The 72089-nt window shown below is 39.9% G+C and overlaps 3 protein-coding genes across 3 annotated transcripts; 1 reads left to right on the forward strand and 2 right to left on the reverse strand.

Annotated features, from left to right (window-relative positions):
• Positions 1–1166: 1166 nt before the first annotated feature.
• Positions 1167–27948, forward strand: NLRP7 (NLR family pyrin domain containing 7). The gene is made up of 8 exons (XM_088800722.1): positions 1167–1219; positions 2635–4233; positions 6055–6168; positions 10285–10452; positions 20053–20223; positions 20580–20750; positions 22756–22923; positions 27493–27948. The coding sequence occupies exons 1-8, from the start codon at positions 1167–1169 to the stop codon at positions 27794–27796; spliced, it is 2748 nt and encodes a 915-aa protein (XP_088656848.1). The 3' UTR covers positions 27797–27948.
• Positions 27949–47110: 19162 nt separating this feature from the next.
• Positions 47111–53251, reverse strand: LOC109439672 (natural cytotoxicity triggering receptor 1). Its single transcript, XM_074315860.2, has 7 exons — positions 52830–53251; positions 52711–52746; positions 52255–52539; positions 50359–50637; positions 50068–50118; positions 49138–49185; positions 47111–49010 (listed from the first exon to the last, which is right to left on the reverse strand). Exons 1-7 carry the CDS (start codon positions 52861–52863, stop codon positions 48823–48825), a joined length of 921 nt encoding a protein of 306 aa, XP_074171961.2. The 5' UTR covers positions 52864–53251; the 3' UTR covers positions 47111–48822.
• A 6837-nt stretch (positions 53252–60088) lies between these two features.
• On the reverse strand, positions 60089–70389 carry FCAR (Fc alpha receptor). The gene is made up of 5 exons (XM_088800015.1): positions 70295–70389; positions 69832–69867; positions 65502–65786; positions 63208–63495; positions 60089–60908 (listed from the first exon to the last, which is right to left on the reverse strand). Exons 1-5 carry the CDS (start codon positions 70326–70328, stop codon positions 60727–60729), a joined length of 825 nt encoding a protein of 274 aa, XP_088656141.1. The 5' UTR covers positions 70329–70389; the 3' UTR covers positions 60089–60726.
• Positions 70390–72089: the final 1700 nt, after the last annotated feature.

Raw genomic sequence — 72089 nt, forward strand, 5'->3', positions numbered from 1 at the left:
CCTATGTTTTCTTCTATGCAGTTTATTGTGTCAGGTCTTATGCTTAAGTCTTTGATCCATTTTGAATTAACTTTGGTACATGGTGACAAATAGCAGTCCAGTTTCATTCTTTTGCACGTGGCTATCCAATTCTCCCAGCACCATTTATTGAAGAGGCTGTCTTTGCTCCATTGTATGTTTTTAGCTTCTTTGTCAAAAATTATCTGTCCATATTTATGTGGTTTTATTTCTGGGTTCTCAATTCTATTCCATTGGTCTATGTGTCTGTTTTTCTGCCAATACCATGCTGTTTTCATTATTGTGGCCCTGTAGTACAAGCCAAAGTCAGGAAGTGTGATACCTCCATTATAGTTCTTTGCAGCTTTGTTTACGGTGGCCAAGACATGGAAACAACCAAAATGTCCTTCGATAGATGAATGGATAAAGAAGTTGTGGTATATATACACAATGGAATACTATTCGGCGGTAAGAAAAGATGATATAGGAACATTTGTGACAACATGGATGGATCTTGAGAGTGTAATGTTGAGCGAAATGTTACAGAAAAAGCAGAGTGATTTCACTGATATGTGGTTTATAAACCAAAAGCAACAAAAGAACAAGACAAACAAATGAGAAACAGAAACTTATAGACACAGACAATGTTTTGGTGGTTGCCAGAGGGTAAGGGGGGTGGGGGGTGGGAGATGAGGGTAAGGGGGATCGAATATATGGTGATGGAAAGAGAACTGACTCTGGGTGATGAACACACAATGGGATTTATAGATGATGTAATACAGAATTGTACTCCTGAAATCTATGTAATTTTACTAACAATTGTCACCCCAATAAATTTAATAAAAAAAAAATTAAAAAAAAAGAATGTATTTTTTTAAAATTAAAGTTTATTGGGGTGGCAATTGTTAGTAAAGTTACATAGATTTCAGGTGTACAATTCTGTATTACATCATCTATATATCACATTGTGTGTTCACCATCCAGAGTCAGTTCTTTCCATCACCATATATTTGATTCCCTTTACCCTCATCTACCACCCCTCTCCCACTTACCCTCTGAAAACAACAAAAGAACAAGACAAACAATTGAAGAAACAAAAACTCATAGACACAGACAATAGTTTAGTGGTTACCAGACTCAAGAATATTCAGTTTTCTTTATCTACAATAATGTCTGACCTACGAAGTACAAATAACCCTGTGAATCAAGCTCACATCCATGGGTATTTTACAAAGTGCACACAAGTGCGAAGAATAGATAACCCAAAGCTGGGAAAGGCAGAAGGGGTCTGTAGGGAGCTGGAGCATTAAGGGTTAAGAAAATGTAACTTCAAGCAGAGTTTGGGAGGATGGCTGAGGGAGACTCCGATAAGCATAAAAAACAAACAGACACCTGCTGTTCTGGGGATGAGAAATTACCAAAGAGATAAAGACAGTCAGGGCCAAACTTTGAGAAAACATAACTAATCTGTACTTGCTGCCTCAGCTGCTCTATGTAATCTTGTTTCTGTGTGTATAAAAGAAAGCTGGCTTCATGATAAAATTCAAAGTATGAGAGAAGCTGAACCTTTAAAATTTGATGCAGCTCAGGCTGCCTCTGAGTTTGTTGATGTTCTTAGGAGTGTTTTGCCCTCTATGCCTTATATTACCCATTCTGTTATAATATTTCTTACATTGAGCATCTGTGTCTGCTTGGTTCTGTGCCTACTCCCCATCCTCATCAGATGTTTCATCAACAAAATGTTAGACTTACGAGCTGACATCCATCAGCTTGAGCTTAAGGCAAGCAATACGCTTCTCTCTCCTGTGCATTTATGAGGGACGGGTTAGTCAACGACGGGTAAATATTTGGGAGCCACTTCAACACCTAAGACAGGGCTTGTATGATAAAATATGAGTACCAATGACGGGTAAGTTGAGGCAGGCGTCCTAAAACACCTAAGACAGGCACCGTCACCTCGCCATCCTGGCTGGATGGATTTTGTTCCTATAAAATAAAAAAGGGGGAGATGTGGGGAGCCATGGTTGCAGTTAACTTTAAAGCCTTAACAGGATGGTTCGGTTTATACTTAACCTATTTCCTCCCCCTGAAGCAATTGTCTCTGCCTGCATCTGGAGAGTGCTTGCATGCTGCTCAGGAATGTGGTGGGAGTGGCCAGTTCCCAGAACAGAAGGCTGATGCCTATCAGGGCAATTGATGAGATAATTACTTTTGGGAGTTTCAGTAAATTTTGTGTCTCCTGTGTTAAAGTTAAAGATTTACTGTTAACTAGGTAATGCATTTTTGTGCTTGTTAAACTGCACGTCCACAGAAGGTATAAATTCTGGGGACAGAATAAACTCAGCGTCTTCAGGATCACTGAAGTCCGCGATCGCCATCATCATATGTGTGAGTATCTTTTTTTTCATTCCCACTCCCCTTGTCAGGAACCGTTCGACTCGTGGCGGCTGGCCCGCCACAGGGTCTTGGATGTTAGAAACGCCGTTGGGTAAAAGCTGTATTATAGTCAGATGTTTGATATTTGGTAGAGTGCAACATAATTTGCTTCTTCTTGGTATTCTCATTTCTGGTGCTTTACAAAGTATAATTTCCAGTTGAGTATAATCACTGGCACAACTTTCTCCCATTGTGTATCAGTACAGGTGAAGAGGAGAGAGACAGAAACACAATGGAGAAATTTTATTCTATCTGGAAGAACACATTTTGTTATGGAGATGGTGACGATTTCCACTACAAAATCACCCAGGGAAGTCAAAAGTTCACATCATTCTTGAATCCCCAAACACCCGCACAGCTAAGGCCACTTACGGTGGTGCTATACGGTCCTGCGGGTGTTGGGAAAACCACACTGGCAAAGAAGGTGATGCTGGACTGGACCCAGGACAACCTCCCAGAGACACTCAGTGCGGCCTTCTATCTCAGCTGCAAGGAGCTCAACCACAAGGGGGCGTGCACTTTTGCAGAGCTGATGTCTAAGAACTGGCCAGATTTGCAGGAAGCTGGTCCAGAGAGCCTCACCCAGGCACACAAAGTCCTGATTGTCATCGATGGTTTCGATGAGCTGAGAGTCCCCTCGGGGTCACTCATCCATGACATTTGTGGTGACTGGAAGAAGCGCAAGCCGGTGCCCGTCCTCCTGGGGAGTTTGCTGAAGAGAAAAATGTTACCCAAGGCCACTTTGCTGATCACCACTAGGCCGGGGGCCCTGAGAGAGCTCCGGCTCCTGCTGGAACAGCCGCTCCTCATGGAAATCGAGGGGCTCTTAGAGCTGGACAGGAGGGAGTATTTCTTGAAACAGTTTCAAGACGAGGATCAGGCACTGCGAGCTTTCGACTTGATGAAGAGCAATCCAGCTTTGTTCCACATGGGCTCGGCTCCTGCCGTGTGCTGGGTTGTGTGCACTTGTCTGAAACTGCAGATGGAGAAGGGGGAAGACCCGGGCCCCACGTGCCAAACCACCACCTCGCTGTTCCTGCGTTTCCTGTGCAGCCAGTTCACAGCGGGCCCTGGCAGCTGCCCCAGCCAGCACCTCGTGGCGCCAGTGAAGGCTCTGTGTGTCCTGGCTGCTGAGGGCGTGTGGACGCAGACATCTGTGTTCGATGGAGAAGACCTGGGGAGACTCGGGGTAGAGGAGTGTGACCTCCGTCCTTTCCTGGACAAGAACGTCCTCCAGAAGGACGGAGACTGTGGGGGCTGCTACTCCTTCATCCACCTCAGTGTCCAGCAGCTGTTAGCGGCCATGTTCTACCTTCTGGAGAGCGAGGAGGAGGAAGACGGAGAGAGCCCCAGAGGGGGTATTGGGGACGTGCAGAAGCTGCTCTCCAGGGAAGAAAGGCTGAAGAACCCCAGCCTGACCCACGTCGTGTACTTCTTATTCGGCCTCTCGAACAAGGAGCGGGCCAGGGAGCTGGAGACCACTTTTGGCTGCCGAGTGTCGATGGGCATCAAGCAGGAACTACTGAAATCCAAGTCCAGTGGGAATAAACCCTTCTCCTCAGTGATGGCCATGAAGGAGGTGCTGTACTGTCTTTACGAGTCTCAGGACGAGCAGCTCATAGAGGAAGCGATGGTCCACGTGAAGGACATGTCTCTGCATTTGAAAAACAAAATGGACATCATGTACTCATCCTTCTGCCTCAAGCACTGTCAAAACTTGCAGAAAATCTCACTGCAGGTAGAAAAGGGGCTATTCCTGGAGAATGACACTGCATCAGAATCTGACACATGGGTCCAGAGGTAAGAACAGTCACTTCTTACTCTACTGGTTCTCCCACCTTTGGCTTCATTTCGTACATTGGGAAGAGGACAGGCTCCTGCTCCCTGTGGCTTAAGGTCGGTGTTTTCTTCTGGCTGGAATTGCCTCCTGCCGGCTCACCATTCAAGATAGGTTCCATGATGTTCAGACTAGGAATGGGGTCTTTGGAACCTTTAAAAAAACTTTAAATTAAATTTATTGGGGTAACATCAGTTAGTAACATTACATAAATTTCAGGCGTACAACTTTATAGTACAACATCTGTGTACTCCATTGTATGCTCATCATCCGAAGTGTAGTATGCTTCTGTTTTAGTGTTATAGTTTTCATGTGGGGAATGGGTTAGGATGTGCCTGGACACTCCCAACATTAATACATTTTCTCCCTACCAATTCCTTTTTAAAAAACTATAGTCACCAAAACAACAACAACAACAACAACAAATACCCAAACAACAACAACCAAAACGAAAACAAAAACCCAACAAAAAGACACAACTATAGTCACCATTTTGTATGTTATATCTCTGTGTCATATTTATTTTACGACTGGAATATGTATGTTTTGACTCCCTTCATCCATTTCACTCAAACTTTGCCTGGGCCAATGACCAGTCTGTTCTCTGTATCTATGAGTTTAGTGTGTTCTTTTCCTTCCTTCCTTCCTTCCTTCCTTCCTTCCTTCCTTCCTTCCTTCCTTCCTTCCTCCCTCCCTCCCTCCCTCCCTCCCTCCCTCCCTCCCTCCCTCCCTCTCTCTCTCTCTCTCTCTCTTTCAGATTCCGCATGTAGGTGAGATCATACAATATTTGTCTTTTTCTGTCTGACTTATTTCATGCAGCATATCCTCAAGGTGCAGCCATGTTGCGGTAAATGGCAAAATTTTCTGTTTTATGGCTGAATAACATTCCATTGCATATAAGTACCACGTTTTCTTTATCCACTCATCCATTAATGAAAACTTAGGTTGTCTCCATTTCTTGGCTATTGTGAATAGTGCTGCTACATGTGGGGTGTTGATATCTTTTTGAGATGGTAATTTTGTTTTCTTCAGATAAATACACAGGAGTGGAATTTCTGGGTCATACAGTAGTTCTATTTTTAATTTTTTTGAGGAACCTTCACACTGTTTCCAATTCACATCCGCATCAGCAGTGCACAGAAGTTCCCTTTTTTCCACATCCTCACCAATACTTGTTATCTCTTGTCTTTTTGATGACAGCAATTCTAATAATTGAGAGATGATATCTTATTGTGGTTTTGCTTTGTATTTCTCTAAGGATTAGAGGTGTTGAGCACCTTTACATGTAGCTGTTGGCCATCTGTATGTCTTCTTTGGGAAAATGTCAATTCAGGTCCTCTGCCCATTTTATGGGTCTATATCAAACTAAAAACTTCTGCACAGTAAAGAAACCATCAATAAAAGAAAGAGGCAACCAATGGAATGAGAGAAGATATTTGTAAACAACACCTCCAATAAGGGGCTAATATCCAAAATATGTAAAGAACTCATACAATTCAACAACAACAAAAGATCCAATTAAAAATGGATTTTTTCCATTGAGTTGTGCGAGTTCTTTTTATATTTTGGATATCAACCCCTTATTAGAGCTATGATTTATAAATATTTCCTCCCATTCTGCAGGTTACTTTTCATTTATTGATGGTTTTTCAGAACAACCTAATGCTTTTCATGACTTTTCCCAGATGTACTGTTAATAGATGCTCCTGTCCATCACTTCCTCCTAGGTCACAGAGCGACTATCACACTCTTTGTCTCTGGACGGATCTTTGCTCTGTGTTCAGTTCAAACAAGAACCTGAAATTTCTGGATGTGGGTCAAAGCTTCCTGAGTCACTCCTCCATGAGGATTCTTTGTGAGCAGATTACCCGTGTTACCTGTCATCTCCAGAAGGTGGTGTAAGTAGATGCTAATTTTGCGATGGCTGTCCTCAGGCATTTTTAATGTGAGACCCATATTTGAATGTTAGACCTGGTTTCAAACAGCCAGGTGCTCAGAACACAAAGAAATGAAATGGTTCCCATCCTTAAATGTGTCTAGTGGGAGAATTATATGTCATATTGTCATTTTCATGAAATCTGGCCAAGAGTTTGGATCCTTCCATACATACGCTGTGAGGCGTGTTTGAAACTTGACCCGTAGGAAAAATAGGCATGTGCATGTCAGAAAGAGACCTGCGGTGGGAACTGGGGAAATATTTCAGAGAGATAAGTTCAAATATGTGCATAAGAACATGTTGGAGAGACAATGATGAGCTTATAATTAGTGTGTAGAGTGGGATTGAGAAATGAGTGTGAGTAAGGTAGGTTGTGGCAGATGTGAGTCATGATGTGGGCCACTTGGACAGATGACTATGAGGACATCCTTTTCTTTTTATTTATTATTTTCTTTATTAGTTTCAGGTGTACAAAACAATGTAATAGACATTTACACCCCTCACAAAGTGATAAACCCCCCAATCTACTACCCTCTGACATTGTATATAGCTGTTAACAATACCATTGACTATATTCCCTATGCTGTACTTTACATCCTGTAAATATATGTGTATATAGATATTCAGTTTCAGGTGTATAGCACATTGGGCAGGCATCTACACAATCTATGATGTGATCCCCCTGATAAGTCCAGTGCCCATCTGGCACCCTACATAATCTTTGCAACATTATTGATTATATTCCCCGTACTGTATTTCATATCCCTGTGACTATACTGTGATTACTAACTGGCACTTTCTAATCCCTTCACCTGCTTCCCCATTCCCAACCCCTCCCATCTAGCAACCATCAGTTTTTCCCTCTATACCTCTGAGTCTATTTCTGAGTTTAGTTTGCTCATTTATTCTGTTTTTCAGATTCCACATATAAGTGAGATTATATGGTATTTGTCTTTCTCAATCTGACTTATTTCACTTAGCATAATATTCTCTAGGTCTATCCAGGTTGTTGCAAATGGTAAGATTTCATTCTTTTTTATGGCCAAGTAATAATCCCTTGCGTAAATGTACCACAGTTTCTCTATCCAATCATCTATTGACGGGCATTTCAGTTGTTTCCATATCTTGGCTATTGTGAATAGCACTGCAATAAACATAGGGGTTCATATATTTTTCTGAATTAGTGTTTTGAATTTATTTGGATAGGTACCCAGGAGTCATAAGGTAGTTCCATTTTCAATTTTTTGAGATACTTCCATACTGTTTTCCATAGTGGCTCCACCAATCTGCAACTCTACCAACAGTGCACGAGGGTTCCCTTTTCTCCACATCCTCACCAACACTTGTTGTTCATTGATTTATTGATGATAGGCCATTCTGACCGGAGTGAGGTGGTATCTCATTGAGGTTTTTATTTACATTTCTCTTATGATTAGTGATGTTGAGCATTTTTTCCATATGTCTGTTGGCCTGTATGTCCTCTTTAGAGAAATGTCTCTTCATGTCCTCTGTCCATTTTTTAAATTGGGTTGTTTGTTTTTTCGGCGTTGAGTTTTATAAATTTTGGATATTAACCCCTTATTAGATGTATCATTGGTAAATATCTTCCTCCCATTCAGTAGAATGTCTTTTTGTTTTATCGATGATTTCCTTTGCCATAAAAATACCTTTTAGTTTGATGTAGTCCCACATGTTTATTTTTTCTTTTGCTTCCCTTGCCCAAGGGGATAGATCAGTAAAAGTATTTCTAAGGGTTATGTCTGCAAATTTACTCCCTATATTTTCTTCTAGGAGTTTTATGTTTCGAGTGTTACATTTAGGTTTTTAATTCATTTTGAATTTATTCTTGTTTATGTGGTAGAAGGTGGTCCATTTTCATTTTTTTTGCATGTATCTGTCCAGTTTTCCCATCACCATTTATTAAATAGACTGTATTTACCCCAATGTAAATTCTTGCTTCCATTGTCATTTATTGACTGACCATATAGGCATAGATTTATTTATGGGCTCTCTATTTTGTTCCATTGATCTGTGTGTCTCTTTTTATGCCAATACCATGATGTTTTGATTACTATAGCTTTGTAGAATGATTTGATGCCAGGTAGTGTGATACCTCCCACTTTGTTCTTATTTCTCAAGATTGTTGTGGCTATTTCGGGTGTTTTATGGTTCCATTTAAACTTTAGCATTATTTGTTCTAGTTCTGTGAAAAATATCATTGGTAATTTGATAGGGATTGCATTGAGTCTGTATATTGCCTTTGGTAGTATGGAAATTTTAACTATATTAATTCTTCCTATCCATGAGCATGGTATATGTTTTAATTTATTTGTATCTTCTTTAATTTATCTCTTTGATGTCTTCTAATTTTCTGAGTACAGGTCTTTTACTTCCCTGGCTAAATTTATTTCTAAGTATTTTATTGTTTTTGAAGGAATTGTGAATGGGATTGTTTTCTTAATTTCTCTTTAAGATAGTTTGTTATTGGTGTATACAAATGGTATAGACTTTTCAACTAACACATGTTCAGGGGATAAACTTCGTAAGTTCTGTTCAAAACTCCATACAGATACATTGCTGAAACTTTCCCCTAAATCAACATTCTGTAGAAGCCTTAATTAATCCATTGAAAATGTAGTCCTATTTACTTACAACAAATAGCTATGCCACACATCAGTTGACTGTACCTGCTGATGTCAGGTGACAGATAGCTTATCTAGGAATGTCATGGAGTGTGTGTGTACACAGCAACAAAATCTAACATGGGCCAATGCCAGTAAAGATGTCGATTTCTTCTGTATGGCCTTGAAAAGCTTACACTGCTCTTTTTTTTCTTTAAATTAAAGTTTATTGGGGTGACGATTGCTAGTAAAGTTACATTACTCTGCTGTTTTTGTAAGGCATTACATGAGAACAAGAATTAAAAGACACTTGTAATTTGCATCACTAAGAGTTTAGGACAGTTTAAGCAGGGGCTCTGAATGTCTTATTCTGACTCTGTGCTGAAAATTTGATTTTGGAGCTTCTTTTAGATAAGACACAGGGAATGTTCACTATCTTAAAATGAAGGGTCAAGACTAATTGCATGTTTAGAGAGAAGAGCATTTCACAACAGGAGGATAGATCGCCTGGTTTGGAGGCACTGGGTGAAAGCAGGCTAAGATGCTCTAACAGTACACGTGGAAATAAATATCTGAATAAGAGTGTAGTTAAAGAGACAGTCACGTGGGTGTTGATTGTATCTCAAATTAGGGTGCATTAAGCATGCTTTAAAAAGAGACCCTGAAAAAGTCCTTTCTTTTGTTATTTCCTACTATGTATACAGGATAATTTATGAGCTAGCTTCATTATTGTATAACATGAAGTTGATTGACTGTTAATGTTTAAGAAGGTGGCATAGTTTACGTGCTAGGAAAACCTTCTTATTTTTTTATGCTGAGTTGTTTCTTGAAGCTTAGCATTTGATTACAGAAAATCCATGTTATAACCCACTTACGGTTTATTTTAATCCAATTTAATATTCCACAATCATGCTAGCTGACAGGGAAATTAAAAAAACACACAAAAAACTCTTAACGGTCCATACCTTCAAGGAGTCTGTAACTTATTTATTATCTTAGAAACCATAGCTTGCTGTAGCCTAAATCAGAACTGCTTTGTAGAAATGTAGATGACCACATGGGGGTATGGGGGTAAGTGATTTATTCTTACTAGACAAAGCCAGTAAGTGTTGAGGGGGAGGGGAAGACGTTTGTGAGCTGCAGGTTGAAAGGAATGATATGACACAGAAAACAAGGTTAGGGATGTTTCATCTGGAGAACAGCATGGGCAAAGATGAGAGTGAGCCAGCCCTTCACTGCCTCTTTCCATCTTCCCTTCCATCACTATGTACCACTTGAATTCACAGTCCCTCGTGTTGCTCTTCCCAGCTGTCATTCCACTGACTTGTTCTTCAAGTGAGCATATCAGACTGTCTTCCCCCTTTCCATCTTGACTTGTGACATCTCGTCTTACAGTTTTCACAGCACCAACTATCTATTGCTTCCAAAATGGAATCCCTCCTTTTTATTTTTCCTAGGATTAAAAATGTCTCCCCTGCCGAAGCATATCAGGACTTCTGTCTGGCTTTCACTGGTAAGAAGACTTTGACTCACCTGACCCTGGAAGGCAGTGTCCACAGTGAGAAGATGCTGCTGCTGTTGTGTGAGACCCTGAAACACTTGAGATGTAATCTGCATTATTTGAGGTAGATCTCATGCCATTGCTGTTCTCAGCATTGAAAGCATGCTGTGAGCTCTGCTGTGCTGCTGGGTGAACTAGACAGAAGAGGGTACCACGCTGAGTGCATGTCATGCTACACAGGAGAACATATCCTCAACTAGAACCTGGATGGGGTTTCAGCCTCTGCTCTTTCCGGAGATAGCTTGTCCTCTGCATTGACTACCAAGCCCAGAATGCAAAGAAACACCCAGAATTTTGTGTCATCCTCTAGCTTAGGGACATGGTATTACAGGCTGCATTTTGCCTTCCTGCTGTGATTCAAAATGGCCATCGACCTTAACTGGCCACTGAGTAATGCTATAGAAGCATCAAGTATCCTGTTCCTGGTAGCTCACTGGTTGGGGAGATTCCTCTTTCCTCAGTGAACTCCCATAATGAGTGCTCTGACTATCATCACACATCTTTAGGGTACCAGTTTTCCCTCCAGACTCAGATGCATAGCAACCTGAGGTACCAGCTAGTGGCACAGGTTTTTGGATTTGGAAATGACCTCAAGTCCTGCTCTGACATTTATGAGGTATACACACAAATGGGAATGTTTACCACTTTTGATGGTACTCTTTTTCATATAATTAAAAAAACATCTGTTATTCTAAAATTTTTAAAACTTAATTTATTTTTAATTAGTTTCAGGTGTACAGAACAATGTAATAGTTAGACATTTATCATTTATACTCCTCACAAAGTGATAAACTCCCTCCCCCAATCTACTACCCCTCTGATATCGCATATAGCCATTGCATTTCCACTGTCTCTATTCCTAATGCTGTACTCCACTTCTTGTGAATATATGTGTGTGTGTGTGTGTGTGTGTGTATATATATATATATATATATATATATATATATATTTATAGTTGACATTCATTATTATTCAGCTTCAGGTGTACAGCAGTTATCAGGCATCTACATTATCCCTGAAGTGGTCTCCCTAATAAGACAAGTGTCCATCGGATACCCTACAAAATATTTACAACATTATTAATTATATTCCCCAAACAGACTTTTGTATCCCCGTGGCAATCTTGTGGTTACCGATTGTGCTTTCTAATCCCCTCACCTTCTCCTTTATCCCCACCCTCCCATCTAGCAACCCTCAGTTTTTCTTCTATATCTGAGACTGTTTCTGACTAGTTCATTTGTTGATTCTTTTCTTTAGAGTCTACATATAAGTGAGATAATAAGGTATTAGTCTTTCTCTGTCTGACTTATTTCACTTAACATAATGTTTTTTAGGTCCATCCATGTTGTTGCAAATGGTAAGATTTCATTCTTCTTTATGGCTGCGTAATACTCCATTGTATAAATGTACCACAGTTTCTTTCCCCCCCCCCCTTATTTCCACGACTCCCCACTCCAGTTCAAGCCATTGTGTCTCAGTCTAGTTGTGTAGGACAAAGCTCCCTGGCCCATGCTGGTATTATGAGCCTTACGCCTCCCCTGGCTGAAGCTGTCAGTCTCCGATTGTAGGTTGGCCGTTCACAGCAGCTCTCGCTGGCTGCTGGCCACTCACTCACACTGGCCACCGGATGCTCATGGCAGCACACGGCAGCCCTTGGCATCCCACAGCAGCTAATGCTGACCTCTAGCTGCTCGCTGGCAGCCCAGCTCCAGGGAGACCCATTGTTCACAATCTTAGCTGTAGAGGGTACAGTTCACTGGCCTATGTGGGAATCAAACCGGTGACCTCAGTGTTAGGAGCACGGCGCTCCAACCACCTGAGCAACTGGGACGGCTCATACCATACATAGTTTATTAATCCAGTTGTCTACCGATAGGCATTTCGGTTGTTTCCATGTCTTGGCTATTGTGAATAGTGCTGCAATAAACATGGGAGTGCATAGATTTTTTCGAATTAGCATTTTGGAATTCTCTGGATAGATACCCAAGAGTGGAATTGCTGGGTCATAAGGTAGTTCCATTTCCAGTTTTTTGAGATACCTCCATACTGTTTTCCATAGTGACTGCACCAATCTGCAATCCCATCAACAGTGCATGAGGGTTCCCTTTTCTCCACATCCTCACCAGTACTTGTTCTTTGTTGATTTATTGATGACAGCCATTTTGACTGGGGTGAGGTGGTATCTCATTGTGGTTTTTATTTGCACTTCTCTAATGATTAGGAAGGTTGAGCATTTTTTCATATGTCTGTTTGCCATCTGTATGTCCTCTTTAGAAAAATGTCTCTTCATGTCCTCTGCCCATTTTTAAAATTGGGTTGTTTGTGTTTTTGGAGTTGAGGCGAAAGAGTGTTTTTTTTAATTATAAATTTTGGATGTTAACCCTTTATCGGATATATCATTGATAAATACCTTTTCCCATTCAGTAGGATCCCTTTTTGTTTTATTTATTTTTATTTTTATCTTTTTCTTCTTTTTTTTTTAAATTAAAGTTTATTGGGGTGACAATTGTTAGTAAAATTACATAGATTTCAGGTGTACAATTCTGTATTACATCATCTATAAATCTCATTGTGTGTTCACCACCCAGAGTCAGTTCTCCTTCCATCATCATATATTTGATCCCCTTTACCTTCATCTCCCACCCCCCACCCCCCTTACCCTCTGGTAACCACTAAACTATTGTCTGTATCTATGAGTTTTTGTTTCTCATTTGTTTGTCTTGGTCTTTTGTTGTTTTTGGTTTATATACCACATATCTGTGAAATCATATGGTTCTCTGCTTTTTCTGTCTGACTTATTTCGCTTAGACTTTTTGTTTTATTGATGGTTTCCTTTGCTGTGAAAAAGATTTTTTAGTTTGACGTAATCCCATATGTTTATTTTTCCTCTTACTTCCCTTGCCTGAGGGTATATATCAGTAAAAATATTACTCCAGGTAATGTCTGTAAACTTTCTTCCTGTATTTTCTTCTAGGAGTTTTATGGTTTCAGATCTTACATTTAAGTCTTTAATGAATTTTGAATTTTTTCTTGTATATGTGTAAGAAGGTGGTCCAGCTTCGTTTTTTTGCATGTGTCTGTCCAGGTTTCCCAGCACCATTTATTGAATAGACTGTCTTTACACCACCGTAAATTCTTATTTCCATTGTCGTAGATTAAATGACCATATAGGCATGGATTTATTTCTGGGCTCTCTATTCTGTTCCATTGATCTGTGTGTCTGTTTTTATGCCAGTTCCGTGCTGTTGTGATTTTGTAGCCTTGTAGTATAATATGATGTCAGGTATTGTGATACCGCCCACTTTGTTCTTATTTCTCAAGAACACAGAGGCTATCCGGGGTCTTTTATGGTTCCATTTAATTTTAGGATTATATGTTCTATTTCTGTGAAAAATATCCTTTGTAGTTTGATAGGCATTACATTGAATCTGTATATTGCCTTAGGCAGTATGGACATTTAAACAATACTAATTCTTCCTATCCATGATCATGGTATGTGTTTCCATCTATTTGTATCTTCTTTAATTTCTCTCTGCAGTGTCTTATAATTTTCTAAGAACAGGTCTTTTACTTCTTTGGTTAAATTTATTCCTAGGTATTTTATAGTCTTTGAATGGGATTGTTTTCTTAATTTTTCCTTCTGATGTTTTATTATTAGTATATACAAATGCAACTGATTTCTGAATATTAATTTTGTATCCTGCTACTTTACTAAATTCATTTATCAGTTCTAATAGTTTTTGGGTGGAGTCCGTGGGGTTCTCGATATATGGTATCATGTCATTTGCATATAACGACAATTTCACTTCCTCCTTACCAATTTGGATGCCTTTTATTTCTTTTTCTTGTCTGATTGCTGTGACTAGAACTTCCAGAACTGTGTTGAATAGAAGTGGACAAAATGGGCAACCTTACCTTGTTTCTGATCTTAAGGGGAATGGTTTTAGCTGTTTCCCATTGAGTATGATGTTACTTGTGGGTTTATCATATATGGCCTTTATTTTGTTGTGATACGGTTCCTCTATTCCCACTTTCTTGAGTTCTTATCATAAATGGCTGCTGGATTTTGTCAAATGCTGTTTCTGCATCTACTGATATGATCATATGATTTTTATTTTTCATTTTGTTAATGGAGTGTATCACATTAATTGATTTGTGGATGTTGAACCAAATTTGCATACCAGGAATGAACCCACTTGATCATGGTGTACGGTCTTTTTAATATATTGCTGAATACTGTTCGCTAACATTTTGTTGAGAATTTTTGCATCTATGTTCATTAGGGATATCAGCCTGTAGTTTTCTTTTCTTTGTAATGTCTTTGTCTGATTTTGGGATCAGGGCGATAATGGCCTTGTAAAAATTGTTTGGGAGTCTTCCCTCCTTTTGGATTTTTTTGGATACTTTGAGGAGAATAGGTGATAATTCTTTTTTAAATGTTTTGTAAAATTCCCCTGTAAAGCCATCTGTTCCAGGGCTTTTGTTTGTTGGGAGCTTGTTGATTACTGATTCAATATCCCTGGTAGTAATCAGGCTATTCAGGTTTTCCGTTTCTTCTTGAGTTAGCCTGGGAAAGTTGTATGCTTCTAGAAAATTGTCCATTTCTTCCAGATTGTCTAATTTGTTGGCATATAGTTGTTCATAGTAATTTCTTAATTTTTTTTTGTATTTCTGTGATGTCTGTTGTCACTTTTCCTGTTTCATTTCTGAGATTATCAATTTGGGTCCTCTCTTTTTTTTCAATGAGTCTGGCTAAAGGTTTGTCAATTTTATCTTCTTGAAAAACCACCTCTTGGATTCATTGATCATTTGCATTTTTTTCTTTTTTTCTTTTTTTTTGGTCTCTATTTCATTTATTTCCACTCTGATCTTTATTATCTCTTTACTTGTACTCATTTTGGGCTTATCTTGCTGTCCTTTTTCCAGATCCCTTAAGTGTAAGGATAAACTGTTGATTTGTGATTTTTCTTGTTTCTTTAAGTAGGCTATGAATTTCCTTCTTAGGACTGCTTTCACTGCATCTCATAGATTATGGGTCGTTGAGTTTTCATTTTTGTATGTCTCAAGATATCTTTTGATTTCTTCCTTGATCTCATTGCTGACGCATTAATTTTTTAGTAACATATTACTCAGCCTCCATGTATTTGTGTGTCTTCCAGTTTTTTTCCTGTAGTTGATTTCTTTTCTTTATTTTTCCCCCCATCAGAACTGTAGTTGATTTCGAATTTCATAGCACTGTGGTCAGAGAAAGCAACTGGTATGATTTCAATTTTCTTAAAAATCAAGACTTGTTTTGTGGCCTAACATGTGGTCTATCTTGGAAAATGTCCATGTGCGCTTGAGAAGAACGTATATTCTGCAGCTTTGGGATGAAATGCTCTGAAAATGTTGATTAAATCCAAGTGGTCCAATGTATCATTTAAGGCCACTGTTTCCATATTTATTTTCTGTCTGGAAGGCCTGTCCCTTGTTGTCAGAGGTGTGTTGAGGTCCCCTACTATGATAGTGTTACTGTTGATCTCTGTCTTAGTGTCAGTCAATATCTGCTTTATGTATTTAGGTGCTCCTATGTTGGGTGCATAGATGTTTACTAGGGTTATGTCCTCTTGTTGGATCGATCCCTTTATTATTATGTAGTGCCCATCTTTGTCTTTTAATGTATTCTTCATTTTAAAGTCTTTTTGTCAGATGTAAGTATTGCTACAGGAGCTTTTTTCTCATTTCCATTTGCATGAAATATATTACTCCAACCCTTCACTTTCAGCCTGTGTGTCTTTTGATCTGAGGTGAGTCTCTTGTATACAAAATATGCAAAGGTCTTATTTTCTTATCCACACAGCCACCCTATGTCTTTTGATTGGAGCCTTTAATCCATTTACATTTAAAATGATTATTGATAGGTACATAGTTATTGCCATTTTTAAAATTTGTAGTTAGATTGTTTTCATCTTTCTTCTGCTTACAGAAGCTCTTTTAATATTTCCTGAAATTCTGGGTTGGTGGTAATAAATTCCTTTAGCTTTTTCTTTTCTGGTAAGCTCTTTATCTCTCCTTCAATTTTAAATGATAGCCTTGCTGTGTAAAGCAATCTAGGTTGTAGGCCTTTGTTTTTCATCACTTTGAGTATCTCCTGCCACTCCTTTCTGGCTTGCAAAGTTTCTGTAGAAAAGTCATTTGATAGTCTTATGGGAGTTCCCTTGTATATAACCTGACGTCTTTCTCTTACTGCTGTTAGGATTCTCTCTTTGTCTTTAACCTTTGCCATTTTAACTATAATGTGTCTTGGTGTGGACCTGTTTGGGTTTATCTTGGTTGGAACTCTCTGCACTTCCCGGGCTTGTATGTCAGTTTCCTTCACCAGGTTAGGGAAGTTTTCGGTCATTATTACTTCAAATATGTTCTCAATCCCTTGCTTCCTCTCTTCACCTTCTGGTTTTTCTATGATGTGCATGATGTTACACTTGATGTTATCCCAGAGGTCTCTTAAATGATTTTCATTGTTTTTAATTCTTTTTTCTTTTTGTTGTTCTGTTTGGGTGATCTCTGCTAACTTGTCTTCTAAGTCGCTGATTCGATCCTCTGCCTCATTTAACCTACCGGTAATTCCTTCAGGTGTGTTCTTTATTTCAATTATTGTATTCTTGCGTTCTAACTGGTTTTTCTTTATGATTTCTCTATCCTTCTTTATGTTGTCACTAAGCTCCTTAAACATTCTTATCATCAGTGTTCTGAACTATGTCTCTGATAGGTTCGTTACCCCTATTTCATTTGGTTCCAATTCTGGAGGTTTCTTCTGTTCTTTTATTTGGGACATGTTTCTTTCTTTCCCCATTCTAGCCAACACTCTGTGTTTTCTTCGATGTATTGAGTAGAATCCCTAGGGTTCTTGGTCTTTGCTGGGTGATCTTATGTAGTATGTGACTTTTATATTTGACTTGCACCACTTCCCTATTCTCCTGTGTGTGTGCTCCAAAGGTTACCCTTGTGTTGTATGTATTGCCCTGTTAAAGTTGATCTTTAATTGCCTTTGGCTTGTCAGTAGGTGGGATTGACTCCTAGGCTGACTAGTTGTGAGACTTGGCTCTGCCCACAGTGGATGTTCTGCTGCGTGAGGGTTGACCGCTCAAATGAGGCTTGGCCCCTATGGGCTCTTGTGCCTGTAGAGAATTCCCTCTGCGTGTGTCACCTGTAGGTCAAACCCGGTAGTATTCTGGTTTGGTCTGGAGTTGGCCTCTGGCTGTGTTGAATCTTGTGCCTCTTGTGCTGGGCCCTGGTGTAGGGCGATTTCAGAACAAAGCAAATCACCAAGCACAACAACAGCAACAACAACAACAATGAAGAAAAAAACCAAATACACTAACGTGAAAACAACCGATAACCCACACTCAACACAGGCAGAATATGAAAGATACGAAAAGAAAAAAAAGCAGCTCCAGTTTTGGCTTAAGCCCACCAAGCAATCTCCAGGTTGTTCTCTGCTGTACAAAGAGTCCTTGAGTCTTGTAGAGGCAGAGCCGGTTGGCTGGCGCCCAGAGTGACACTGGGACTGCACTTCTAGATGAGTGGGGCTGTGGGGTGTGGATGGTAGTTTTTACAAAGTCAGTGCAGTTTCTGCTCTCACCTGCACATTTGCGTGCTGAGTGTACCACAGCCAACCCCGTGCCCAGATCTTCTGAGTCTAAGGGCACTTCTTTTGACAGGGCATGTGGAGGGCATGAGATTTCTGAGCTGTTGAAAGCCCAGAGGTGCCTCTGCCACCTGCTGCTGACCACTGAGTGTGTCTCCGCAGTTGTAATTGCCCTGCCCTAGGCAGGCCAGAAAAGGTGGGTGCTGGGGATGGAGGAGTCTTCCAGTGATGTCACACTCTTCCCAACCTCTTCACTAGGTCACAGCGGCAAACAGGGTCTTCCCAGATCTTGAGCTCTATGGCTCCTCTGTAATCCGACACTACTCCTCAAGCTGGGCCCTCCAGCTTGAGACTCTGGAAGGGTAGAGGTAGGATTGCTGTGGGAGAGTGTGGGGAGGGGCCCAGGTACGGCATTTACTTCTTTGTCTGACCTAGGGCCCAGCTGGAGGTCTCAGCTGAGGTTACTGCCTCAAACACTGGATATGCTAGGAAGGAGAGATCTCTATGGGATGCAGGGAAAGAGCCCACCTCCTGGCTCTTGTGATCTCTGTTCTGTCCTGGGTCGTCCTGCGTCTACGTAACCGCGGATGCGGGCCACGTCTCCACATCGCTCCCTTCCCTCTTCCCCTGCTCGTACGGTTTGCCCACCTTCAAGTAATCCTCATAGGAGTCTCTTGCTGTTCCGTGTGATGAACAGAGTCCTTTGATGGGTTGTAGACGTTGAATTTGTGGTAAGTTCTGGAGGAGAACTCAGGAAGACCACCTCACTATGGCTATTCCTATGACATCTCTCCAACATTAATCTGTTATTCTAAAGTTTTGATAAGTGATATTTCTAAGTGGATAATTTAAGTCTCCAAAATGACAAATAGCTGATGTGGAATCTTCAGTTTGTGTTTATGTGATTTGAGACAGTTTAAAATTCACCTTGTATTCCATTATTTAAGTAAACTTGTAATGTCCTTGTTATAGGTTAAGCTCTGAGGGAGGAAAAGTACTAATTTAAGCACTCCAATTTTTCCTATGACATACATCCTAACAATCACAGGATGTGGATGGATTACTTTCTTTATTTGCTTGACATAAAGGTGTTGTCTCTCCTCAAAGTACAGGGAAAAAAGAATATTACAAAGGTTAAGTAACTTGCAAAGATTTTGAATATGGTAAGAGGCAGAACCATGATTCAAACAATAAGATTGTCCCAGAGTTCCATACTCTGTTCTGTGTCTGTAAGAGTAGCTGGATTTCAGAGCCTAATATAAGGGATTAATGGATTGCCTCTATGTTCTCCCAAACAATGGCATTCATATTCCCATCAACAGAAAGAGTTCCTAATTCTCCATATCCTTGCAACACTTAAACTCAACAAATTTTGGACCTAGTTGCCTAAGGGTCAAATTGTATCTCCTTGTTTTAATTTGCCTCTTCCTTAATAGTTTATGAAATTGACCTTTTTTTAGTAGAAATCTACACTTTATTTATTTATTTTTCATTAAATTTATTGGGGTGACATTGGTTCATAAAATTATATAAGTTTCAAGTGTACATTTCTATAATACATCATCTGTGTATTGCATTGTGTGTTCACCACCAAGAGTCAGTTCTCCTTCCATCACCATGTATTTGAGGGGGTCAGATATATGAAATTGAACTTTTTGAGTATCAGGCATCAATATTTTTCCGCTATAGAATCCAATATCTAGATCTCAGCAAGATTAGTACAGACTCAGTCATGGAACATGATCGTATTAAAAAATGACATGTGAAAAATAGGTCATGTTGGTGAAATTTCACACAGAATAGTATATAGATTTTTTTTTCTCTTAGAAATGAGGCTGGATGTTGACCAAATGACCAGGAGGATATTTGAAGAAACAAAGGAAATCAACTCTCTCCAACAATTCAGACCAGGGTTGGACACATATTGGAGTAGAATGAGATAAAAACCAAGGATATAATCTTTGGGGAAACATAATAAGATGATAGGGCCTCTCTCTGTCCTCCCAGAAGAATGACTTGCCCCCATGTATCCCACAGGTTGGGGTCTTGTTCTGACATCACTCAGCAGTGGGATAATTTCTCCTTGGCCCTTGAAACCAACCAGTCCCTGAAATGCCTGGATCTCATGGCCAGTGAGCTCCTGGATGAAGGCGTTAAGTTGCTGTGCACTACTCTGAGACACCCAAAGTGCTTCCTGCAGAGATTGTCGTAAGTCTTTGCTCTTCCATGGAGAGAGTTTATTGTCTCGGCCACATAGAGAAGAGCAATGGTAGTATCAGACTTTCAGGGTAACCCATATGTGACCTACTGATGTAGACATCTGGTTCTCAGTTTTTGGTCCCAGGCAGATGATTCATGCATTTTGCTTGCACTTCTCTCATTTCTGATCCTTCATGGCTGTGATCACCAGAACAAGATAGAGAGGGTGTGTTCAGTAAGGAGGGTTGTCGGTTGAGAAGGTTGGACTTTGGAAATATTTTCACCATCTTGCCATGTGTGTGGTCAAGAAGGTTGGATTTTGGAAACATTTTCGCCATCTTACCATGTGTGTGGTGCTTCTGTAGGATGGAAAACTGTCACCTTACGGAAGCCTGTTGCAAGGAGCTTTCTTCTGCTTTGATTGTTACCCAGAGACTGACACACCTGTGCTTGGCCAAGAACAACCTTGGAGATGGTGGGGTGAAACTTCTGTGTGAAGGCTTGAGTTACCCCGAATGTCAATTACAGACCCTGGTGTAAGTCCCTGCTGTGTGTGTGTGTGTGTGTGTGTGTGTGTGTGTGTGTGTGTATTTGTGTATGTGTTGTATGTAAGATTGGTAGGACAGATGAAACTATTTAATAATTCTGCCTGAATGAAATTGGCAAGACCCTGGTACAAATTAGGGAAAGAACAGGTAGAATCACAGACATTAGTATTTGCCTACTTTTCAGAGCAGAATTTCCTTTCTGGCCTTTTCCTATTCTAGGAAGCTGGCATAGATGATTGGTTCTGAGATCTGATGTTTTTTGTATGTTTTTTGAGTTCTTAAGACATACTTCCCCTTGCGTTTGGGGATGGATTGAGGTATATGGTATGGGTTGAAAAGTTTTTGTTTTTTGTAAAGAGCCAGATGGTGAGCACTTTAGACTTTGTAGGCCATATGGTCTCTATTATAGTTGTTTGACTTTGCTGTTGTCATGAGAACATATAAAGGAACAGGTGTGGCTGTGTTCCAATAAAACATTGTTTACAAAAAACAGGTGGTGGGCTGGATTTGACCCATGGGCTGTAGTTTGCTCACCTTGTTACACAGGAACAAGCCCAACATGAAGTACCTGTACCCATTAGAATCACAGGTAGGGCAACATTCAAGAGACTGTGTAGAGGTAGAGACCTATTTCTGTTCAGAAATTCTATCTGGTTTTTATTTCTCTGGGGCTTTTGCTGTCCTAGAAAACCACTGTCTGACAGTTATCTCTAGGCTTCTAGCTGGTCCTAGAAACTCCCAATGTCTCAATCTAGGGTATACCTTAAGCACATACGCCCCAATCATTTAAAACTAAATAGGAAAAATGAGTATTTGGCTTCTAGTAGCAGATAGAGAAAATTTAAAAAAGCCTATAAAATTTTACATATGATATTGCTCTGTAAATGGCCCTGTTTTAAAGTTAGAGTTGATTTAGGCATCTAAACAACAACAAAAAATGCCTGAAGCTTATTAAGCACTTAGTGTGTGTCAAGGACTCTACTACATTTTACAAGAATTATCATTTTAATCCTTACAACCACATGCAATGGTTACTTTTATTTCAATTTTACTAATTAGAAAATTGAAGCTTCACCACTTAGCTTGCCTGTGGGCATATCTGGGTAGTAGGTACGAAGCCTCCTCTATTAACAGAGTTGTGAACAATTATTACTTTAAATACATAAAGCCAGTGTTTGACCAAGCCTTCATTTTGTAGGCTGTCTAAACTTAATTTTAGACTTTGTTTTAGTCTCCCTCCCTAAACTCCCCAGTTCACATATGATTTTAGGATTTTACGTACTACAAAGCATGACATCTTTTGGTCCAGTTGCCATCCATCTCCTCTTTGTCATGTCCCTTCAGGTTCCATAGCGTCAGTTGCTATGATGCCATGCTTGGGACACAGGGCTGTCAGGGTCGATTGTAGACCCACCTGCCTGAATGGGCCACATGACCATCCTTCTCTGTGGTCTGGTCTCCTCACCAGGAGGGTTTGTAGAAGTCTAAGCTTGCAGGGGAGTCTACAGCATTTAAACTAGAAACACAGCCACTAAGATATCAGGGATGCCAAGCTTCTGTGTGCATTACAATTCTGTTGTGGCAATTAAGTACAAGACTTGAAGTAAAATAGAAAAGACAGGGAGAGTGGAATCCTAATGACCTAACCATGCAGAAAATAAATGAGGACTCAGATTCAGTCTTGAGTCTGTCTGAACCCAGAGCCTAAGCTCTTGACCTATATGATATGCTGCTGTTCTAGGAGATGTATCTTAGGAGATGTGTGTGTTCCTCCATAACAAAAGGTGGCAGTCAAAGGCCACTTTCACCCTCTACCACCTTGGCAGGGTGGAGGTGATGTAATCACCACTCCATTTGCATGTTTTTATGTACAAGCCTCCCTGAAACTATATGGCTCGAGTAGAAGATATGTAATGTTGTAAGTGACAACTACCTCATAGGGCATGTGTCACAGAGGGATAACAGACTTCTGTTCTTATGACTGTCCTTGTAGGTTGTGTCATTGCAACATAACCAGACATGGATGCAAATATATCTCAAAGCTTCTCCAAAGAGACTCCAGCCTAACACACTTGGACTTGGGTTTCAATCTCATAGCTACCGGATTGTGGTTTCTCTGTGAGGCTTTGAAGAAGCCAAACTGTAACCTAATATATCTGGGGTAGGTACTCTTGCTCATTTTTAAGGTGTTTTGGAAATATTGAACCTCTCTGAGATATTTTATCATGTAAACTGTAATAGTATCGCTCTTGGTCCAATTTTAGGAGCAAACCCTACAGAAATTGAATACAGGTAACTGGGTGCTTACAAAGTCAGTCAGAGGGCCTGGAAGAGTGGCATGTAAATGGGGCTCCAGTGAAGTGGATTTCCGGAGTGCAGTGCTTCTCCTGGGCTCAGTGATTAGAACACTGTGGGCCTGCCACAGCGCAGTACCCAGAGAACTATAGATGGGTACTACCCCCCAGGAAATGCAATGGTACCCTCAACAAGATGTCAATCTTAGCCTCATTTCTCTCTTCCAAGTCAGTGAAATGCATATTATTGATGCAATGTACTTTTCAACAAGATCCCTGATGGAGAGGCGAGGTCATGGAAATACTTTTTCCACCTTGCAGAGACCAGAAAAACACTAGAACATATAAGGTGCTTTTGTTTTCTATCATGGGTATACTTGGGAACTCTTAAAAGCCTTGGTGGTCAGTTATTCTATTCTTTAGGTTCCACATATAAGTGAGATCATATGGTATTTGTCTTTCTCTGTCTTACTTATATTTCACTTAGCATAATGTTCTCTAGGTCCATCCATGTTGTTGCAAATGGTAAGATTTCATTCTTCTTTATGGCTGAGTAATACTCCATTGTATAAATGTACCAGTTTCTTTTTTTCTTTAAATTTTAAACATTTTTTATTAGTTTCAGGTGTACAAAACAATGTAATAGTTAGACATTTATCATTTATATCCCTCACACAGTGATAACCCCTCTCGCCCCATCCACTATGTCTCTGACATCGTACACAGCCATTACATTTCCACTGTCTCTACTCCTAATGCTGTACTCCACTTCTTGTGGAGTTTATATATATATATAAACTTGTAGTTGACATTCATTATTGTTCAGCTTCAGCTTCATGTGTACCGTGTAGTGATCAGGCATCTACATCATCCCTGAGGTGGTCTCCCTAATGAGACAAGTGTCCATCGGATACCCTACAAAATCTTTACAACATTATTGATTACATTCCCCAAATTGACTTTCATATCCCCGTGGCAACCTTGTAGTTACTGATTGTGCTTTCTAATCCCCTCACCTTCCCCCTTATCCCCACCCCTCCTCCCATCTAGCAACCCTCAGTTTTTCCTCTATGTCTCTGAGACTGTTTCTGATTAATCATTCATTTATTCTTTTCTTTAAATTCCACATATAAGTGAGATCATATGGTATTTGTCTTTCTCTGTCTGATTTATTTCACTTAACATAATGTTCTCTAGGTCCATCCATGTTGTTGCAAATGGTAAGATTTCTTTCTTCTTTATGGCTGCGTAATACTCCATTGTATAAATGTACCACAGTTTCTTAATCCAGTCATCTACTGACGGGCATTTTGGTTGTTTTCATGTCTTGGCTATTGTATATAGTGCTGCAATAAACATAGGGGTGGATACATTTTTTTGAATTAGAGTTTTGGATTTCTTCAGATAGATACCTAGGAGTGGAATTGCTGGGTCATAAGGTAGTTCCATTTTCAGACTTTTGAGATACCTCCAAACTGTTTTCCATAGTGGCTGCACCAATCTGCAATCCCACCAACAGTGCATGAGGGATCACTTTTCTCCACATCTGTGCCAGCACTTGTTGGTTTATTGATGATAGCCATTCTCACAGGAGCGAGGTGGTATTTCATTGTGGTTTTTATTTGCATTTCTCTAATGATTAGTGAGGTTGAGCATTTTTTCATATGTCTGTTTGCCATCCACAGACTAACCAGACACAGCCTCAGAGATATAGAGAAAAAACTGGGGAGTGCTAGATGAGAGGACGTGTGGGGATGAGGGAGAGCGTGAGGGGATTAGACAGCACAATCGGTAACCACAAAATTGCCACGGGGATACGAAAGACAGTTTGGGGAATATAATCAATAATGTTGTAAAGATTTTGTAGGGTATCGAATGGACACTTGTCTTATTAGGGAGACCACTTCAGGGATGGTGTAGATGCCTGATCACTGTGCTGTACACCTGAAGCTGAATAATAATGAATGTAAACTATAACAGCATAAGGAATAGAGACAGTGGAAATGTAATGGCTGTATACAATGTCAGAGGGATAGTAGATTGGGGGAGGGGTTTATCACTTTATGAGGGGTATAAATGTCTAACGATTGCATTGTTTTGTACATCTGAAACTAATAATAAAAATTAAAAAAAGTCTTGGTGGTCAGAATTCCCTCAGACAATTCCAATGTTCAGTTAAGTTTGAGCTCCCCTGAATTAGAAGTTGGAGAACATGCTGAGCAAACACTTCCACAGCATCTAAAGATGGGGGTTCATCCAGATGACTGGATAAGGACCCAGCACCATAGCAAAGCCATGGACTAGGGACTCTGACATCACACTATGGTTCAGATCCCATCATATATTTATTTGCTGTGACTTCAGACATTCAATTTTCCCCTTATGAAATGAATGATTCTTCTATGTGACTCATTCTCATAACAGCACAGTTAGTGCATTTATTGAGTTACTTTGTGCACTTGTCAACCTCCTTGTACACACTTTTATATAACAAGCATGTGAATCTGTGTTACCAAGCGTGTTCTCTGTGGCTGAGCCACTTCCTATCTCTCTAACTTTATCTCATGCTTTGTCTCCTCATTCTTGTGTATATCACTTAAGTCTTCCCTCTCCCACTCCCTGTTCTTTCCCACTGCAAGGTCTTTTTTCTTACTGTTTTTTTTTTCTGATTAGAGCACTGAGACTGCAATTTTCAGGGTTGTCTGCTAATATTTCACTTTTCACCTTGGTTACTGTGGGGAAGAACTAGTTTGAATAGTTCAGGGATCTCCTGACTATCCTCTTACAGCATGCTCTGTTTCCTATAACAAGTAATAAACTGATTGCAGTAGGATTATTCCACCCAATCACTGGAACTGTAAATTTTTTAAAACTTAATTTTGTTGAGGTGAAATTCACACACTATAAAAGGAACCATTTGAAAGTGTACAATGCAGTAGTATTTAGTATACTTACAATGTTGTATAACCCTGCCACTATCTAGTTCTAGAACTTTTTTACCACCCCAAATGGAAACTTAAAACCTGTAAACAGTCAGCTCCCCTCCCACAGCCCCTGGCACCACAAATCTGCTTTCTGTCTCTATGGATTGATCTATTTTATATATTTCATATAAACGGACTCATTTTTGTGGTGTGTGTGTGTGTGTGTGTGTCTTCTTCCAGTTAGTGTAACATTTTCAATGTTTAGCCACATTGTAGCATGTGTACATACTTCATTCCTTATACGGCTAAAGCACATCCTATTGTATGGATATAACACAATTAGTCAATTCATTTACTCATTCATGGTAGATTTTATTTCAGAGAGGAATTGAATTTATTTTCTGTATCTGCAGCGCCTGTCATAGTGCCTGGGGCAACAGAGGGATGGCTGGAGACACCACATGTAGGTGTGCACTGTGGTGCAGTGCTCAAGGGCACATGGCTCAGGGGTCCCTGTGGCTTGAGCCAGCTGGCTAGGCTCTGTATTAGCTGGCCTGAGCTGTAGCCCCTGCAAGTGGTGCCCCCTATGTCCTCCACAGGCAATGGCATCTTTGAGTCTAGAAAGAGCTCTAGGGAAAGCTGGTAAGGAGTGGGAGTCTTGATAACATATCATGTATTGGCGAGTAGAGTTAACGCAACTTGCTGTAAGGGCTGAAAGAAAACAGTCCAATCCTTCTATTCACTGACTGTAAGGCTTCTGATCTTTTCACTCCTTCCTTCATTTCACACGTCATATTCAAACCATTTGGAGGTACCCCTTTCCAGATGCTGAGAAGATGACAACCTTTCCCCCCACTCCTGACACTCTCGTCTGAGCTACCACCTCTCACATGGACTGTTGCATGATCTCCGAGCTGGTCTGCAGGTGTTGGTCCTTGATTTCCTGAAGTTTGTTCTCAACTCATCACCCTGATGTACCTCTCAAGTTGCAAGCCATACCACAGCACCTGTGCTTCAAAAGACTCAGAAGCTCCCCGTATCACTCCCCATATCACCTGAAGGTTTTTTGCATAGCCTACAAGACCCTACGGTGTCCTCTTATCAGTTAGGAGCCACTCTTTCTACTTTCCCCAGCTTGGTATTTTGGCTACACTGACTTACTTCCTCCAGTGACCATAATGTTTCACTCTCTACCTTTAGGGTTTTTCTTTTTCTTTCTTTTTTTTTTTGGTATCATCTTCCCAGTAAGGAATTCATGGACCACCACACACCTACCTAATCATTTTCTGGCTGACTTACCCTAATAATTTGTCCATTATCCACTATCTTCAATACATTATCCACTGTCTTATGTCCAATGTCACTAAAATAAGCTCCATAAAGAAAATAATTTCTTTCCCCATTTCTTCACTGCTAGGTCCTCAACAAGTCAGAGTATGCCTGGCAACAAGGTAGGTTCTGAAATAGAACTTGTTCAGTGAATGATTTGGTGTCTGTCCTCTTTCTCAACAGACTATGTGGCTGTTCCATCACGTCTTTCTGTTGCCAGGATCTTGCATCTGCTCTCACTAGCAATTGGAGGCTGGAGACTCTGGACCTCGGTGAGAATATCTTGGGGAAGAGTGGAATAGCAGTGCTCTTTGAGGCTTTGAAACAAAATAATGGCCCCTTAAAGACACTCAGGCTGAAGATGGATGAATCTAGTGTGGAAATCCAGAAGCTGTTGAAAGAAATGAAAGACAACAACCCCAAACTGACAATAGATTGTAAGGATTCCAGAACAAGCAGATCCTCGTATTGCGACTTCCTTTCCTGAATGCCCTGAGATAATTCTTCAGTAATTACACATCTCTCTCATGACATCCCATTAATGAAGACCAGAGGGTCAAATGTTAATGACTGGGTCAAAATGTAGAATTGAGCACTGACTTTCACTCTCTGGTTTACAGCAAATTCTGCACAAGTCACTTACCCACTTTATGTCAAAATTCTGTTATCTTTCACAAGGGTATAAGGATAAAAAAAGGCAAAGCACTATGTTTGAAGCTGCTTTTATTAACATACCCCAAAGCTAACTTAGCATAAACTTTATACTTGGTATACTTAGTCTAGGAAAAAATATTACAAAGTTCATAGATGATTGATTTTTTGGTCTATTTTCTGCCCTAGTTCAGGATTTCTTGGTCTCATTTAATATTAGCCCGATGAGTCTACATGATCAGTGTGGTTTATGGTTTTCTTAATCAGTTCTATGGTATTCTAACTTAGGAGTTGCTTAGCTTCTTCTGCAAAGGGCCAGGTGGCTAATATTTTAGGTTTTGTAGTCTATATGGTCACTGTCACAACTACTCAACTTTGCTGTTGTAGTGTACAAACAGCCATAGATAATCCATAAATGAGTGGGCATGGCTGTGTTCCAATAAAACTTTATTTACAAAAACAGGTAATGGGCCAGATTTGGCCAGTGGGCCATAATTTGCCAACCCCTGTCTAATCTGTCCTGTTATTGATGAAGCATAGATCTCACCACATCACTGTCACTTTAAACTTTCAATAATTCTCTGTATATAATCCATTGCCATAGAGAAAATGGGCTTTCTCTGTTCCCCACAACCTGTTGCTGGTAACTCACAGAAAAGACAGCAAAGCCACTTCAGAAGTTCCTTTAAAAAATAACCAATTCAAGGCCACCATTTAGCACTAATTCCTAGGCACTGACAAAAGTGACTGACCTATATTTCCCTTTATTTTTTCCACCAAACTTAAGAGGCAGATGATACGCGTACATAGGTGGCCCCATGTTGATATATTGATACAGGAGCCCATAATCATATGGACATGATCAAAGTCCTAGTTGCAAAAGCAGTGGCCTATAGTTAGTGATTGAGGCTAAAAGCACAAATGACACATTTTTGTTTGTTTGTTTGGGATTCAGGCTAACATTTTATTTCAATGACGTTTTCTCCCCAACAGTTTTTACTTGATATTACTATAAAACTCCTAAATTTCAAATTTTTAGCTAAGATGAAAATATCTTTTTGAAACCTTATTCTTGGATGATTGCCTGCTCTACAACTGAAAGTTGATGGTTATAACCCCTCAGCATTTTGAAGATATTACTCCATTGGTTTTGGCCTTCATTGTTGCTGTTGAAATAGCTGTTCTCAGTCTAAATGCCATTTCTCTGTAGCCAATCACTCCTTTCATTCTGGCTGTTGTTGAGAAATCCTCTTCCTCTTTGAGCACTGATGTGTGTAGGTATGGATTTCCTTTCCTTTTATTTCCTAGTTTTAAATTTTATTTCCTCTTACGCTGCTAGGAATTCAGAATTTCTTTTGGGGAAAAAAGATCAGCCTTTATCTCTTTACGTATTGTCTTCTATTTTATATGTTGTCCCCTCATTTATCTTTCATATCACTTAATCTTTCATACTTTCCCTTCTGTGCTATATTCTGTGGGTTAAACATCACATTAGTTTGTTGAAAAAGTTAGCCAACTGTAGCGGGCCTGCCGCCACGAGTCGAACGGTTCCTGACAAGGGGAGTGGGAATGAAAAAAGGCACTCACACTTTGATGATGGCGATCGCGGACCCCAGTGTTCCTGGAGACGCTGAGTTTATTCTGTCCCCAGAATTTATACCTTCTGTGGACGTGCAGTTTAACAAGTACAAAAATGCATTATCTAGTTAACAGTGAATCTTTAACTTTAACACAGGAGACACAAAATTTACTGAAACTCCCAAATGTAATTATCTTATCAATAGCCCTGATAGGCATCAACCTTCTGTTCTGGGAACTGGCCACTCCCACCACATTCCTGAGCAGCATGCAAGCTCTCTCCAGATGCAGGCAGAGACAATTGCTTCAGTGGGAGGAAATAGGTTAAGTATAAACCGAGCCATTAAGGCTTTAAAGTTAACTGCAACCATGGCTCCCCACAGCCAACTAGGAGATAAAGGCCACAAATCAACACAGAACTTTTATTAACTCAAATACAGAGGTAGTAAGGCTTAACTCAGTCACTCAATGGTCTGATGCAGAACCCAATTTCTCTTACTGTCTTTCACTGCCATCCTCAACAGGACCTTGTTAAGATAAATCTGCCCAAATGCTCAAGTTGCTGTGGTATTCAGAGTTACACTCAGCTGATATTAACTTAAATCAGGCTTTTGTATAACAGTGGTTAGTGGCATGTGAATAGGCAAGGATTTCAAGGGACTCTGTGGTGGAGGAATTGAGTATGGATGAGAAGTGGTCAAGCTATTAGAGCGGGGGTGAGTCAAGATTCAGGGTTCTGCTTGAGTGCAAAACTCAGGTAGGATTTACATTAAAAACAAAAAGAAAAATCCCAGACAGAAACATAGTGGAGAGAGGTCATGATTGAAGACATCTGGGTCAGATCCTCTGCTGGATATTTTAAGTACATTTTGATTGAAACTGTGCAGCAGTCCTCCCCGCAAAAGGACCATGTTATTATTTCATCTATTTGTAAACAGAAAACAAACACAGCCAGAGGACTCTGTGCCCTAGTGTGGCAGAGCCTCTGAAAAGAAAATAGAGACTTGAGACCAACATTCATCAGATTGTAAAGCCTTGTCTTTTAACTGTCATGCAGGAGACCCTGCTCGCTGCGCCATTTGTCGTGCAGGGTGTCATGTGGGGTCTCTGCTCCCACTCCCCACCTAAGAATGCAGGATATGGTGAGGCCAAAAATGAACATCCATGGAGCCATAGATGGGGGAGTCATATCACTATATTTTTGCTGGCGGCTGGGTTGGAGAAACAGGAAACAGGAGCCACACAATTCTCAACCCTCACTGCGCCGCTTGCAGGCTCAGCCAACATCTTCTTGCTAGCCCCCATTTTCTGCTAGCGTAGCCACAGCAGTTATATTAGTGGCCAATGGCTCACTGGTTACAGCTGACAGCCAACTAGCCACAGCTGATGGCCATCCAATCACAGTTGATGGCCATTTACTACCTGAGCCAGCAGCTTTCCACGTGAGGCCGAGAGCCTGGGAACTGCTTTCTGGGGCTCTGTCCCCACAAACTCACTTTGTGCAGAAATTTAAAACAAAGTCTTGTGGAATTTGGAATAAAAAGGCATAGAGTTCAGGACACTGTAGATCAGCAGTTCTCAGAGGACAATGGTCAACGATTGGAAATACTTTTATTGTCACCACTAGGGGGCGCTCCTGGCATCTAATGGGTAGAGCCCAGGGGTGCTGCCAAACATGCTAAAAAGGCACAGGACATCTCAACACCCCCCCTCCCCCAAAGAACACACACACACACACACACACACAGAATCATCCTGCCCAAAGGTCAATAGTGCTGAAATTGAGAAACCCTACAACCTACAGTCTATCCATTCATTAGTACAGAATAAGATAGTGGTCCTCAACTGATGGTGATTTTGCCCCTTGGGAAACACTTGCCAATGTCTAGAGACCTTTTTTAAAATGTAAAATTTAGTGGTGTTTAGTCTATTCACAATGTTGTGCAACCACCTCCACCGTCTAGCTCTAGAACATTCTCATTACCCCAGAAGGGAACCCCCTGCCTACTAAGCAGTCACTCTGCATTTTCCCTTCCCCACCCCCTAGAAACCGCCAGTCTGCTTTCTGTTTCTCTGGACTTGACTAGTCCGGAATTTTTGGGTCACAACTTGTTCTCGTGGGCTTCTAGTGGGCAGAGACCAGCAGTGCTACTAAACATCCCGCAACACACATGAAAGCCCCCACAACAAAGAACCCTTCTATCATTCTGAGGTTGAAAATCCCACTGCAGATGAAAGCCGCAGAGGCTTCTAGTCTGATGTGATGTCTTCAGGATGTGCACCTTTCCTCGGTCTCCATGCTCGGCAAGTAAAGACCTGAGATGAGTTTATTTTTTCTTCTCTCTTCCTTCTGGACAGCAAGTGTTAAAACCTCAGCATCATGGTGTTAGATGGGCCCTATTCCCCATAGCCTGTAGCATCAGTCCCTTCACAGCTCAACTCTGCAGGGTCCAGAGGGCCTGAATGGCTACAGAATCCCATGCCCTATTCTCCCACCCCTGCTGAGCCTTGGTGACCCTCAGAGAGGGTTGAAGTCCACACTATGTCCAGAGAGGAGGGAAACTCTTGATTTTGGGCTGATCTTAACAGGGCCTGTGTACGCATACGAGCTGGAGATCCAGGCCCGGGAAGGTGAGTCCATCCCCCAACCTCATAATTAATTTAACCCTCTTCTTGTTTAGCACAAGGAAGTTATAGAGACAGACTTGGGGTTGCAAGCTCACTTATATTAAAGTCTCGGTAAAGAAGATGGCATGGAGAATCCAGGGAGATTCAGGGTTAAAGTTTTGGATGGTTCTTCTCAGGAATACTAGTCAGACCTTTTCTTCCAGCTCACCCCATTCCAGATTCTAAACAAGAGATCAGTGACACATTGGGTCTGGGTCTTCCAGAAGCGGAACATTCCATTAGGGACCACAAGGGGAACCAGAGGAGGTAGACCAGAGAGGAAATCCAGAGGTGGTACCTTCCATCATAGACCAAGGGAGGGGGAGCCAGAAGGGAACATTCCATGATAAACCAAGGGGGGAGCCAGAAACAGAACATTCCACTGTAGACCACGGTGGTGGGATGGTGGTGGTGGTGGTGTGCTTCACCCTCTGTGTAGAGGAGATCTTCAGTGTCCATACCACATGTACAGTGCACTTCTCAGAGGTGGATTCAGATAAACCAGGGAAGAACCATTCTTTCTATTGAGGTGGAGGACTCTGGACAGAGCTCAGTGACCCCCTGGAGCAGAGTATGATGGGTGAATGGTACTTACAGGGATGTCTTAGTCAGGGATTGGCTGGGATCTGTTATCTCCAGCAGATCCACTGCCCAACCTCCCATCCTAACTCTCAGTACTAGGGTCTAGCTCAGAGCTTGCCTAGATACTGCTCTGGGACCCCGGCTAGCCTCCGGGATCTCCCTCTAGCCCAGTGGTTCTCAACTTGGGGTTAATCCTGCCTCCCTACTCCCCCAATAATGTCTAGAGACATTTTTGGTTGTCACAGTTAGGGGGAGGGGTGCTACTGACATCTGGTGGGTAAGGTCCAGAGATGCAGCCATACCCCACAATGCACAGGACTGCTCCAACCCCCATAGAGCAAAGAATTATCTGGCCCCAAATTTTAACAGTGCTGAGGTTGAGAAACTCTGAGTTAGATGATTCTCTGCCAGAAACTAATAACCATTTTCGACCATTCAATTTGGGGAAAGGCAAAGTTGCAAGTCCAGGGCAATTCTCCAAACTCAGCTTAGATTAAGACACCCCTATTTTTAGAGAATTTGGCATTATTTTCCATGTCAATGAGAAAAGGTAAAGCAAAGCTGGAAAAGATGCATAGATTGAGATACTTTACAAAAAAAATTTTTAATTAAAAGTTCCTTCTCTGGCCCTGCTGACTTCTTCTCTCACATTTCACCTGGGTTTTCCCCGAGCTCTCTCTGATCCAGCCCTGCTGGGCATCCCACTATTTTCCTGAGCAAATGGCCACCTCAGGCCTTGCACTTGCTGTTCTCTGCCTGGTGCATGTCCTCAGTGTGTCACAGCATTTCACATGGCCGCCCCCTTCTCAACAGTCACCACCTTCTCACCCAGCTGCTTCATGATTGCATGCAGGCCCCTCCCCACCATGCTGGCTTTCTCCCATCACCACACTTATATTCTTCTAAGCCAGTGGGACTTATCTGGGAGTGATTTTGTCCCCCAGAGGGACATGTGGCACTGTCCAAGGATATTTTTGGTTGTTGTCACAGTTGGGGGGAGGATCCTCTTCACATCTAGTGGATAGAGGTCAGGGATGCTGCTAACCAGCATACAGTACTCAGGGTGAGGGCACTGCTGTGGACTGAATTTGTGCCCCCACAGTGCAACATGTTGAAGTCCTAACCTTCTCTGTGACTATATTTGGAGACAGGAATTTTTAGGAGATAATGTAGCTTAAATGAGATCATAAAGGTGGGGTCCTAATGTGATATTGGTGGTCTTATAAAAAGAGGAAGCAAGCCATTTCTCTTCCATGTGCCCTGAAAGCCCTCTGCAAGTGCTCTTTTTATGTTGATTACTTTAATATATAGAAATATCTATGACAAATACTTAAACAAAAACCTAAAAACTTTATGTATATTTTAATTAAAGTTTATTGGGGTGAAAATTGTTAGTAAAGTTATAGATTTCAGGTGTATAATTCTGTAATGCATCATCTAAATATCACACTGTGTATTTACCAGCAAGAGTCAGTTCTCTTTCCATCACCATATATATATATATATATATATGGTCACCCCAATAAATTTAATTAAAAAAAAAAAATATATATATATATATATATATATATATATATATATTTTAAAAAATATATATATATATATATATATTTTTTTAATTAAATTTATTGGGGTGACAATTGTTAGTAAAATTACATAGATTTCAGGTGTGCAATTCTGTATTACATCATCTATAAATCCCATTGTGTGTTCGTCACCCAGAGTCAGTTCTCCTTCCATCACCATATATTAGACCCTGTTTACCCTCTTCTAGAACCTCCTCCCCCCTTACTCTTTGGTAACTCCTAAACAATTGTCTATGAGTTTTTTTTCCTTTATTTGTTTGTCTTGTTCTCTTGTTTTCAGTTTAATATACCACATATCAGTGAAATTATATGGTTCTCTACTTTTTTTGTCTGACTTATTTTGCTTAGCATTATAATCTCAAGATCCATCAATGTTGTCACAAATAGTACTATTTCATCTTTTCTTACTGCTGAATAGTGTTCCATTGTGTGTATATACCACAACTTCTTTATCCAATCATCTATCGAAGGACACTTTGGTTGTTTTCATGTCTTCACCACCATAGATAAAGCTGCAATGAACATCAGAGGACATATATCTTTACAGATAAATGTCCTCAGATTTTTTGTGTAGCTACTACCCAGGAGAGGGATTGCTGGGTCATATGGTAATTCTGTTCTTAATTTTTTGAGGAACCTCCGCACTGCCTTCTGTAGTGGCTGCACCAATCTGCATTCCCACCAACAGTGTATGAGGGTTCCTTTTTCTCCACAGCTTCTCTCACATTTGTTACTATTTGTGTTGTTGATGATAGCCATTCTAACTGGGGTGAGGTGATACCTCATTGTGGTTTTGATTTGCATTTCTCTGATGATTAGTGATGTTGAACATTTTTTCATATGTCTATTGGCCATTTGTATGTCTTCTTTGGAGAAATGTCTATTCAGGTCCTCTGCCCATGTTTTAATTGGATTGTTTGTTTGTTTTGTTGTTGAGTTGTATGAGTTCCTTATATATTTTGGATATTAGCCCCTTATCACAGGCACTGTTTGCAAAAATATTCTCCCATTTATTTGGTTGCTTCTTTATTGTGTCAGTGGTTTCTTTTGCTGTGCAGAAACTTTTTAGTTTGATATAGTCCCATTAATTTATTTTAGCTTTTACTTCCCTTGCCTTTGGAGTCAAATTCATAAAATGCTCTTTGAACCCAAGGTTTATGAGTTTAATACCTATATTTTCTTCTACACATTTTGTTGTTTCAGTTCTTATGTTTAGGTCTTTGATCCATTTTGAGTCAATTTTGGTACATGGTGACAGATAGCAGTCTATTTTCATTCTTTTGCATGTGGCTTTCCAATTCTCCCAGCCCCATTTATCGAAGAGGTGTCTTTTCTCCGTTGTATGTTTTTGGCTTCTTTTTCAAAAATTATCTGTCCATACTTATGTGGGTTTATTTCTGGATTCAATAGACATTTTTTATTAATGTTTATTGGGGTGACAATTGTTATTAAAGTGATTTGTTTTAAACTATTGACGTGGGCTCCAATTAAACCAGGAAGAGCTCTCTTACCAGAAACCAAATAGGCCAGCACCTTAATCTTGGACTTCCCAGCCACAGAACTATGAGAAAATACATTTCTAGTGTTTAAGCAACCCCATTTATGGTATTTTGTTAGAGCACCCTGAAGTGACTAAGACAGTCTCCCCACAGTACAGGGTTACCTGGTTCAAATGACAGTAGGACTGGGTTTGAGAAACCCTATTACCTGTTGAATTTGAAAAGTCTCAGACATGTATATGAAAGTAGAGCTATCCACGTGTAGGTGGGATGACGAAATCACCCTGGGATTTTACATTAACCATTACATTATGTAACAATTTACAAAACAAGTACATTAATTGTTTTTGTTCTCTTTTTTTAACCTTTTTTAAAAATTATATTTATCAGGCTGACAATTGTTAGCAAAACTACCTAGATTTCAGGTGTACAATTCTGTATTACATCATCTATAAATCCCATTGTGTGTTCACCACCCAGAGTCAGTTCTCCTTCCATCACCATATATTTGATCCCCCTTACCCTCATCTCCCACCCCCCACCCCCTTACCCTCTGGTAACCACTATTGTCTGTGTCTATGAGTTTTTGTTTCTCATTTGTTTGTCTTGTTCTTTCGTTGTTTTTGGTTTATATATCCCATATCAGTGAAATCATATGGTTCTCTGTTTTTTCTATCTGACTATTTCGCTTAGCATCATACTCTCAAGATCCATCCATGTTGTCACAAATGTTCCTATATCATCTTTTCTTACCGCCGAATAGTATTCCATTGTGTATATATACCACAACTTCTTTATCCATTCATCTATTGAAGGACATTTTGGTTGTTTCCATGTCTTGGCCACCGTAAACAAAGCTGCAATGAACATTGGAGCACACGTGTCTTTATCTATAAATGTTTTCAGATTTTTTGGGTAGATACCCAGGAGAGGGATTGCTGGGTCATATGGTAATTCTATTCGTAATTTTTTGAGGAACCTCCACACTGCCTTCCATAACGGCTGCACCAGTCTGCATTCCCACCAACAGTGTATGAGGGTTCCTTTTTCTCCACAGCCTCTCCAACACTTGTTGTCTTGTTGATGATAGCCATTCTGACTGGGGTGAGGTGATATCTCATTGTGGTTTTGATTTGCATTTCTCTGATGATTAGTGATGTTGAGCATTTTTTCATATGTCTATTTGCCATTTGTATGTCCTCTTTGGAGAAATGTCTCTCCAGGTCCTCTGCCCATTTTTCAATTGGGTTGTTTGTTTTTTTGTTGTTGAGTTGCATGAGTTCTTTGTATATTTTGGATATTAGCCCCTTATCGGAGGTACTGTTTGCAAAAATCTTCTCCCATTCAGTTGGTGGCCTCTTTATTTTGTCGATGTTTTCTTTTGCTGTGCAGAAGCTTTTAAGTTTCATATAGTCCCATTTGTTTATTTTAGCTTTTACTTCCATTGCCTTTGGAGTCAAGTTCATAAAATGCTCTTTGAACCCAAGGTCCATAAGTTTAGTACTTATGTTTTCTTCTATGGAGTTTATTGTGTCAGGTCTTATGCTTAAGTCTTTGATCCATTTAGAATTAATTTTGGTACATGGTGACAGATAGCAGTCCAGTTTCATGCTTTTGCATGTGGTTATCCAATTCTCCCAGCACCATTTATTGAAGAGGCTGTCTTTGCTCCATTGTATGTTTTTAGCTTCTTTGTCAAAAATTATCTGTCCATATTTATGTGGTTTTATTTCTGGGTTCTCAATTCTATTCCATTGGTCTATGTGTCTGTTTTTCTGCCAATACCATGCTGTTTTCATTATTGTAGCCCTGTAGTACAAGCTAAAATCACGGAGTGTGATACCTCCAGTATTGTTCTTTTTTCTTAAGATTGCTTTGGCTATTCGATGATTCCAAACAAATCTGATGATTTTTTGTTCTATTTCTTTAAAAAATGCCATTGGGATTTTGATGGGGATTGCATTGAATCTGTATATTGCTTTGGGTAATATGGCCATTTTAACTATGTTGATTCTTCCAATCCATGAGCACGGAATGTCTTTCCATTTCTTTGTGTCTTCTTCAATTTCTTTCAAAAATGTCTTATAGTTTTCAGCATATAGGTCTTTCACATCCTTGATTAAGTTTATTCTTAGGTATTTTATTCTTTTTGCTGAAATTGCATAAGGAATTCTTTTTTGTATTTCTTTTTCTGAGATTTCATTGTTAGTATATAGGAAAACAATGGACTTTTGTACGTTGATTTTGTAGCCAGCAACTTTACTGTATTTGTTGATGGTTTCTAATAGCTTTTTGGTGGAGTCTTTAGGGTTTTCTATATATAACATCATGTCATCTGCAGAGTGATAATTTAACTTCTTCATTCCCAATTTGGATGACTTTTATTTCTTTCTCTTGCCTGATTGCTCTGGCAAGGACTTCCAACACTATGTTGAAAAGCAGAGGTGATAGGGGACATCCCTGTCGTGTTCCTGAACGTAGAGCAAAGGGCTTCAGTTTTTCACCATTAACTATGAGATTAACTGAGGGCTTGTCATATATGGCCTTTATTATGTTAAGGTATTTTCCTTCTATACCTATTTTATTAAGTGCTTTAATCATAAATGGATGTTGTATCTTGTCAAATGCTTTTTCTGCATCAATTGATATAATCATATGATTTTTGTCCTTTATTTTGTTTATGCGATGTATCACATTAATGGATTTGCAGATGTTGAACCATCCTTGTGCCCCGGGGATGAACCCCACTTGGTCGTGATGAATAATCTTTTTAATGCATTGTTGTATTCGATTTGCTAGAATTTTGTTTAGGATTTTTGCATCTGTATTCATCAGAGATATTGGTCTGTAGTTTTCTTTTTTTGTGTTGTCCTTGCCAGGTTTTGGTATCAACGTAATGTTGGCCTCATAAAATGAGTTAGGGAGTACTGTCTCTTCTTCAATTTTTTGGAAGATTTTGAGCAGGGTGGTATTAGATCCTCTTTGAAGGTTTGGTAGAATTCACTAGTGAACGCATCTAGTTCCGGACTTTTGCTTTTGAGAAGGTTTTGGTGAGTGATTCAATTTCGTTACTGGTGATCGGTCTGTTTAGATTTTCCAGTTCTTCATGGTTCAGCCTTGGAAGGCTATATGTTTCTAAGAACTTGTCCATTTCCTCGAGGTTATTGAATTTGGTGGCATATAGTCCTTCATAGTATTCTTGGATGGTCCTTTGTATTTCTGTGGTGTTTGTGATAACTTCCCTTTTTTTGTTTCTGGTTTTGTTAACTAGTGTCTTCTCTCTTTTCATCTTAGTGAGTCTAGCCAAGGGTTTGTCAATTTTGTTAATCTTTTCAAAGAACCAGCTCTTTGTCATATTAATTTTTTCTGTTGTCTTTTTGTTCTCTATTTCATTTAGTTCTGCTCTGATTTTTGTTATTTCCTTTCTTCTGCTGACCTTGGTTTTCACTTGTTCTTCTTTTTCTAGTTCTTTAAGGTGTAACATGAGGTTATTTATTTGGGAGTTTTCTTGTTTCTTGAGGTAGGCCTATAAAGATATAAATTTCCCTCTTAAAACTGCTTTCGCTGCATCCCAAAAATTTTGGTAGGATGTATTTTCATTGTCATTTGTTTCTATGTATCTTTTGATCTCTCCTCTAATTTCTTCTTTGACCCAGTCCTTCTTTAAAAGTATGTTGTTTAATCTCCATGTATTTGTGTTTTTTCCTGCTTTCTTTTTACAGTTGATATCCAATTTCAAAGCGTTGTGATCAGAGAATATGCATGGTATGATTTCAATCTTCTTAAATTTGCTGAGGCTGATTTTATGTCCCAATATATGGTCTATCCTTGAGAATGTTCCGTGTACACTGGAAAAGAATGTATAGTCTGATGTTTTAGGATGAAGTGGTCTATAAATGTTAATTATGTGCATTTCTTCTAATGTGTCATTTAGGGCTGCTATTTCGTTATTTATTTTCTGTTTGGATGATCTATCCATAGGTGTCAATGATGTATTTAAGTCCCCTAGTATAATTGTGTTTTGGTCAATTTCTCCCTTTAGTTCTGTTAGTAGTTGCTTGGTATATTTCGGTGCTCCCTGATTGGGGGCCTAAATGTTGATGACTGTTATGTCTTCTTGTTGTACAGTCCCCTTCACCATTATGAAATGTCCATCTTTGTCTCTTGTTATCTTTTTCACCTTGAAGTCTGTTTCATCTGATATCATTATGGCTACACCTGATTTTCTCTGGGTACCATTTGCTTGGAGTGTCAATTTCCACCCTTTCACTTTGAGTCTATGCTTGTCCTTGTAGCTGAGATGTGTCTCTTGGATTCAGCATATGGTTGGGTTTAGTTTTTTGATCCAATCTGCTACTCTGTGCCTTTTTATTGGTGAGTTCAGTCCATTTACATTTAGGGTGATTATTGATATGTGAGGATTTCCTCTCATTCTATCTTTAGTTTTCTGGTAAGGCTGTGTCTCCATTGTTTCTTTGACTTTTTGTTGTTGTCTATTATTTCTGTGTGGTGGTATTCTGTGATGTTTCCCTCTGTTTTTTCCTTTGTTACAATATACATTTCAGTTCTGGATTTTTTTTGAGTGGTTACCCTTATGTTTATGTAAAAGAAAGTTTAATATTTGGAGTATTCTATTTTCTTCAGCACGCTTACTTTCTCCATTCCTATATTCCAGTTCAGACCTTTACTTTCCCCTTTTTATGTTTTGGTTGCCATAAATTGTCCCTGTTGATGGTGGTCAAATAGCCTCCTTTAGTATTTCTTGTAGTGCAGGTCATGTATTAGAAAATTCCTTCAGCTTCTGTATGTCTGGAAAGGTCTTTATTCCTCCTTCATATCTAAAGGATGTCTTTGCTGGATGTATTATTCTTGGCTCATAATTTCTGTCTTTCAATAGTTTGAATATTTGGTTCCACTCCCACTTGGCTTGTAGAGTTTCTGCTGAAAAATCTGATGATAATCTAATGTGCTTTCCTTTGTAGGTTACTGTCTTCTTTTCCCTGTCTGCCTTGAGGATTCTCTCTTTGTTGTTGATTTTAGACAGCTTCAATACAATGTGCCTTGGAGAGACCTGTTGGGATTGAGGTAATTAGGTGTTCTATTTGCTCCTTGGATTTGAGGATCCAGTTCTGGCCACCAGTTTGGGATGTTCTCCTCGATTATTTGTTTGAATATACTCTCTGTTCTCTTCTCTCTTTCTTCTCCTTCTGGTATGCCCATTATTCTTATATTGCTCTTTCTGATGGAGTCAGAAAGTTCTTGTAGAGTTCTTTCATTTCTTTTAAGTCTCAAGTCTCTTTCTTCTTCCATCTGTGTAATTTCCAGGTTTCTATCTTCGATGTCACTGATTCTTTCCTCCATCTGGTCAACTCTACTACCTAAGCTGGTTATTTCATTCTTAATTTCTTCTATTGAGTTCTTAATCTCCAGAAATTCTATTTGGTTCTTTTTAAAAATTTCAATCTCTTTCGTAAAATGCTCATGCTGTTCTTTGATTGTGTTTCTGAGTTCATTAAACTGTCTTTCTGTGTTTTGTTGCATCTAGTTGAGTTTTTTTCAGAACTGCAGTCTTGAATTTTCTGTCATTTAAGTCACATATTTCCATATCTTTAAGTTTGTTTTCTGGAGACTTTTCACTTTCTTTCTGAGCTGTCTTGTTGCCTTGGTTATTCATGGCAATTACTGATTTATTATTTCTCTTCCTAGACATCTACAGGAGTGGCTTCTCCAACAGGTAGATAGGAAGAGGTCTTTCTTTTGTTTTCCAGTACTTGTTGGTAGAATGATTTATTTTCTCTCTGACTGCAGCCCTTTTTTCTCTCTCACACAGTAGTGCTATGTTTTCTCTGAACTATTCCAGCTTCTCACACAATGGGGGGATTCCCTGGGAGATGGGTTTCTCCTCTGTTAATAGTTCACCTGTGTCACAGTGCGCAGTGTCCATATGGGTATGCGGAGAGATTTTGAAGTTCCAAAGCACTTCCTGCACCAGATTCAGAGCCTGTGTGTTTCAGCAGTTCTGTTTAGTCCTGCACGTATCCACCCAGATAGGTGGCGTCAGGGGCGGGGTGAGCTGTGAGAGGTGTCCCAGAGCAATGGCGGCTACCACTACCACAGCTGGTCCTGCTTCCACAGCTCCCTCACCTTTACTGGAACTAGTTGGGCTGTGAATTTGTGTCTGCGGTCCACAGTTCTCAGAACAGCAAATATTCTGTTCTTTTGGTCTGACACTGCTACTGTTCTGTTTCTAGCACCGGGCAGGTGGGGGCGGGGTGAGCTCTAGGAGGGTAGGGAGGGGGCAGCTAGTCTCAGTGCCTAAGGCTCCATTCTCTGCTCAGCAGTGAGGGCTTAAACCACTGTTTTCAGCCTTCTTCCCTCAGTCTTTTCTCCGAGGTCTCTGCTGTGAGCGTTGGGTTCAGCCGTGTCATATGCTGTCCCCTCAGCCTGTGGGTCATAAGCGGAGCCCTAGCAGTCCGAGTTCTTCCCTCTCCTGCAGCTGCAGTAGTTCTGGGAAGCAGCGAGCTCGGAGCACTGAGCTAGGTCTGCGTCCTGCGCCCGCGCGGCTCTGTCTCCACACTTTTCCCTTCCCTCCTTCCCCGCTTGCGCGATTCACCCATCTTTAGGTGCATTCAGTAGTGGGCCTCTTCGTCTTGCCTGTCTGCTGTGCAGGGAGTCCTTTATGGAGTTATTGTTGTTTGATTAGTTGTAAATTCCAGGGGAGCTTTACAGAGGCTCACCTCATGCTGCCATTTTGATGACCCGTCTCAAGTACATTAGTTGTTAATGGCTAACTTTTATAATATAAACATTTATATTACTTATGGGTAGAATCATGTCCATGTATAACAAAATCGCTAATGTAAAGAAAAGGAAGTTTAAACAGGAAAGATGAGGACACTGTGTACTGGGGTTTATGAGACCTTTTAAATTGAATACAGGAACACAAAAGTCAAAAGTATCAGTGACTACACATAAGTCAAAATGCTGTGAGTTTCAATTGATACCATATATATCAGAGAAAACACAGTGACATGAATACAAATAAAGAAATTTCAGATTATATTACATTATATTATATTATGTTCTCTTATAATTTATTGGAAGATGTAGAGCATATTAAATTATTTAGAGTCACTCACTGCTCTACATGCTTTTGTTCTTCAAATCTTCTTTAAGGTAATTACATTTATATCTTTTTATGTTTCCTGTGCATGATTATATTATTCTTTTTCTTTATAATCTAGTATTCTTAACCAGGCTTCCCATTACTTAGCTTCAATAATTCTATAATAAGCTGATAAAAAGTTTATATATAAGGCCATTACCTGATCAGAATTTCAAAAGACAAATCGATATAAGGGCACTTGTTGGGAGAAATAATAAAAATATATATCTCATCCACCAACCCATAAAGAAGAAATGGTATTATTACCTGCCAATTTATGTGACACATTTTAAAGCAATGATCAGAAGCACAAGTAGAGGCATAGAGAAGAAAGCAAAGTGACCATTAACAGGGTGGGTTTTTTTCCAAGTTAGAAGAACTACTTTGTAGATTGAAAGATGATAAGTTCAGGTTGGTTGGAAAAGCCGATAAAATGATCTGAAGTTCCGGAAGAAAAATGAGGATCAGAGAAACAGATTTGAGCAACCATCTTGGAAAAATTGAAAGCAGGAACTTAAATGAGATCAACTGAGATCCATGTCTGGACAAAGTTGGTCTACCATCGAACCCCAAAGCTCTGTCATTGGAGAACCTGAGAATCTGATGGGCAGGAACAGCCAGAAAATGAGTAAAGAAAGCCAGTGAGGTGACTACGTCAAGGAGGAAGTGGTCATTGACAACTGACAGAGGAACAAAGATCAAAGGGCTAAACAGAAACTCATAGACACAGACAATGGTTTGGTGGTTGCCAGAGGGTAAGGGGGGTGGGGGGTGGGGGGTGGGAGATGAGAGTAAGGGGGATTGAATATATGGTGATGGAAGGAGAACTGACTCTGGGTGATGAACACACAATGGGATTTATAGATGATGTAATACAGAATTGTACACCTGAAATCTATGTAATTTTACTAACAATTGTCACCCCAATAAATTTAATTAAAAAAAAAAAAAAAAAAAAAAAGGGCTAAGACATGTCCACTGCAAGTTCCAGGAAGCTCATTAGCATTTGTTACAAAAACAGCTTCAGAGGAAGTGTGGGGTGAGAAACCAGTTTCCAGTGGTTGAAGAGTGGCACAAGGGGGCAAAGACTGCTGGTGTGGGTAATATTTCAGGGAAATTTATCTCCAGATCAGTAACAGCTGAAGGTGATGGACATTCTTCCACAGTTTTGTCTTCATGTTTTGAAGCTTTAGCGCCTGTGTCTAACTCAGAGTTGGAAACCTCCATTCCTGGGGGCCATGGTGGTGGGGTAAGAACTGGAGTGGTAAATCCATAGGATGACGTCACGTTTCCACAACATTGCTACGAAGGAGCTACTGGTCCCTCCTTTTGGCAAGTGGAAAGGGGAAATAGAGGGGACATATCTTGCCTGAGGAGCACACGTTTTAACAGCGACTGAATTTGGTCTTCTCCCCCCACCTCCTGATTCTGCAATAGATTTGTTCTATAAAATGGGATAAAGAAAACAGACAGCGAGGGCAAACTGGAGATCCAGTCTCATTGTTGTAATTGGGAATATGCAAGAATCTGGGGTAAATGCAGAAGGAAGAGAGGTTTGGCTGAGGAAGGGAAAGGAGATGCCATCTCAGTCCTTAAACCTCATCTTCCCTGAGATCCATGAGACCAGGATACTGTAGAATCAACCTGCAGAAAGAGATGGCTAAACATGTAAGCACTTCGAGAAAGGGAGACCAGCTAGACGAGTGCTGTGGTGTAGAGTGATGAGTGTGCCTGTTTTATATATATATGCATAATTTGAATACACACACACCTCCAAAATGGAGTATTATTCGGCCTTGAGAAAGAAAGAAATCCTGCCATCTATGACAACATGGATGGACCTTGAGGGCATTATTCTGAGTGAAATAATATTTTACTAATCAATGTCACCCCAATAAATTTAATAAAAAAATAAAAATAAGAAAGATTGGGGGCTGGCCAGGTGGCTCAGGTGGTTGGAGCACCATGCTCCTAGCGCTGAGGTCCTCAGTTTGATTCCTACGTGGGCCAGTGAGCTGCGCCCACAGTTAAGATTGTGAACAATGGCTCTCCCTGGAGCTGGGCAGCTGTGAGCAGCCAGAAGTCAGCGTGCGCCGCTGTGGGCTGCTGAAGGCTGCTGTGTGCTGCCGTGGGCTGCCCTGTGCTGCCATGAGTGGCCAGCAGCCAACGAGAGCTGTCATGAACTGCTCCACGACCGGTGACCGAATGCCTCAGCTGGGGGGGAGCTCAAGGCTCATAATACCAGCATGGGCCAGGGAGCTGTGTCCTACACAACTAGACTGAGAAACAATGGCTTGAACTGGAGGGGGGGGTGGAAAAAAGGGGGGGAAAAGATTATGCACACACACAAAAAGAAGTGAATTTTGCAAGAACACTAAATGCACATTTAACATACAACAGTCAATTTTATTTTTATAATACCAGCATCCAACAATAGCAATAACATTATTTAAAGAATTATATCACTTATAAAATAAAATTATGTGACTATGGATATATCTGGAGGTGATGTAACTAGTGAATATAGCTATTGGATATCTAACAAAAGATATGTACATTCTCTACATAAAAGACTACAAGATATTAGAGAAATTAGTGAAAATGTAATTAAATGGTGAAACAACACATTTATGGTTCAAATCTTCTATAGATTGAAAGATTGAAGAGATGATGATTTTTCCTAAATTCATTGGTAGCTTCAGTACAATCTCATTCGTGCATACTTTGTGAAAACTGACATTCTAAAGTTAACATTAAAATCTAAGACACCTCAAATCATCAGGGAAATCTTGCAAACTGAGAACAAAGCTAGGGAATATATGTTACCAAATTTCAGGACTGTGTACCCATCACCCATAGCTGGACCTCCCTCTTGGTTACCAGTGGCACTCTTATCTGCCTGGTTGTTAACCGCAGAAATAAGTGAGTCATTCTCAACTCCTCTCTGTTTTTTAAAAAAATGTTTTTTCCCTCTCCTGCATAATTCTTTCCTCTCATTACAATCAAAAGGATCTTTATACAGTGCACAATTCATCATATCACATCCATGATTAAAATTCTTAATGAGCTCCCATTGCCTTAAGAATAAAATGTGCATTTATTAATTCATCTCCTGCATTTGCCCAGCATCACCCACAGTCACTTTCTCATAATCAAAGCTTTAGTTACACTGAATGTTTTTCACCCTCTGTCTTGCATCTAAACCTTTGCATGAACTGGTACAGACACCTATCATCATCCCTTTCGCACCTCTACTGTTTTCTCAAGTTCTGTTTAATTGAATCCTTCACAGGAAGAGGCTCCAATGGCATCCTGGATTTCCTCTATCACAAAACTTAACCCATTTTATTTATTCACTAATTTAAGATCTGTGCTACAGGTAATCAATCCTATTATGGAAGGGATAATATTTGCTTCAGTGTGTTATACTTTCACTAGTGCCTGACACATATTAGGCTCTTGTAACAGAAACTAGAGTTTTCTAGCACAACTGTATTCCATTGCTTCTCACTTCACTGGTAACACAAATACAGATATTCAGCTTGCCACAGAGCCACCTGGAATAAAGCCTACATTTCTCAACATCCCTTAACAGCCAAGCTATTAAGATCTGACCATCAAGAAACAAATGGATCCCCCTTACCCTCATCTCCCACCCCCACCCCCCACCCACACACAATGGGATTTATAGATGATGTAATACAGAATTGTACACCTGAAATCTATGTAATTTTACTAACAATTGTCACCCCAATAAATTTAATAAAATAAAATTAAAAAAAAAGAAACAAATGGAAATGTTGTGTGAATGTTTCTGAGAATTTTTTAAAAATTAAGTTTATTGGGATGACAATGTTAGTAAAGTTACATAGGTTTCAGGTGTGCAATTCTGTAATACATCACCTATATAATACATTGTGTGTTCACCACCCAGAGTCAGTTCTCCAAAAGGGATCCAATATATGGTGATGGAAGGAAATCTGAGAAATTTTTATAAAAGTTGGCTCCTTCTTTCCTCCCTCCCTCCCTCCCTCCCTCCCTCCCTCCCTCCCTCCCTCCCTCCCTCCCTTCTTTCCTTCCTTCTTCCTTATCCTTCATTTTGCCGTCTGGAATAAAAGCCATGTTCAACATTTTAAAAAGAATAATGCAATACGTAACCATTCAGCTTTGCCCTGTTGACCAGTTTTGGAAGGTTTTGACTTGAGCTGGTAAGAACAGTGGGGCCATGGGGGAGGTGAAGACCCTTCCATTCCTCTGAGGTGGCTCCTCTGCCCAGGTGAAGCCCATGCATCTATGTCTTGAGACCTAAAATGCTTTTACCTAATACATGTTTTCCTTGAAACTCTAGGTTTCTTGCCATAAATTACAATATGAAAAACTTGGAATGTCATGAACCCACTGCAAACAAATCCATCTCATTTTGAGATGAAGAAGACTATAAATTTATATTAATTTAGAAATTCTTGGATCTTAGACTACCTGGTAGATGAAGAATGGAAAGCAAAAAATTCAGTATTGGGTCCACTTGTAATGAGGTAATAATTGGTAAAGTTATCAATTCCCTATACTATTGTGAAATATCATGCTTACTATGCCTTGAGTAACTTATGTATGTCAGAGCTTATGCTGGTTTCTTGGTATTCTTCCTCATTAAATCTGTATGTTATCCCTTTGAGGTTGGAATTATTTTTCTCTGATATTTAACAGAAAACTCAGATTCAGAGAATGAATTTAACCTATCCCTTTAAGGTTGTAATTATTTATTCTGCGATATTTAACAGAAAATTCAAATATAGAGAATGAATTTGACCAGAATATTGGGGGGGGCGGCTGGGACCCATATAATGGGTATGTTAATGGGTTGATCAAGTAGAATTTTTCAAGGAGGAAAGGACTTATGGTGCCTAGACAGCATATCAAGGACATACTCAACAGTGTCAAGCTCTAAGCTGTACTCCAGCCCCATTTATATATCCACTGATTAAACATACATTTCTTGAGAACTCTCTTCATAGTGGGAACTGTGAACACAGCCATTACATCTGACATTGATTTAATTCACATGAGTTCAGGGTAGAGACAGGAAGATGGATATATATGCAGTAGTGGGGTTCAAGTGCTTTGGGAGCATAAAAGTGGTATCATAAGTCAAGCTGAAGGATTTAGGAAATGCTCTCGGAGGAGATGATATCTACTAAAAGCCCTGAAGAACAAGGCAAGGTATGGATAATGGACTGAAGATGGAATCCTGTGGTGAACAGGGTAGAGGAAGTTGGGGTGTGGCTGAGCTGCAGCCACGGCACAATTAGGAGCACTGTTTACTGCCTTCATCTCCATTGACTGGCTGTTGCCTGTCTGAGTCCTGTTCCATTTAATAAATGCCTGTTCTGTACTGGTTGGTAAGTACTTTGAATGACATCTGCAGAGAGAGCAAAGAAGAAATAGGGGTAAAGAGCAAAGTAGGAAGGGAATAGTCCCGTGGCCTTGGTGTTAAAGAAGATGTTTTCAGGGAAGAACGGAGCGGTTAAACATTTGGTTTGTGGCAAGCAGGGACAAATATACTTAGAGCCTAGACGAGACAGTGGGATCTGATTGCAGAAGAAGTTTAGCATCTTCATTCCCCTCCTGTCTCCTTCAGGATGGTTCAGCAAACTCCATGCCGTTGTCCTGCACTGACTGTCTCCTCTATGGATATAACAGGGATCACATAGCCCAAAGTCAGGGTGAGCTTTCAACTCTACCAAGGTCAAGATGAACTTTCAGAGATGACCACTGCATCTTTTGGTCATTCGTCCAAGGATCTTTGTGTTCTGAAACTTCTGCATTCCTGACTGGAAGCCCTGTCGGCTCCCTCTGGAGTCCTCTTCTTGCAAAGCCAGTCTTTAGCCAGGAGATACACAGCAGCCACCAGGACCAGGAAAGCGAGACTAATCCGAAGGAGATTCTGGGAAGTGTGATCCCAGAGGGCAAGATCTGGGATCAGAACAGTGACCATTGGTGGGCACACATGAACACTTCCTCACCCTCTTTTCCTTTTTCAGATCATAATCCTTTCCAAGTTCCTTCCTTTTGACCCTACATCCCCCAGCTGCTTGCTTACCTGTCTGGAATTCCATCTTTGTGGTTAACAAGGAGGGTTTCCAAGAGTCTGCAGATAATAAGGAAAATGGAGAAGTGAGGAAAAGAGATGGTGTGGGTGGGCCTCTTCCATCACAGCCTCTCCCCTTGGATACACCCCATGACATTCTATTGCTTTTCAAGGTTCCCACCCTACACTCCAGGACCTAGTGGCTTCATCTGGCAGGTAGAGTGGAGGAGTCAAAAGGCAGATGAACCTGAGGAAGAAGTCAGCACTAGGACCAATAAGTGTGTCTTCGTGCCAGGTATATCTTCTACCTGAGCCTCAATTTTGCTTGTTAAGTCAATTGACATAATTTCTTCCTCACACACAGTAAAATTCAGTCTCACCATTTTCTTCATGGTCCTAAGTGAGTTGCCCTAGCCCCATGCCATCCTTACCATCATCTCTCTGACACCATATTCAGCCCCACTGGCCTTCTTGCTGTTCTTTTATCACACTGGCCATCCTCTTGCAGTGGCCACTCCCTCTTTCTGGGAACTTCTTTCTCTAGATAGCCACAGGACTAACACCCTCAACTCTTTCAGGTATTTGCCCAGATGCCTCCTGCTCTACATAGCCAACTCAAACAACTCTATTGAATATGGCTGCCTGTCCTCCCAGAAGCCTTAACCCTGCTTGTTCTACTTTGTCTTTTTCCATACCACAATTTCTTCTTCTTCATGAGCTATCTAATTGATTAATGTATCCTGACTTTGACTCACGGTTTGTCTTCTCCAGCTAGAATACTAGTGCCACAGGAGCAAGGGTATCTCTCTGGTTGACTGATAGAGCTATAGGTCATGGCATATGTTGTGCACTCAACAGATATTTTGAATGAATACCATGTTTTTTTAGTGTCACTGGGAGACTTTGATTCCTCCCCCAAGTTTATAAATACCAATTACTCACCAGGAGAAGAGGGCTGCTCTGTGGATGCAAGGCTGGTGTTCCCAACATCTCCTGACAATGGGGACAAGGAAAAAAGTAAGAGCTTTGGTTTTCTCACCTATTCTGTCTCCCTCTCCCTCTCTCTCTGGTGTTCTTCCTCATGAACAATCAATAGGGTCTCTAGGAACTGGATGTGAACAAGGGCATTGGTGGGAGGTGTCCTCTCTACATCTTCCCACTTGTCCCTCATCACTGGTTGGGGTTCACTTGGGGTTCCAGAGAGGACATGGGGAAAATTGGGGGTTTCCTCACCTGTGACCAGGAGCGTCACAGGCTCACTGGGGAAAGACCATAGATGGTTGTTATAAGAACCAAAACACCTGTATGTTCCTCTGTGGGCTGTGGTCACAGGGCCCATATAGAAGTCTGCCTGAATATTCCCATATTTGTGCTGTGGGCGGCTGGATCTTCCCTCCTTGATCAGGAAGAACGTGCTTGTTGCAGTCTCTAGACGACAGTAAAAGGTCACATTCTCTCCTGAGATCACCTCAGCCCCAGGATGAACTGAGAGGGTGGGCTTGTCATACATTCCTGTGAGAGAAGGTGGCTGGTAGGTAAAAAGCATATTTATCCTGCCTGCTATATTTCCCATTCCCCTCCCTAAGACTGGGATATAACTCCCCAGAATCTCAGTCTCTTCTATTTCCTAAATTTGTCTTGGTCATGGGTGCACCCTTCAAGATCTCTCCCTTCAAGACTGAGACACTTCTGTAGCTATCAAAGGTGTTAATATGAATCTCTCTCTGGGAATTGTCCTACATCAATGGTCCTCAGAATTTGGTCTTGGGACCAGAGACATCAGCTAGAAGACTGTTAGAAATGCAAATTCTCAGGCTCCACCCCAGGCCCACTGCATCAGGGACTCAGGGGGTAGGGCAGCCATCAATGTTGTAAAAATTTATTATTTTTTAATTTTTGTAAAATACATGTAACATAAAATTTACCATCTTAACCATTTTAAGTGTACAGTTCAATGATGTTAAGTACATTCTGTATTAAGTATATTCTCTTTGTTGTACAATCACCACAACCTTCCATCCACAGAACACTTCTCATCTTGCAAAACTGAAACTCTGTCCCCATTAAACAATAACTTCCTATTCCCTCTCCCCTCAGTTTCTGACAGTCACCATTCTACTTTCTATCTTTATGAATTTAATTGTTCTAGGTAATGCATACCACATATGCATGGAACAATACAGTATTTGTTCTTTTGTGACTGGCTTATTTCACTGAACATAATGTCCTCAAGGTTCACCCATCTGTACCATGTGTCAGAATTTTTTTCCTTTTTAAGGCTGAATAATAACCCATTGTATGGATAGACCACATTTTGTTTATCCCTTCATTTGTTGATAGACACTTGGGTTGTTTCTACCTTTTGGCGATTGTGAACAGTACGTCCATAAATATGGGTGTACTAAAGCCATCCGTATTTTTACAAGCCCTCCAGGTGATTCCATATTTGCTTAAGTTTGAGAACATCCTTCATCTGAAATGAACCCAAGATTACCCTCCCTCCCAATCACTTATACCCCATTCTATTTTTTCTTTTTCCATGCTGCCATTTCCTCCTCATGTGCTATCTAATTGATTTATGTATCCTGACTTTGACTCATAGTCTGTCTCCTTCTGCTAGAATATTAGTGCCACAAGAGCAAAGACATTTGTCTGGAACCTCCCTAGGGGTGGTTCTTGTCCAATCACTGGTTGACGCTGGGGGAGAGGTACAGAGCCCATAGCCTCATTTTGTGACTACACTGAAGGGCTATCTCAAGTCTAGAGTTCCACATTTCCTTGGCCAGGTTCAGATGAAGTATCACAGTCCAACTTGACTTTCCCAACCTATTTCCCTCATCCATCACAGGTGCTGTTTTTTGAGTGCATTCCCCAGTAGATCCCCCAACCCCTCCACAAACATCTATTTCAGAATTTCTTACCTAAAGAACCAAACCTAAGACAAATCTACTCCTAGGGCATAGAGATAACTCTCAATGGATAACCTCTGTAGGAAGTGATCAACCCCTCTCCCCCGAAAAAAAGACAACAGTGTCTGAGTGAGGCTTGGGAGAGACTAAAGGAGATTAATAAGTGGTGACCCTCTCCAAGATTCAGGCTAAGGATATGACTAGAAAATGGGACAGTTACCTGTTAACACCAGATCCAGAGGGTCACTAGGCTCTGACCAGTGCTCCCCACTTCGATACAGGCACTTGTATTGCCCTGCAGTGTGTGAAGTCATGGTCTGGATGGAGAAGTTGACTTTGTTTGTCATTCCAGGTGGGTTTGGGGTCTCTGAGGCAGAAAGGTGTCCCTCAAAATGCAGTTCATACTCAATGGCCTTGTGAGTCCCCTGGCACCAGATGATCACCGGCATTCCACTTGGGATCATGAAATTGGGCTTGGCCCAGATGATAGGTTTTGAGAGAAACTCTGGAAGGGAATCAGAGACTGAAGTTCAAGATAAAGGCCCTCACCACCCTAATTTCCACCCAGCTGCTGGCCTCCAGTGCTCCTAATAAGCCAGAGTCCCTGCCCTCTCCTTCAGTTGTTCTTAGGTGGATACTTAGTCTGAGCCTGTTAGTCTTGAAAGGAAGGACTCACGCATCTGGGAGCTGATCCTCTGGCTCAGATACAGACCTGGAAGACAGGAATAATGAGACATACTGCCTCACCCACACCCAGCTCCCTGGATTCCATCTCCCTTCCATGTATGGACTCACCGAGGCATAGAAGGGCAATGAGGGTAGAAAGCATAGCACAGATTCTGCTGGGCTAATGTAGAGCAGCTGGGTGGAGACTGAACCCAGCAAGCCATGGAGATGCAGAGGATGTGGTGAGTGAAGCCCAGACCAGTTGCCATGGGGCTTTCATGTTGACTTGTTTTAAAAGAAGGTTCACAGCTTCCTCCACCTCTGACCATGGGGCATAAGGAAAGGATATGGTCTCCGTGACACATCTGATCATATCTGAGGTCTAACCAGATCCTTGGACAGTTGTCTGCCCCACCTGAAACTTATTTCTGGGTCAACTTCTAAATTTTGAAACGTGGACATTATGCCCAGGGAAGGCATAGGGCAGTGTGGGGACAGAGTCCCAGAGAGCAGTTTCCAGTGGGGAGTGGGAGTTGAGACCCCTCATGACACCCTGCATGACAGGCAGTATTCAAGCAGAAACCTTAAAACCATTTTTAAAAATATGTGTAACCTTGGCCCCCTCTGTGTATAGCATGCGTGTGCCTGGGTGAAGCAATTGGTTTAATTAGGATGGAGTGATAACTGTCTTCTTCAAAGATTTGTAAAGGGATCAAATAAACGGTGAGGGAAGGCTAAGTGACTCTGTGTGGTGAACACACAATGTGATGTATAGATGATGTAATACAGAATTGTACACCTGAAATCTATGTAATATACTAACAATTGTCACCCCAATAAGCTTTAATTAAAAAAAAGTTTCAATAAAATGCTATTTTTAAAGCAAAAAACGTTCCATTTCTTACATAAGTCTGTTATAAAGGAGAAATTAAATACTAAAATATAATACAATTTAAATTAGCATTAAATTTATATTAAAATATTTAATATAAATATAAAATATTTTAATATATTTTTAAAACTCAAAATGCATTCATTGTTCTTTTTTCAAAGGTTCTAAACAATTTTTGAGAGTGAAATGTTATGGCAATTTGTATTCTGCCTTACATTCTATGAGAAAATCTTCCCCAATCTATTAGCTTTTGTTCTTAATTCTTGATGTTGTTGAATATTTTCGATTTTTGTTCTTATTTATATACAGTAAAATTCACTCATTTGGTGTTCAGTTCTATGAGTTTTCAGAAATGCATGTAACCGACACCTTAATGAAAATATAAAACAGTGGCATCAGTGGTATTTGTCCTTGTGTGTCTGGCTTATGTCATTTAACATAATGTCCTCTGCGTTAATACATTTTGTTGCAAATGACAGGATTATTTCGATTCCGTTGTTTTCTGTTGTCTTCAATTCTTAGCTCCAAATTCCAGAATTTCCTTTCTCTACCCAGTCAATATCCATCTATTCTATCTGGACAATCTCCATCAAAATGTCCTTATAACATTTTGAGGGGAGACATCACCCCACTGTGTCTATAACATCTTGCTCAGAAACTATCCTGGAAAAGAAAAGCTAAAGTGAGATGTTCACCTTGTTTGTTAATAGCCAAGACACGGAAATAACCAAAATGCCCATTGGTAGACAACTGAATCAAGATGTTCACTTTTGATTGAGATGGTAGCTTGGAGATCCAACTCCTAGGCAGATTCTGACCCCAAACCAGAAGCTCTGCTCTCCCTGTGAAAAGGGTCACCTGGTGGATTGCTACTGTCTTGTCTTCCAATGTTGGGCTTCTCCGATGTAGAACTCACCAAAGATAAACTTGAGTGCTTCTTCTAGCTAATTTTCTGTTTTGGGTGATTTGGGGACTTTCACCTTGAGGGGAGCAGAGGAAGTAGTGGGTGAGGACCCAGGGATACCTATCAGAAAAGAGTTTCCATGTTGACCACATATGTAGAGAGCAGACACAGCCCAGGCATGTGAAAAAACTGGTTATGTGCTTTTTTTTTTTTTCTTTTCTTTTCTTTTCTTCTTCTTTTTTTAAATATCACACTCGGCCTGCAGAAGCATTTAGATACTAGAGCATGGGGGAAGGAGGCAGGGGTAGCTACTGTGAAGGAGATGATGGGCAAGTTCATCTGTAGATGAGAAAGATCTCTCTGGACAACGAGGGCATCTTGTTTTCCTCCTCTGCCATAAAATATTGTAATTTCTCATCATTGGCAGCATAAACTTCATCCATAGCATGAAGTTAAGGTTACTAGTGAGTAGGTCCTTTGGTCAAGAGAGGGCTAGTTGTCCTTTGAAATAAACTGACCAGGATCAGTAAATAGTTCTGGAATGGTGAGAAAGTTCTCATTTTCTAGGAGCTTTATAGTTTTTGTTTCGAGTTTACGTCTACGATCCATTTTGAGTCAATTTTTGTGAAGGGTGTAAGATCTGTGTTTTAGATTAATTTTTTTTGCACATTGATGTCCAGTTGTTCTAGCACTATTTGAAGAAACTATCTTTGCTCCACTGTGTTGTCTTTGCTTCTTTGTCAAAAATCAGTTGACTATATTTTGTGGGTCTGTTACTGAGCTTTTTATTCAGTTCCATTAATTTATTTGTCTATTCCTTTTAGAACACCACTCTGTCTTGATTATTGTAGCTTTATAGTAACTCTTGAAGTTAGTGTGCAAATGGGGACAGCACTGCCCCATCATCACATAATATTAATGATCCCCCCCCCCTTTTTTTCCTACTTAACTCATCAACATAGACCTTGGGTGCACAGGGCCACTCAGAGTGGAAAAATTGATTCCAGCACTGTTTGAAGACCTGAAGATAGAATCATCTTTAGAGGCATGTTTGTGTTAACTGGACTGGAAACTTATATGTTAGGTACTGTTCTGCAGGGTTTGCCATCATTAATTCACCGAATCTCCATGATAATCTGATGAAATTGATAGCATGTATTCCACCTGTTTGTAGACAAGGAACTGAGGCACAGAGAAACTAAATCAGTGCCATGTTTTATCCAGCTAATTAGAAGTGTTGGGCGATCACTTCCAATCCTGGAGTGTGTTACCTGGACACCACACACCAAGGTCAATTATACCATGTGTCCTCACTAAGTTTGTCTCTGGTTTCTAATGGCGTCTTCTGTATCTACTTAGTACAGCTCCAGTTTCTACCTTAAGTTCATACCTGTCTTCCTGGGACTATCTTCATACACAGACTGTAAGCCACGTTTGAGATGATGGATTTCAAGTCATGGCTCAACCAATTAGTGACTAAGTGATACGAAGGATGTTACAAATAATTTATTCATTTTTAAAACTCAACTTTATTGAGATATAATTTACATATGATACAATTTACCCATTTAAAGTGTGTAATTCAATGGTTTTTAGTATATTCACAGAGTTAGCTGCCCAATGATCACCACAATTTAATTTTAGAACTTTCATCATCCCCCAAAATAAACCCAACACCCACTAGCAGTTACTGCCATTTCCCCCTCACTCTCCTAGGCATAGGCAACCACTAATCTACTTTTATCTACAGACCACAAATAACTTTTACAAACTGTAGTAAAATATATATAATATATTATAACATTTATCATTCTAATAATTTTAAAGGCTTTTAAATTGTTTTATAAAACACACAAAATTTACCATCTTTGCCACTTGAAGTGTGTAGTTCAGTAGTGCAAAGGACACCACATTGTTGTGAGGTAGATCTCCAAAACATTTTCATCTTGCAAAATTATATTCTATACACCCCCCCAAGTAGTTGTTATTTAATGGGCATAGAGTTTTGTTTTAACCATTTTAAAGTGTAAAGTTCAGTGGCATTAAGGAGTTCACCACCATCCATTTCCAGAACTTTTTCATCATCCCAAATTGAAACTAGGTATTTATATGTTTGTATCATTATCCAAATCATATCATTTCTGAGCCTGTTTGCTCATGGATCACGTGGCTTGATTCCAATGAAACTCACTGGGTTGCAGTATATTCATATAAACGAAATGATCGGCATGAAGCCTAACATAGAACTGACGGTCATGGATTATTAACCCCCCACCCTTTTCCCATAAGTCAAATCTTATATTTAACCTAAATCAAGCCAATATACCAACTGTCAAAGGCAAATGCACTCACTATTCAATGCCTGAACTACAAAGGCAAAGCCAAGTTTTTTGTTTTGTTTTTTTTGTACTTTAGCAAGGGAGAGTTTTGCTAGCCAGACATGGTGTCTCTGAGCAAAGCCTATATCAGGCTTTGGGGAAATGTGGATTTTTAGGGGCTCTTGCTGTTTGACATCCTCTATAAACCCATGTTTATCTGAGGAATACTATTTTGATTGGTTGTCACTCACAGGTGTGTTTATTGGAGTGAAACTGTTTCTGACTGGCCAACATTTAGAAGCAAAGAGCTGATTGAGTCGCCAAGGCATTTTCACTGAAGGGAGTGGCCATTAATGATGGGTTAAAAACAACAGGCTCTGGTGGCTTCTTGTCACAATAGTAACAGGACAATAAATTATTTTTATAGGAGTGAAGGCATTTTTTATTCTCAGAACCCTTTTCCAAACAAGGACCTGCCTTGACAAAAATCACATATGTGAGGCTAATCTTATTCTTCCCAATTGCATCTCTCTGGTCCAAATCTTGGATATGACGTAAAGTCTCTTATTAGCCCTCCTCTGAAATTGTGGCATTTCCAGTTGGTTTTTCTGGTCCAATCACTAACATTTCCTCCATTAACTTATTTATTAATAATTTCAATAAATAAATCCAATATTTTATGTTTTCTAGAACTTGTGATGAATATCACAAAAAATGAACCAATAGATTAAGTAGCTCAAAGTGCCGAGAAACCCCAAAGGAGACACTTGTTTCATAAGTCTATCTACGATTGAGCATTGAACGAAATTTATGTATAACTTTTGAATCCCCCCAAATTTTACTAATAGCCTACTGTTGACTGGAAGCTTTACCAATAGCATAAAGTGTGAATTAACACATGTTTTATATGTTATATGTATTATATACTGTACTCTTACAATAAAGTAAGCCAGAGAAAAGAAAATGTTAAAAAATCATAAGGAAGAGAAAATATATTTACAGTATTATTGAAAAAAACCTGCATATAAGTGGACCCACACCGTTCAAATCCGTGCTGTTCAAGAGTCAACTGTGTTTTGCATCGGAGGAGGCATGTGACATTTTGAAATGTGTCAGTTTCATAAGAACAGGAAAGTCTTCTTCTTCTTTTTTTTTTTTTTTTTTTAGAGGTTTCAAAAGAGAAAGCTGATTTTTTTTATTTATTTATTTTTTTTTATTTTAATTAAATTTATTGGGGTGACAATTGTTAGTAAAATTACATAGATTTCAGGTGTACAATTCTGTATTACATCATCTATAAATCCCATTGTGTGTTCACCACCCAGAGTCAGTTCTCTTTCCATCACCATATATTCGATCCCCCTTACCCTCATCTCCCACCCCCCACCCCCCGCCCCCGTTACCCTCTGGCAACCACTAAACTATTGTCTGTGTCTATGAGTTTCTGTTTCTCATTTGTTTGTCTTGTTCTTTTGTTGTTCTTGGTTTATATACCACATATCAGTGAAATCACATGGTTCTCTGCTTTTTCTGTCTGACTTGTTTCGCTCAGCATTACTCTCTCAAGATCCATCCATGTTGTCACAAATGTTCCTATATCATCTTTTCTTACTGCCGAATAGTATTCCATTGTGTATATATACCACAACTTCTTTATCCATTCATCTATCGAAGGACATTTTGGTTGTTTCCATGTCTTGGCTACCGTAAACAAAGCTGCAATGAACATTGGAGCACACGTGTCTTTATCTCTAAATGTTTTCAGATTTTTTGGGTAGATACCCAGAAGAGGGATTGCTGGGTCATATGGCAATTCTATTCGTAATTCTTTGAGAAACCTCCACACTGCCTTCCATAACGGCTGCACCAGTCTGCATTCCCACCAACAGTGTATGAGGGTTCCTTTTTCTCCACAGCCTCTCCAACATTTGTTATTGTTTGTCTTGTTGATGATAGCCATTCTGACTGGGGTGAGGTGATATCTCATTGTGGTTTTGATTTGCATTTCTCTGATGATTAGTGATGTTGAGCATTTTTTCATATGTCTATTTGCCATTTGTATGTCCTCTTTGGAGAAATGTCTCTTCAAGTCCTCTGCCCATTTTTCAATTGGGTTGTTTGTTTTTTTGTTGTTGAGTTGCATGAGTTCCTTGTATATTCTGGATACTAGCCCCTTATCGGAGGCACTGTTTGCAAAAATCTTCTCCCATTCAGTTGGTGGCCTCTTTATTTTGTCAATGGGTTCTTTTGCTGTGCAGAAGCTTTTAAGTTTCATATAGTCCCATTCGTTTATTTTAGCTTTTACTTCCATTGCCTTTGGAGTCAAGTTCATAAAATGCTCTTTGAACCCAAGGTCCATAAGTTTAGTACCTATGTTTTCTTCTATGCAGTTTATTGTGTCAGGTCTTATGCTTAAGTCTTTGATCCATTTTGAATTAACTTTGGTACATGGTGACAAATAGCAGTCCAGTTTCATTCTTTTGCACGTGGCTATCCAATTCTCCCAGCACCATTTATTGAAGAGGCTGTCTTTGCTCCATTGTATGTTTTTAGCTTCTTTGTCAAAAATTATCTGTCCATATTTATGTGGTTTTATTTCTGGGTTCTCAATTCTATTCCATTGGTCTATGTGTCTGTTTTTCTGCCAATACCATGCTGTTTTGATTATTGTAGCCCTGTAGTACAAGCCAAAGTCAGGAAGTGTGATACCTCCATTGTAGTTCTTTTTTCTTAAGATTGCTTTGGCTATTCGGGGTCTTTTGTGGTTCCAAACAAATCTGATGGTTTTTTGTTCTATTTCTTTAAAATATGCCATTGGGATTTTGATGGGGATTGCAAAGCTGATTTTTTTTAAAATTAAATTTATTGGGGTGACCAAAAGATACATAGAAACAAATGACAATGAAAATACATCCTACCAAAATTTTTGGGATGCAGCGAAAGCAGTTTTAAGAGGGAAATTTATCTCATTACAGGCCTATCTCAAGAAACAAGAAAATTCCCAAATAAATAACCTCATGTTACACCTTAAAGAACTAGAAAAAGAAAGTCTTCTTTTTTAAAATGAATTTTTATTAAATTTATTGAAAAAAAATTTATTGGGGACATTTGTTAGTAAAGTTATATAGGCTTCAAATGTACAATTCTTTTTTTTAAAAAAAAATATGATTTATAGATGATATAATACAGAATTGTACACCTGAAATCTATGTAACTTTAGTAACAATTGTCACCCCAATAAACTTTAATTAAAAAAAAGTTTATTGGGGTGACAATTGTTAGTAAAGTTTCATAGGTTTCAGGTGTACAATTCTGTAATACATCATCTATATATTGCATTGTGTGTTCACCACCCAGAGTCAGTTCTCCTTAACAATGGTGAAAGCTTGTGTTACTACACAAGTTTTAGTGTAGGGAAACTAGACGCACACATGTCATGGAATATATGGTGTGTTTAGCAAACAGTATTAATAATTAATTTATTATTAGTATTAATAATTAATGGAATTCTAGACACTAAGGTCTTATAAAGGAGGATGTAAGGAGATTTGGTTTTGCTGATGAAGTCAAGACAAACTGAAGTTATGAGCCACAACTCATATAGAGGAGGGTGAAAAACAGTCTGCAAGGAGAATTGAGAATGCTTTGCAATATTTTTTGTCACAATAAGTGAGTTAAACCAAGGCTATAGTGAGCGTTTTATCACCAACATCCAGGAAGGTGGGGTGCAAATATATCAGATCCATACAAGAAAATACCATTTGATCGGCCTGAAAATGGATCCAAGCTTCTTAGTGCCTCTTTCTCCCTTGTGTTCTCCAAGCAGCTTTGCAGGACCTCACAAGTGCTGATTCATTTCCACTTGCAGCACCAAGTGTCTACCTGGTAGTCATTAGCGGGTAGTCCAAAGGTCTATTCTGTCTGACATTTCTGTGTACTTGAGGTCAGTTCAGGTAAGTCTTCTAAGTGTGCTTTGTTTGGAACCTTATGGCTGTGCCAACTTTCAGCCAGTATGGCCAAGAGAGCCACGAGGATCAGCCCTGCCACTCCCATTCGGATCAAATTCTCCACCGTGTAACCTTGGTTCATGGTATCTAGAGACATAATTAAAAAGGGATGTACAAAGAATTAGTCACAATATAGTCACAGGGATATAAAATACAGTATGGGGAATATAATCAACAGTGTTGTAAAGACGATGCAGGGTGCCAGATGGGCACTGGACGTATCAGGGGCATCACTTCATAGACTGTGTAGATGCCTGGCCACTGTGCTATACACCTGAGGCTGAAGTAGAATAATATTGAAATATATATATATATATATATATATATATATATATATATATATATATATATATATATATATATTCATTCATGGAATGTAAAGTACAGCATAGGGCATAGTCAATGGAATTGTAACAGCTATATACAATGTCAGTGAGGTAGTAGATTGGGGGTGGGTTATCACATTGTGAGGGGTGTAAATGTCTAACTATTACATTGCTTTGTACAACTGAAACTAATGTAAAAAAGGGATGAACCATCATTTATCATGTTCCATTTAACACCAACCCCGGAGCCCTGAGATGGGAGCTCACTTATCTATTTGTGTTTACACTGGGACCCCTTCCTCAAAGAACTCATGCATTCGTGAGTGACATTCTTGGTCTGTAAGCTTGGGTCCATGGGTGGGAAACTGGTTCCCAGGGGAGTCTTATAAATAGGGAAAGAGGTGGTTATGGGGAGGTTGTGTTTACTTTTTATTCCTTCCTCATGTAGTGATTTCGCTGAATGTCTAATCATGCACCTCTATATATCTGGAACCCTAAATTGTCTCTTCTACACCTTCTTCACTCCACACAACAATTTGTGTTCCTCTCTCAGACAAGACAAAGGGTATTACAACATTGTTGGTATCTGGGAAGCAGGTAGGAGAAAATTTTCAGGTAAACTTAAATAAAATTAGTCTCTCCTATAATGTGACCTTTTACTAGACAATGCTGATCTCTGAATCTTTAAAAAATTTCTTCATTTGTTATATGGACTACATAGGATTTTCTTCCTCTCAAGTATATAATAAAATATTGTGAAATTATAATGCTCAAAAATCCTAGTAACTTCTGACTCTGGGTGGTGAACACACAATGGGATTTATAGATGATGTAATACAGAATTGTACACCTGAAATCTATGTAACTTTACTAACAATTGTCACCCCAATAAAGTTTAATTAAAAAAAAATCCTAGTAACTTTCTCCTGTTAAAAATAGAGAAGTCAATTCCAAATGGACTTGAAATTCCAAATTAATTCCTAATTGCAAGATACAAAATATTTTGAGTTTAAAGACATGATAGATCATCTTGACACTAAGATAGGAGATGGTTTCGAAAATAAGATACCATGATTACTCTAAAGGAAAAAGCTAATATTTTCACTCCTCCCCCATGGATGCCCAATTGTCCATACACCATTAGTTAGAAAAGACCTTTCTAACCTATATGATCTTACAGTGCCATGGCTATCACATGTTTTTAGCTTGTGGAATGACTGGACAAAGCAGCCATGAGAGATGAATGTGGTTTCCCTGCTTCCATCTGCTCTAACTCGTGTTTCCTCCTCCTGAGCAGAATAATGTACACTAACAATATATTAGGTTGGTGAAAAAGTACTTGTGTTTTTTGCATTTGCTTTTAACCTTTTAAACCGCAATTACTTTTGTACTAACCAATAAAAATGGGGCTTATGACAGAGTTTTAAAGAGAACTGACTCTGGGTGATGAATACACAATACACTATATGGATGATGTATTATAGAATTGTACATTTGAAACCTATATAATTTTACTAACAAATGTCACCCCAATAGATTTAATAAAGATTAATATAAAAAAGTAGATCTTTACCAGCAAAAAAAAAAAAAAAAGAGTCTTTCGCATGAGCCATAAATTCCCACTCAGTCACTCAGAGTGGATTCTAGGATGTGTTTTAGGTTAGGTTAAGGATTTCCAGTTACAACTAAGCATTTGAAAAAGAGGTGGGTCAGTCTACAGATGTGTCAAATATCTATTGTCTCAATAACACCCCTTCATGTGATTCTGAATGTGGGCCTCTCTTTATCAACAGACTTGATTCTGAATTGGGCTTCTTTTTTATCCACAGATCATGTGTTTCAAAGGACACTGTCTGGAGAACTCTAGAAGAGGATCTGAAAGTCAAATGTAGTGTAGGTGAGAAGTGCTCCTTCCTTCACAGTCCTCTGAGTAATGATTTTCTACTGCCCCACTGTTCGTTCTCAGTGCCTCTCTTCCTATTCCTGCCTGATGCCAAGGCTCTGGACAGCAAATTGGAGCCCAGAGAAGGAGGACATAGAGCGGGGCGGGGTGTACCTACCTGTGACCACAAGCTCCAGGGCATCACTGGGGGCTGACCACACGTAAGGGCTGCCACTGTGCCAACCATAGCACCTGTAGTTCCCTGAGAAGCTGAGGTTCACAGGACCCAGAGTGAAATTGCCTTGGGGTTCTCCAGTTTGGTGCTGTGGCAAGGAAGCTTCTCCTTCCTTGGTCAATACAAATCTATCAAGTGGGATGTGTGCTGAACCACACTGGAGGGAAATATTCTGTCCTGGCATCATCACAAGGCCCTGATCAGTGGAGAGAAAGGGTTTCTCATACAAGCCTAAAAGAGAAGAGAGTGAGATATTAGCAAGATTTTATTCCCCTTTCTCTTTATCCTTGCAACTTATGATGGATCCATGCTAAGAGAAGAAAAGATGCTGCATTTCCTGCTGCACAGGAACGGGAGCTGGAAACATTCCCTTTCATTACCACAGGACCCATACTCTGTCCCAAACTATTGCAGACAGAGCCAGGCAAACAAGCAGCCCTCAGAGCTTAGATGTAAGACAGATGAGAGATAGAGATCTGGTCTCTAAAACCAGAAAAGACATATGATTCTGTTTCCACTGACAATGTGCCCACACCACCACCAAGTAATTGTGGGACACTAGCTGTGTGTCCCACAGTTGAACGCACTTCGGACACTATCTCCCTAGAGACAGTGTCAGATACCACAGGGTAAGGGCTGAGTCCCACAGGACAGCTCCCTACTGCCCGTCTCACGTCCAGGTTGTTGTCTGTGCTTCTCACTGACCAGCTATACATCAGAGGTTCCCACCTTGGGTTCAGTTTATTTGCTAGAGTGGCTTACAGAACTTAGGAATCATGTTACTTACTAGAACACTGGTTTCTTTTAATTAAAAATTTTTTTTATTAGTTTCAGGTGTACTTTAAAAGAATATAACTCAGAAATAGCCAGATGGAAGAGATGCATGGGGAAGGTATGGGGAAAGCGTGTGGAGCGTCCATGCTCTCTCCAGATGTGCCACTATTTCCAGTCTTTATGTGTTCACCAACCCAGAAGCTCTCTGAATCTCATTCTTTTGGGTTTTTATGGAGGCTTCATTAAGAGTCGAGATTGATTAAATCATTGGCTATTGGCAACTGAACTCAACCTCCAGCCCCTCTCCTCTCTCAGGAGGTTGGAGAGTGGAACTGAAAGTTACAACCCTTCAATCGCATGGTTGGTTCCCCTGGCACTGTTAGGTGTGCTTTCCAAAATAAACTCATTAATATAAACTAAGGTGTGGTTGAAAAGGGGTTTGTTAGGAATATCAAGACACCTTTATCATCTTATCACTTAGGAAGGTCCAAGGGTTTTAGGAGCTTTGTGCCAGGAACTGGACAAAGACAAATATATGTTTCTTAATGTAAATCACAGTATCACAAACCATACATTGGGGAAAAGGGGGAATGGTATCCTGAGAGTTTGAGAAGCTAAGTCAGGGACTGAAGGAGGTGAAATTGTGTAAGAATAATGTCATCAGGCATAGAAGGACCTGGAATTCCAGGGTGCATCCTTCTAGAAACACAGGGTCCAGGCTACCTTGAGAACAGAGCTTAAAACTAAGGACCGGACCCAGGCAGGGGCAGCATAGCTCCCCATTCCTTAGGTATGGGCTGCAAATAGTGATTTACTTCAATTTAGAAAGTGTAGGTGGGAGCAAGAATAACTTTGCACTGGAGAAACCTGATGAACACTATCCCAGCCAGGTGCTCAACGTCAATATCAACAGCCATATTCATTTATGTGGTACGTACTCTTGATGTGATGTGTGAAAATGGCATCGTGACTCTGTGGTCTTCCTCAGAATAACCCATAGCTCCTGTCTTGTCATAGGTAAAACATCAAACAACTTCCAATAGTGGGGCATCCAAAAACATATCTGACCAATGCTCCTCAAAACTGCTAAGGTTGTCAAAAACAAGGAAAGCCTGAGAAACTTCCACAGGAGGAGGAACCCAAGAAGAGAGGACAACTAAATACAACACGGGATGGTATCTTGGAATAGATGAAAGACATTAAGTGAAAACTAAGGAAATTCAAATAAACTACAGACTTTAGCTGATGATAATATATCAACTTTAGTTTATTAACGGTAAGGAATCTACCATATGGATGGAAGATGTTAACAATGGGGGAAGTTAGGTGCTGGCTATAAAGGAACTCTCTGCCATATCTTCTCAATTTTCCTGTAAATCTGTAACTGTTGTAAAAAACCAAGTCTATGAAAAAATAAGAAGAAAAAAATGCCCAAGGGCTGGGGGCCTTGGCCATCTCCTCACCTGTCACCACCAGCTCCAGGGCTTCACTGTGCTTTGACCAGTTGAGTGTTTTCCTATATTGGCATTGATAACGCCCTGCAGTGTTTGTATCCATGCGCTTAATGATGAATTCAGCCACCTCCTGAAATCCCCATCTCTTCTCCACCACTGTGGATGTGGAGTTTTTCAGGATCTCCAGTTGATACAAGTAAGATTCAGGTATTCCAGAGCACTGAATCTTCACAGACGCATTCCAGGGAATCACAGAACTGGGCACAGCAGATATTTTAGGAATGGGAAGTTCCCCTGGAAGAAAACAGAGCCCAGACAGTCGGCCTGCCATAGGGAACCTGTACTTCTTTCCTTCTCTGTGGGGGGGGACACAAATAAATAAATGTGCGAAGGACCTGTAATTACTTCCTTTTAAAATGTTTTTTTCCGGGGGTTATTTTCTAATTCAGAAAATATATGTACATAAAATTTACAATTTTAGCCATGTTTCAGTGCACAACTCAGTGGCATTAATTGCATTCACCATATTGTTTAACTATTACCATCATCATGACTCAAAACAGAAACCCTATAACCGTTAAGCAGTAACTCCTCACTCCCTCTTCCCTCAGCCTCTCGTAACCTCTGATCTACTTTCTGTCTCTATGCATTTGCCTGTTTTAGGTAACTTACATCAGGGAAATAATATAATATTTGTCTTCCTATGCCTGGTGTATTTCACTAAGCATAATGTCCTCAAGGTCCATCTATGTTGCAGTGTGTGCAGGAATGTCCTTCCTTTTAATGGCTGAATAATATTCCATTGTATGAATGGACCACATTTTATTTATCCATTCATGTCAATGGAAACTTGGGTTGTTTTGACCTTTTGGCTATTGTGAACAATACTGCTATGAACATGGGTGTACGTATTTCTGTTTGAGTCCTTACTTTCAATTTCTTTGGTTATATACATAGGAGTGGAATTCCTGGCTCATATGTTTAGCTTTTAAGGAAATGAAGAGCTCTTTGAGGAACCAAATCTCACCTCAGTAATAATATATATTATTGACGTGAAATATTATCGAGGTGAAATTCACATAACATAAAATTAACCATTTTTAAAGTGTATGTTTTAGTGGTATTTAGTACATTCACAATATTGTGCAGCCTATCTGGTTCCATTTTTATCCCCCCATACACATTAAGCAGTCACACCTTATTCTACCCACCTCTCAGCCCCTAGCAATTCATAGTTGGCCGTAAAGTTTGCTTAGTGTTTTGTTTGTTACGGTAATTATTATCAACACTCAGTTCTGCTCTTCACTCTGAAGTGAGGGTGCTGAAACTTGGAGAAATGATGCCAATTGCTCAAGACCACAAATTGAAGAGTGGTTAAACCTGGTTTGGAAACTAGGGATATCTCACCCAGATTCTGTGCTGTCTCCTCTGCAGATGGGGAGAGCTCTCCATCCTGAAGCAGTTAGAGAATGCAATGTGACGGAAAGCTAACACAAGTGTCTGTTGACTTTGATGATTACTTCTGTGAGAGAAAGCCAGGAGGCTGGAACTTGGCAATAAAACAGCCCCAAGAGCAGGATTTAGGACAGAAAGGCATTTAGAAAGGATTGGGGGATATAAGAAGGTGCTGGTTAGCTCATTGGCACCAATCCATACATGCTGAGTGGCTTTGAGAAAGTAATTTTGCATTTGAAGACTTCTGCTACATATATATATATATATATATATAAAATTGTAGTTGAATATATATATGTATATATATATGTATGTATATATAGTCATGAGATGTGGAGTACAGCATAGGGAATAGAGTCAATGGAATTGTAACAGCTATATACAATGTCAGAGGGGTAGTAGATTGGGGGCGGGGGGTTACCACTTTGTGAGGGATGTAAATGTCTAACTATTACATTGTTTTGTATACCTGAAACTAATTTAAAAAAAGAAAAAAAGACTGTAAAATAAATAAATAAATATCTTAATGCAAAAAAAAAGAAAAAAAAAGAAAAAAAGACTTCTGCTGTCAGCTTTAACCCTATACAGAAACTAGCAAACAGGGGGAGAGGCACTCAAAACCTGCTGGTTCCATTTGTCAAAGTGTATCATCTATTTTAGACCTGATAGCAATGTGCTCAAATGCAGCTCTGTGAAGGGGATAAGAAGGGTTTGCTGTCCCCATGAGGGCTGTTGTCAAGCAAGACAAACCCTGCTGGACTTTCTTACATTCATTATAATTCATTCACTAATACATCTATGCATTTGTTGTTTCGAAATATATGGAGAGAAGCTTCCATTAACCTAGGCACAATGTGTATCTACTCTCATGATATAAACCAGTAGTTCTCAACATGGGGTGATTTGGCCTTCCAGAGGACAATTTGACAATGTCTAGGGGCATTTTTTTGTGGTCACAACTGAGATGGGAGGAAAAATTGGCATCTAGTGGCTGGAGGGCAAAGATGCTGCTAAACATCCCACAATGCACAGGACAGCCCCCGGAACAAAAGGTTATCTAGCCCCAAATGTCATTGGTGCTGAAATTGAGAAACTGACCTAAATAGATCTGGTTAATACCTTTAAGGGAAGGATGATGTAGGAAATGTCAGATATTAATTTTAAAAATACACAAATATATGACTATAGATGATGAGGTGTGACCTGCAGTACAAAAGTGTAGAACTCTGAGATCTGATAACAGAGGTGAAGGTTCAGCTGATATATGAGGATGAGTAGAAATTGCCTAGGCAACGTGGACAGACAGGTTTGGAGCATTTCAGATTGAAGGGGCAATGGGAGAAGGCCTTGAGTTAATAAAGTGCAGTGAGTGAAGGAGAAACTAAAAAGCAGAGACTCAGAGGGAGAGTGAAAGATGTATTGGAGGAGCAGACACAAGCGAGGGTGGGCAGGACTTGGGGGACCTAGGGAAGTCAGTAGGTATATCTGAAGATAAACTACTAAGAAGTTTTAAGAGGGAGATAAACCTTCTGTCTACCTACCCCAAAATTTAGAAAACACTTATTCATAAAGATATATGTATCCCTATGTTTATTGTAGCATTATTCACAATAGCCAAGACATGGAAACAACCCAAGAGTCCTTCGATGGATGAACACATAAACAACATGGGATACTTATATAAAATGGAATATTACTCAGCCATAGGATGCTGCCATTTTCAATAACATGGGTGGATCTTGAGGATATCATGATAAGCAAAATAAGTTAGACTGAAAAGGAGAAGAATCATACGATCTCACTCATATGTGGGATATAAAACAGAAAGCAACAAATGAATAAAAAAACCAAAACAATCAAACAAACAAACTCTTTGACACAGACAACAATATGGTGGTTACCAGAGAGGAAGGGGTGTAGGAGGAGGTTAGAGAACAAAACGGGTCAAATATATGGTGACAGAAAGAGACTAAACTTTGGGTGATGAGCACACAATACAATATACAGATAATATATTATAATATTGTGCATTTGAAACTTATATAATTTTATTAACTGCTGTCACCCCAATAAATTTAATAAAATAATTAAAAAAAGAAAAGTTATCATTTGGTGAGGGCTATAAATGTCTAACTATTACATTATTTTGCACACCTGAAACAAATAAAATAAAATCATTAGAAGACAAAAAAGGGGGGGGGAAGGAGATAAAATATTTGTATTTTAAAGACACTAGTAATTCAGGCTACAGTCTTTAGAAGTAGCTGGAAGAGAGAAGACATGGATGAACATGGCGTCACACCCATTAGAAGGCCAAGGCAGTAGTTGGGGTGACAGAATATAAAGTAGTAATTTAGTACTACCTACTGTTTAGTACTATAGTAGTATTGAAAAATACACAGATTGTGCAGTAGGGTTGGACTAAGGCAGTATCCCTTTATTTATTTACTTTTATTTTATTTTTTTTCCTTGTCATATTTTTTTTTTTTTTTGGCAATATCCCTTTAAATGAAGCAAAATAGGTAGAATGGGGAGAGTTAGGCTGTGACAACAAATATGTGCAATACAGGAAAGGATATTGGGCAATCAAAGATGGCTCCCAACTTCCTCACAATTGCAGCTGTGAACATTCCGTAACACACATCTTTGATGGACAGACAGATTAACAGAGGCAAAAGCTAAATCCAGCTCTGAGCATGATGAGTTTGAGGGATTTGGAGATACCAAAGTGAGATAGAAATCATGCGAGGGGAACACAGCCGAGACAACTAGAATGGGGAATAAAATTGGAATTCATTTAGGTTTTAGACTCTCTCCAGCTCTTCTATCCCAGAGCTGCCATGAGGGTAGAGGGGCACTGGGGGAGATTTAGGGGAACACTTACCTTCCTGTGCCTGAATCTTCTGGATGAGACAGAACACTAGAAGAGAGAGAGTCATAAAAAAGCAATCCTTCAGTTTCCAATCTCTATTATAAATCACCCGACATAATGGCATTTTTTCTCCCACAACAAACAGCACTGAGGCTCATCTTTTAGTTTTACCTTCTAGATTCAAGCCCCTGAAGCTCTCATTTGTAGGTGCTCTGGAACCATCATGCATCCCCAGAGAGCATGGCATGAGTTGAATGAACCTCACAAGGTCAACTTGACAAGTGAGCCCCACAAGCTAGCTTGGACTTGGATAGACATGGTTATAGATATCTGGAGAAAGATTATCTCTCCAGTAAGGAGATCAGAATCTCCTTGAAAGCCACGGAGATTAATGTGTCTTCATGTTAAGAGGGACCCTGACTGCTTTGGGATTCCCCCATCTTCTTCTCTAACCCACTTTCATTTCAGGACTCACAGAGATAGAGGAGGGTGGTATCTCTGGGGGCCATAATTCTGACACAGCCTCAGTCCAGTGTGCCTCTTGTTAGTACACATTAGCAGATGACAGACTCTCACAAGACATTAAGATCCACAGGAAGTATGAGGTCAGAACCTAACATCAGAGAATTTCTACATTTATTGCCCCACAAGGATTGGTTCACTCCCAATTAACTTAGTAGCTCTTGGATAGAGTCCAAGAGGAGAGCAATCTTCCTGTTTATGTTTCAGATCAGAAATAAGTACTTTCCTCCACCAATTTCTAAGGGGGCTCAAATCTTTCTTTGGACCAGATCTCACATCCAAGAAGAAGGACCTGGGACAGGTAAGATGGGTGCTATACAGACAAAGATTTTTCTTCATTGGATCATCAGTTAAATAGTTTAGTGGTTACCAGAGGGTAAGGGGGTTGGGGGGGTGGGAGATGAGGGTAAGGGGGATCAAATATATGGTGATGGAAGGAGAACTGACTCTGGGTGGTGAACACACAATGGGATTTATAGATGATATAACACAGAATTGTACACCTGAAATCAATGTAATTTTAATAACAATTGTCACCCCAATAAATTTAAATTAAAAAAAAAAGCCATGTGACCTTGCCTGGTATGGACCCATATGTGCTCTCTGGAATTTATGGACTGACTATATCCACTGGGACTTGATCAGGCAGGCAGTACACTCTTACACTGGGGATGATCTCCATGCCATAATGTAGAGACATTTTCTCCAGAGCTATTCATCATCTCTACAGAAAGAACCTCTACCTCTGTATCTATCTCTATCACCTATATCTATATATCTACATTTACATCAATAAACAATGGATGGATGGATAGAAAGTGTACATTAGATAGATAGATAATTTGGTTTTAGACTCCCATCTATCACCATTTCTTTAAGTATGGGAAGTCAAATATTTCAAATCAAACTTTCATTGACTATCTCATTTTCATTGCAATATATCGCCCCCTTTTCCAGCTTTACTGAGATATAGTTAACATATAACATTGGGTAAGATTAAGGTGTGTGACGTGTTGATTTGATACACTTATATGCTGCAAAATGATTTCCATTGTAGCCCTAGCCAACACCTCCATCACATAACATAATTACCATTTCATTTTTGTGGTGAGGACATTTAAGACCTACTCTCTTATCAACTTTTAAATATAGAATACAGTACTGTTCACTATGCTCAATGTGCCATACATTAGATCACCAGAATTATTCATTTTGTACCCTTTGATCACCATCTCCCCATTTCCCCCATTGTCTACCCCCTGGTGACCTTGTATTCCAATACACCAAGTATTTTGTAGTCCTGAGCCTCTCCTATCTATTGGAAGGTGAATCAGCTCCCACATTAGTGATAGCATTTTGTGAAAATTTAACTTGGGTCTTTTAAAAAATTAAATTTATTGGGGTGATTTTTGCTGTGCAGAAACTTTTCAGTTTGATATAGTCCCATTCATTTATTTTAGCTTTTACTTCCTTTGCCTTTGAGGTCAAATTCATAAAAAGCTCTTTGAACCGAAGCTCCATAAGTTTAGTACCTATGTTTTCTTCTATGCCGTTTATTGTTTCAGGTCTTATGTTTAGGTCTTTGATCCATTTTGAGTAATTTTGGTACATGGTGACAGATAGCAGTCCAGTTTCATTCTTTTGCATGTGGCTGTCCAATTCTCCAGGCATCATTTATTGAAGAGGCTGTCTTTCCTCCATTGTATGTTTTTGGCTCCTGTGTTGAAAATTATCTATTCACATTTATG

Source organism: Rhinolophus sinicus, chromosome 8, assembly GCF_057876585.1.
Source record: "Rhinolophus sinicus isolate RSI-liver-muscle chromosome 8, RSI-T2T, whole genome shotgun sequence".
Taxonomy (NCBI): Eukaryota; Metazoa; Chordata; class Mammalia; order Chiroptera; family Rhinolophidae; genus Rhinolophus; species Rhinolophus sinicus.

Coding starts and splice junctions, on each gene's coding strand:
- NLRP7 (XM_088800722.1), top strand. CDS start 1,167: ATGTCTGACCTACGAAGTACAAATAACCCTGTGAATCAAGCTCACATC. Junction 1,220..2,634: donor AATCAAGCTCACATCCATGG/GTATTTTACAAA, acceptor ATTGTGTATCAG/TACAGGTGAAGAGGAGAGAG. Junction 10,453..20,052: donor TGTAATCTGCATTATTTGAG/GTAGATCTCATG, acceptor TGTATCCCACAG/GTTGGGGTCTTGTTCTGACA.
- LOC109439672 (XM_074315860.2), bottom strand. CDS start 52,863: ATGCTTTCTACCCTCATTGCCCTTCTATGCCTCG. Junction 52,747..52,829: donor CATTGCCCTTCTATGCCTCG/GTGAGTCCATAC, acceptor CCTGTCTTCCAG/GTCTGTATCTGAGCCAGAGG. Junction 49,186..50,067: donor AGAGCAGCCCTCTTCTCCTG/GTGAGTAATTGG, acceptor TATTATCTGCAG/ACTCTTGGAAACCCTCCTTG.
- FCAR (XM_088800015.1), bottom strand. CDS start 70,328: ATGGCCCCCAGAGATACCACCCTCCTCTATCTCT. Junction 63,496..65,501: donor CCTGGAGCTGGTGGTGACAG/GTGAGGAGATGG, acceptor CTTCTCTTTTAG/GCTTGTATGAGAAACCCTTT. Junction 60,909..63,207: donor CCTGGAGCTTGTGGTCACAG/GTAGGTACACCC, acceptor TTATGTCTCTAG/ATACCATGAACCAAGGTTAC.